Source organism: Cricetulus griseus, chromosome 3 (assembly GCF_003668045.3).
Source record: "Cricetulus griseus strain 17A/GY chromosome 3, alternate assembly CriGri-PICRH-1.0, whole genome shotgun sequence".
In the NCBI taxonomy this organism is placed as follows: Eukaryota; Metazoa; Chordata; class Mammalia; order Rodentia; family Cricetidae; genus Cricetulus; species Cricetulus griseus.
In genome coordinates, this window is record NC_048596.1 from 73,709,798 (window position 1) to 73,771,765 (window position 61,968).

At 50.1% G+C, this 61,968-nt stretch overlaps 5 protein-coding genes across 8 annotated transcripts; all 5 read left to right on the top strand.

Moving 5' to 3' along the window:
• Window positions 1-6,880: 6,880 nt before the first annotated feature.
• On the top strand, window positions 6,881-18,258 carry Kif22 (kinesin family member 22). Of its 2 annotated transcripts, none has more exons than XM_027404588.2 (14): window positions 6,881-7,020; window positions 10,108-10,300; window positions 11,895-12,022; window positions 12,104-12,258; window positions 12,456-12,665; window positions 12,740-12,970; window positions 13,105-13,258; window positions 13,381-13,516; window positions 14,850-15,018; window positions 16,354-16,513; window positions 16,890-16,945; window positions 17,645-17,857; window positions 17,941-18,000; window positions 18,130-18,258. In XM_027404588.2, the coding sequence occupies exons 1-14, from the start codon at window positions 6,963-6,965 to the stop codon at window positions 18,175-18,177; spliced, it is 1,971 nt and encodes a 656-aa protein (XP_027260389.1). In that variant the 5' UTR covers window positions 6,881-6,962; the 3' UTR covers window positions 18,178-18,258. The 2 variants fall into 2 exon arrangements, with proteins under 2 accessions (XP_027260389.1, XP_035298093.1); XM_035442202.1 differs by lacking the exon at window positions 6,881-7,020 and adding an exon at window positions 7,633-7,816.
• A 1,153-nt stretch (window positions 18,259-19,411) lies between these two features.
• Window positions 19,412-23,879, top strand: Maz (MYC associated zinc finger protein). 3 transcript variants are annotated; one of them, XM_035442203.1, is made up of 6 exons: window positions 19,412-19,737; window positions 19,841-20,661; window positions 21,037-21,100; window positions 21,366-21,537; window positions 22,291-22,515; window positions 22,828-22,965. In XM_035442203.1, the coding sequence occupies exons 1-5, from the start codon at window positions 19,546-19,548 to the stop codon at window positions 22,491-22,493; spliced, it is 1,452 nt and encodes a 483-aa protein (XP_035298094.1). In that variant the 5' UTR covers window positions 19,412-19,545; the 3' UTR covers window positions 22,494-22,515; window positions 22,828-22,965. The 3 variants fall into 3 exon arrangements, with proteins under 3 accessions (XP_035298094.1, XP_027260390.1, XP_027260391.1); XM_027404589.2 differs by having other exon boundaries at window positions 19,413-19,737; window positions 19,811-20,661; XM_027404590.2 differs by lacking the exon at window positions 22,291-22,515 and having other exon boundaries at window positions 19,415-19,737; window positions 19,811-20,661; window positions 22,828-23,879.
• Window positions 23,880-23,971: 92 nt separating this feature from the next.
• Window positions 23,972-28,187, top strand: Prrt2 (proline rich transmembrane protein 2). The gene is given in 4 exon segments (XM_035442204.1): window positions 23,972-26,586; window positions 26,979-27,122; window positions 27,124-27,235; window positions 27,238-28,187. Coding segments are annotated over 4 exon segments (1,191 nt in total). The 5' UTR covers window positions 23,972-25,695; the 3' UTR covers window positions 27,282-28,187.
• Window positions 28,188-28,641: 454 nt separating this feature from the next.
• Pagr1 (PAXIP1 associated glutamate rich protein 1) lies at window positions 28,642-30,952 on the top strand. The gene is made up of 3 exons (XM_027404592.2): window positions 28,642-29,544; window positions 29,672-29,754; window positions 30,526-30,952. Exons 1-3 carry the CDS (start codon window positions 29,072-29,074, stop codon window positions 30,723-30,725), a joined length of 756 nt encoding a protein of 251 aa, XP_027260393.1. The 5' UTR covers window positions 28,642-29,071; the 3' UTR covers window positions 30,726-30,952.
• A 320-nt stretch (window positions 30,953-31,272) lies between these two features.
• Mvp (major vault protein) lies at window positions 31,273-56,978 on the top strand. The gene is given in 16 exon segments (XM_027404586.2): window positions 31,273-31,356; window positions 40,994-41,143; window positions 41,283-41,478; window positions 46,274-46,397; window positions 46,510-46,641; window positions 48,037-48,131; window positions 48,386-48,622; window positions 51,480-51,761; window positions 52,534-52,778; window positions 52,853-53,050; window positions 54,036-54,422; window positions 55,044-55,160; window positions 55,566-55,692; window positions 56,153-56,341; window positions 56,706-56,786; window positions 56,788-56,978. Coding segments are annotated over 15 exon segments (2,709 nt in total). The 5' UTR covers window positions 31,273-31,356; window positions 40,994-41,018; the 3' UTR covers window positions 56,962-56,978.
• The last annotated feature ends 4,990 nt before the right edge of the window (window positions 56,979-61,968 follow it).

Here is a 61,968-nt window from a genome sequence, read left to right on the forward strand (position 1 = left end):
CAACTCTAATCCCAGCACTTGGGAGGCAGAGGGAGGCGGATCTCTGTGAGTTCGAGGCCAGCCTGGTCTCCAGAGCAAGTGCCAGGATAGTCTCCAAAGCTACACAGAGAAACCCTGTCTCGGAACAAAAGAAAGAAAGAAAGAAATGCAAGTATTCTTTTTTATTAACTTTTTTTAAATTAAAAACAATCTTATTTTACATACCAATCCCAGTTCCCTATCCCTCCCATCCCCACATTCCCCCCTTCCCCCCATCCCCCTCATCCACGCCACAGGGAGGGTGAGACCTCCCATGGGGGATCATCAAAGTCTGTCACATCATTTGGGGCAGGACATACCCCCCCACCCCCAACCCCCGCCCCCTATCCCCTCATTCCCCCCCCCACCCCCTTGTATCCAGGTTGAGAGAGTATCCCTCCATAGGGAATGGCCTTCTAAAGCCCATTTGTGCACTAGGGATAAATACTGGTTCCATTGCCAGAGGCCCCATAGACTGCCCAGGCCCCTCAACTGACACCCACATTCAGGGGGCCTAGTTTGTTGTTATGCTGGTTCCCCAGCTGTCAGACTGGGGTCTGTGAGCTCTCACTTGCTCAGGTCAGCTGTTTCTCTGGGTTTCCCCAGCATGGTCTTTATCCTCCTGCTCATCATGAGTATTCTTTTTTTTTTTTAATTTAAGTCTTTCTTTTATTAATTTATTTTTACATTCCAATCCTAGTTCCCTCTCCCTCTTCTCCTCCTGCTCCCCCCACTTCCCTCCCCCACCTCCCATCTACTCCTCGGAGAGGGTAAGGCCTTCCCTAGGAAGTCTACTAAGTCTGTCCCATCATCTCATTGAGGCAGGACCAAGGCACCTCCCCACCCCCACTCCTCTGTGTCTTGGCTTAGCTCCACTAAGTCAGTTTGTGCATTAGAGTTAGATCTTGGATCCACTGCCAGTGGCCTCATATATTGTTCCAATCACAGCACTGTCACCTATATTAAGAGAGTCTAGTTTGGTCTTATGCCGGTTCTGCATTTGTCAGACTAGAGTCAGTGATCTCTCACTAGCTCAGATCAGCTGATTCTGTGGGTTTCCCCATCATGTTCTTAACTCCTTTGTTCTTATAATCGCTACTCCTTCACTTTGATTGCACTCCAGGAGCTTGGCCCAATGATAAGTTGTGGATTTCTGCGTCTGCTTCCATCTGTTTCTGGAAGAGGTTCTAGCTTCTCTGGGGTTGTGGATTGTAATCTGGGTATCTTTTGCTTTGTGTCTGGTATCCACTTATGAGTGAGTACATACCATATTTGCCCTTCTGGGTCTGGGCAAGTATTCTTACGTTGCTGTTTAATATTCCTGTTGTCCCAACATTCCAAAGTCATATGGTAGAGTAGATATTTCTTTTTTTTTTCTTTTGTTTTTTAGAGACAGCCCTAGCTGTCCTAGAACTTACCCTGTAGACCAGGCTGGCCTTTAATTCACAGAGATCCACCTGCCTCTGCCTCCCAAGTTCTGGGATCAAAAACACAAGACATCACTTGGGGCTTAGGAGGTATGTAGGCATCCAGTCTGTGAACTTGTAACGGTGGCCACACCTCCTTGGGTGTGGCCTCAGGCATAAGGAAGCAGGAAAGAGAGGAGCTTGAGGCCTGTCTTTTCTTGGCGTGCTGTTGGGAGCCATGAAAATTCCATTAGGAAATATCCAAACCTCCGGTTCCAGGATTCCAGTAACCGGGAACTCTGGTCTGCATTGAATTATGGATGTAAGCTGACTTGCTATTGAATAGCATGGCCTCAGTGGGGAATGTCCCCTAGTTTGCTTCTCTACAGGACTAAGCATTTGAATAGGCCTGCACCTGGGTGAAGGGCTAGGTGTGTAAGTAACAAGAGAGGAGAGGAAGTTAGGAGCCATCTAGCAGAGAGGGGTCGACGGCAGGAGAGAGAAATGGCTTCGGGGTCAGGGAAGCATGGTTAGGAAACAGCCAGGAAGATGCCAAATAAAAAAGAGACTCTAGTTTTGCAGCATGGAACTGAGAGCTCTCTAAAGATGACAAGATGCCTGTGTTTGGTCTTTATCAACATTGGGTTGCTAGGAGTTTCCAAGTCCTCGCTCCCCCACTCAGACCGAACCCGTGGCTACCGTGGCTTGGGGTTGAGACATGCCGGCTCTTTGTATTTTTCTGTGTAATTGTTCCCTGATAAACACCCGTTTGTCATTTATCTTGGGTTTAGTGATATTACATCCTTGCCTTTACAGGTATTTCTTAGAAGTTTACCAGGAGTTGTCATCACTATCTCTTAGGTATAAATAAGCAAACTTGACATGGTGGTGCATACCTTTAATCCTAACACTCAAGAGGGAGAGGCAGATGGATTTCTGTGAGCTCCAGGCCTGCCTGGTCTACAGAGTGAGTTCCATGACATCCAGGGCTACACAGAGAAACCCTATCCTGACATTCCCCCCAAGATAATAATAATAAAATAAATAAACTTTATCCTACAAACAACATCTTTATTAATACAGCTCATGAATTACTATGTACAGTAATGATGGTATCATATAGCTTTTAATAACTGATTATATGATTACCAGATTGTTAAAAAGATGACTTGAGTGCTAGAGGAAATGGCTCAGTAGTTGAAAACATGAACTGCTCTTCCAGAAGACCTGGTTCAGATCCCAGCATTCACATTAGGGGGTTCACAACCACCTGTAACTCCAGCTCCATGGTATCTGATACCTTGTTCTCACCTTCACAGACACCTGCTTTCATGTGCATGTATCCACACAGAGGTACATACACATGCATAAAAATGAAATACATTTAAAAATGATGATCTAAATGACATTATAAAAATATTTGATAAGCAAAATGTTTTACTTACTTGATAAGTAAAATGGTCTATTGATAATCTTTAAATAATCTTGCAACAACAAAATATCCCTTAAAAATTAACTTTTATATTTTGCGTAGATAATAAAGCAAGTTCAACCAGCTGTAGTGGTATATGCCTATAATCCCAGGACTTGGGAACTAGGGAAGTTCATCAAGAGTTATCCTCAACTACACAGGGTCCAAAGCCAGCCTAGACTACACAAACCTTATTTAAAAAAAAAAAAAAAAAAAAAGGTCCTGGGTATAGTGGAGGCCAGCCTGGTCTTCATAGAGAGTCCCAGGACAGCCAGAGCTATATAGTGAGACCCTGCCTTGAAAAACAAAAACAAAACAACAACAAAAAAAAATCAAACAAACAAAAAGCTGAGCCTAGGGGCTGGAGAGATGGCTCAGAGGTTAAGAGCACTGACTGCTCTTCCAGAGGTCCTGAGTTCAATTCACAGCTCATAACCATCTGTTATGAGATCTGGTGCCCTCTTCTGGTGTGCAGATATACATGGAAGCAGAATGTTGTATACATAATAAGTAAATAAAATCGTAAAAAAAAAAAAAAAAAAAAAAAAAGCTGAGCCTAGTAATGGTCCATAGCTATAACTCCAACATTTTGGGGGAAGGCTATTGGGACTTCTTCAGTTCTGATGCCAATCTGCTACACAGCAAGTACCAGTCTGTCTATCAGCACACAGAAGGCTATATCTCAAAAACAAATACAACTATTCCTTTAGTAGTTCAGGAGTATGCGGTACACTATTACTACCAGAACTGTTTTGTGCAACAGAGCTCTTGTTTCCCTCCTGTCAAATAAGAGAAGCTTTGTATACTTGGATCAGCATCTGACCTTTCCTAAGCCACTCCCTCCTTTAGCCTCTCAGAGTCATCAGTTGTCTTTCCTTTTTTAAGGTTTATTTATTTATTATGCATACAGTGTTCTGTCTGCATTGTCTGCATGCCAGAAGAGAGCATCAGATCTCATTACAGATGGTTGTGAGCCGGCATGTGGTTGCTGGAAATTGAACTCAGAACCTCTGGAAGAGCAGCCAGTGCTCTTAACCTCTGAGCCATCTCTCCAGCCCCAGAATCCCTATTTTCTACCTCCATGAGTTGAACACTTTTAGATTCCATATGTAAGTGAAATGCTGTGCTTTCTGTCTTGTGGCAGAGGGTGGGGGATGGCTTATTTCACTTAGCATAATGTACTCCAGGTTCATGCACACTGTTACAAATGACTGGATTTAGGATTAAAGCTATAATAGATGAATGAATTATTAGTGCATAAATAATGAAGTTTCAGGGATAGGAAACTATGTTTTTGCAAAATAAAAAGAAGGCTGTGGAAGGGATTGAGAATACCAGCACTTGTTGATTGGTACCGATGAGATGAGAATGGAATAGTAATGGACACGGGGAACAATGAACTGGACAGGAGAAGGCGTCTAAAGGAGTGGCTGATGCCAAAAGTTAAAAAAAGAATGGTGTTCTCTCTCCATCTTTAGCCACCAGAAGGTTATTAATTTAGACCAAGGTTCTGGGAATTGGGAAAAGTTGAAGCTAAGCTGTAGTTGATTTAGAAATGAATGGGAAATGAGGAATATTTGCAGCAGATGTTTAGGTACCAAAGGCCTTTATTCCCAGCACTCAGGAGTCAGAGGCAGGTGGATCTTTGTGAGTTCAAGGCCAGCCTCATCTACAGAGTGAGTTCCAGAATGGTCAGCACTGTTACTTGTTCAAGAAATCCTGTTTCAAAAGAACAACAACAACAAAAAAAATCTGAGTATTGAGAAAGAAAAAAAGTCAGTTATAGGACAATATCGACATAACCATGATGAAGCCAAAAAATAGTCAGTTATAGCACAATAGAGACATGACCGTGATGAAACTGGAAGATAGAGAAAGAAACTAAAGATTCTGGAAAAAGTTATTTTCAAAAATCTTTTTTTACATTTTTAAATAATGTGTAAGATAGCTGGGTGTTGTGTTGCATGTCTTTAATCTCAGCACTAGAGAGCCAGAGGCAGAGGCAGGGGGTTTACTGTGAGTTCAAGGCCAGCCTGGTTTACACAGTGAGTTTCAGGACAGCCAGGACTACATAGAGAGATCCTGTTTCAAAAAACAAAAACATAAAACAAACAAACAATAGCATCAACAAAAAATTCAGAGTGATGGAAAGTTTTTACAACATCAAACTGAAAATTTCTGTCCAAGAATTCAGAAGAAGTAGTAACCACAATTTCGAACGGCCCAGTTTCCATTGCCATGGTAATGAAGTTAACCAAAAGTCACTAGACCATAACCAGTCAGTTCTTTATTGTGTGAAATGTGTCCTATTCTAGAACTGTAAACAATGCCAATTACTATCTTTAATTTGAGCTGGGTGTGGTAGCACACAACTTTGATTCCTTTCTTTAATCCCAGCACTAGGGAGGCAGAGGCAGACCGATTTCTGTGAATTTGAGTCCAGCCTAGTCTACATAGTGAGTTCTGGAACAGGCAGGGTTACATAAAGATACTATGTCTCACAAAAGAAAAAATAACCAAAACCTTACATTGTAATACCCCTTTGACAGATGGAACATAATGTCTAAACCTTGGCTTTTGTTTTGTTTTTGGGGACAGGGTTTCTCTGCATAACAGCCCTGGCTGTCCTTGAACTCACTCTGAAGATCAGGCTGGCCTCCAACTCAAAGAGATCCACCTGTGCTGGGATTAAAGGTGCTACCGCTGGGCTTTTAAAGCTTGGCCATGCAGTGGTGGTACATGCTTTTAATGCCAGCACTGGGGAGGCAGGGGCAGACAATCTCTGAGTCTGAGGCCAGCCTGGTCTACAGAGTGAGTTTCAGGACAGCCAGGGCTACACAAAGAAACCCTCTGCTTGCTTGCTTGCTTGCTTGCTTCCATTTATTATGTATACAGTGTTCTGCCTGCAGGTCAGAAGAGGGCACCAGATCTCATTACAGATGGTTGTCAGCCACCATGTGGTTGCTGGGAATTAAACTCAGGACCTGTGGAAAAGCAAGCAGTGTTCTTAACCCATGAGCCATCTCTCTCCAGCCCCCTCTCTCTGTCTGTCTTTCTGTCTCTGTCTCTGTCTCTGTCTCTGTCTCTCTCTCTCTTTCTTCTTCTCTCCCTCCTCCTCCTATTTTTTGTTGTTGTTTGAGACAGGGTTTCCCTGTGTAGCCCTGGCTTGGAACCCATTTTGTAGACCAGGCTCAGGTTAGCCTAGAACTCAAGAGATCCAGCTGAGAAACCTTTTCTTGAAAAACAATCAGAAACAGAAGGTCATGGTGGTGCGGTTTAATCTAGCAGAGGTAGAAGCAGGCATATCTTCGTGATTTCGAGGCCACCCTGGTCTACTGAGTGAGTTCCAGAGTAGCGGGAGAAAGACCCAAAGACCATCCAGCACGACCAAAGTCCGAATTCAGAGTCTGTAATAAGCTGCCAGCGAATGCCTGGAGAGAAACTCCTCGCAGCAGCCTCAAAATGCATTTTTTTTCAGGGAGTTTTAAAGGCGTTTAAACACAGAAAAACTACATCCTAGTTGGCAGTTGCCGGGAAAAGTAAAACAAGCAAAAACATGAGGTTAGCTAGTGCATTTCAACCCCAGATTTCTAGAACAGGGTTGGATTCTTTCCCACAGTACAAAAGGGGTATGCGTGTCAATGTCAGGTTAACACTGAGGAACCTTTGCCCTGTCGCTCCAGGACGCCCAGGGCTGCACAGAGAGATCATGTCCGCTGCAAAAGGCAAAAATTGTATTCAGCGCTGGGAATGTTAAGATAGAATCAATCAAGAGCTTTCAAAGTCGTAGCTGAGGAGGAAATGTCTGCTCTTTGCCAATCCCGTGTCTGGGAATCCAAAATCCTGGAGGTGGGGCACCCTCAGGCACCAGCACTTAGTGACGGACTCCAGGGCCTATCGCTGGGAATCTTCGCTTTCGAGACCGGAAGTGAGCCCAAGAAGGCGGAATTATAGTGAGTTATAACAGAGGCTTCCGGCAGTAAGAAGACGTGATTGGTCGAATCTGAGAGAAGGGCGGAACCCGGGCAATTCAAAAGAGAGAAGCGGGGCCCGTAGAAGGGAGGAGTATGGACATTGACGCTAAAGCGAAGCCGAGGGGACGGAAGATGGCGGCGGCCACTTCAGGTACGCGGGTCCGGAGAGCGAGGCATCGCCGTATGAAACTACGGAGTAGTGGTTGTCCCGGAGAACGCCGGTGGCGTAGTGCGGCCGGGCGGGGGTGGTGGACGCCGCAAGCCCCTGTCCGTCCTCTCCACTCGCTGCCTTCGGCGGCATAAACCGGGTTGAGAACCACTGCCCCGGGTCCGGCGCCCGTCCAGAGCCTGCGCCCTTCTCTGTGCGCTTCCGTTGGCTCGTCTGTAAAGCCGGGCAGCCAGCGGATCTGCGAGCACGGAGTAGCGAAAAGACGCGGTGTCCGGGTGCCGGGAGAATCCGGCCGGCTGAAGGCTGTACCCGACGGCGGCGTGAGTTCCGGCCGAGAGAAATCAAAGGCCGTTTCCTTCACCTCTGGCCATGGCATTGGGTGCTATGTGCATGTTGGAAGGGCTGTCAGGAGTTTCAGAATCTTTTCCAAGAGGATTTGCTTATGCCTGTCATTCCCTTCTTTAGGCCGAATTCTGGCCTGTAACTACTGTTTGTTCGGCCTTTGGGGAGGCAGACATTTAGGAGAAGGCCTCTCCTCGGGCACAGATGCAAGCATTTTTATAATGAAGCATTCAATGTCTTTACAGAGATCTGAGGTGATTACTGTTAATGTTCCGGTTTTTTAAGGAAAAGGTTTATTGTTATCTGTGTGTGCCGCCTACGTGTGGATGTCCGCAGAGGCCAGAAGAGAGAGTCGGATCCTCTAGGTTACTAGTGGTTGTGAGCCGCCTGGTGTGGGTGCTGAGAACCAAACTCAGATCCTATGGAAGAATAGCAGGTACTCTTAACATCTAAGGTTCACCAGTCCCGTCGTCCCCCCGCCCCCCCCCCCCGTACTTGGACAACAGGAAACAGGCATAAATGAGCCAAGTAGCTTGTTCAGTTCAAGGTAACACAACTAGGAAATATTGGGGCTCTAAATTCACACTCAGATAATTAGAATGTAATGCCACTTACCTTGATGATTATACCCAAATACAGGCTGCGTGTGGTATATAGTAAACATTGAAGTGTTCAAGTGAGTATTGACCCTTTCCTAGAGAAGGTTACGATCGTTTTCAAGTAGTCTCCTAAATTAATATAATTTGTTAAAAAAAAACAATGGTAGTTAGGCATAAACTTGTAGTGTAGAATCTGAAACAAACCCTTAGGTATTTTGAGAAGGCTTTATTAAGAAAATGATAGTTTCGAAGGGCAGCATTGGCCGGCATCTTTAATCCCAGCACTCCGGAGGCAGAGGCAGTTAGATCTCTGAGTTCTACAGAGTGAGTTCCAGGACAGGCAGGGCAACACAGAGAAACCCTGTCTTGAAAAAACAAAAACAATAACAGCAAAAAGAAAGGAAAAGAGAAGAAAATAACAGAGCTGGACTTGTTCTTCCAGAGGAGCTGGGTTCTGTTGCCAGCACCCACACAGTGGCTCACAGCTCTCTGTAACTCCAGTTCCAGGGAATCCAAGGGCATCAGTCATACACACAGTGGACAAACATACAAGCAGGCAAAACACTCGTGCACATAAATAAATATGAAAATGGTGGTTAAGGTAGGGTTCAAAGTTTGGGCAGGATTTTACTCAACCTTGAAAAGGACAAAAGAACAAGTGTTATTTAGACATAAAGAAGGACAATTTGTTGGGGGGGGGGATTGAGACAGGGTTTCTCTATAGCTTTGGAGGCTGTCCTGGAACTGGCTCTATAGACCAGGCTGGCCTCGAACTCACAGAGATCCACCTGCCTCTGCCTCCTGAGTGCTGGGATTAAAGGCGTGCACCACCACCGCCCAGCTTGTTTTGTTTTCTAGACAGGATTTCTCTGTATAGCCAGGCTGTCCTGGAACTCAATTTGGAGACCAGACTGGCCTGGAACTCAGAGATCTGCCTGCCTCTGCCTCCCAAGTGATGGAATTAAAGGTGTTCGACATCACCACCTAGCTGTTTTTAGATTTATTTATTTTGTTATTTTTATGTGCATGAGTGTATTTACCTGCATGTATGTATGTGCACCATGAGAATGTCTGGAATAGGACCCAAAGTCCCCTGCTACCCCACTGTGTGCTCTTACCTGCTGAGTCCACTTTCCAGCACCACTTGTGTTTTTTTTGTTTTTGTTTTTCTAGACAGGGTTTCACTGGGTAGTCTTGGAACTCTCTCTGTAGACCTTGTACTCACAGAGATCTGCCTGCCCCTGCCTCCCAGTTTCTGGGATTAAAGGTGTGTGCTACCACCACCTGGTGAGTAGCCATATTTATTTATTTCCATTTTACAAGTCAGAAAGCTGGGCATAGTGGGAAAAACAACAACAACAACAACAACAACAAAAACCACCTTCCTTAATTTAGTTGTAAGTAAGGGAGCTGGAATTTGAGCAGCGGCTGATTTACAAGAAAACCAAGATACATGGATGTTTAGCTACTAGCCAAAGATCACAAGCCAATCACAGTTACAGGTTTGAGCTGGAATTAAAATCCAGCTATGTGAGCAGCCAGCCCCCTTGTCACACATACCCAACCCCTTTGCTGATCACTGAGCTCCCATAATGCTTTTGTCTCTCCTCACTTAGGAAAACAGGCAAAAAAGGCTCTTGAATGTGTTTTCCACAAACCAGTAAGATTTTTGCATCTTAGTTTTATGATTTTTTTGTTTGTTTTTCAAGACAGGGTTTCTCTGTGTAGCCCTGGCTGTCTTGGAACTTGGTTTGTAGACCAGACTGGCCTCAAACTCAGAGAACTGCCTCTGCCTCCGCCTCCCAAGTGTTAGGATTAAAGACCTGCACCATCACTGCCTGACTGTATCTTAGTTTTCTACTCCATATTTTTACCTGCTTTCTCTTTACTTTCAAGTTGTCATAAGCAGCAAATGAAAACTGAATGTTCAAGTGCTTTATTAAACACAGGATGTAGCATTTGTCGGATAAAGGGCAGAGGCCTATATTCCAAACAGCCCACCTGCTTATATCTGTCTCATATTTAGCTCCCCCTTAAGCAAAAGGCATCCCTGAACCTCCCAGCAAAGTTGGTTCCCATTTCTCGGTGCTTCTACCAAATTTTAACACCTAAAACTGGTCTCTTCTAGGAGTTGGCCGCTGCCTAAGCAAGGTAGGGGCTAGCCGGCGCCCACCTCCAGCTCGAGTAAGGGTAGCTGTACGACTGCGGCCATTTATGGATGAAGCAACAAAAGCAAATGAACCCCCCTGTGTACGAGGTATAGACAGCTGCTCTCTTGAGGTGGCCAACTGGAGGAAATACCAGGAGACACTCAAATATCAGTAAGGTTCAAGCTACCTTCTATCTAGGCCTGCTCATTTTATCACTTTCCCAGTTTCTGAGATCTGTCTCTCAGGATCCTATTCCTTGCTAGGCAAAGCTTTGTTCCCTAAATCTTCATTTGATTATTTAGATGTTCGTGGTATACAGGTGAATACTGTAGAGAAAGACTAGAGGTTTGAACTGGATGTCAGTCTTCGGGAAATAGGGACAAAGGGAGGAAAGGAGCAGTGTAGCCCCAAATAGGTTCTAGAAAATACATGGAAAGGGTAGGAAAACAGACATGGTAGCCAGTCCATAGAAGACCATGCAGATTTAGGAATGGCACACAAGAGGGCAGCTACTTAAAAACTCTATGGGGTTTTAAAGTTTAAACTTGGCCTGTTAGTCTGGCCTAGAGGGTGGCAAACCATACCCCACAGGTCAAGTCTAACCAGGAGTCTTTTCCTTTTTGGTTGTTTTTTTGCTTGTTTGTTTTTTTAAACAAGGTCTCATTCTCTTGCCTTACCTCCTAAGTGCTGGGATCACAGGTGTGTGCTGCCATGCCCAGTTCCAGAGACTTTTCTGTAAATCAAATTTTACCGTTTATTTACTTAGTGTAGCTGTTTGACTAGCCTTAGAGTTAAGTGTTTGTGAAAGGAACCACATGGTCACAAAACCTAAAATATTTGTTGTCTGGTTCTTTATAGAAAGTTAGTTTGCTCTAGTTCTAGGTCTTTAATAGTTTAACTTCTGTTTCTTCCCAGTCTTCTCTTGTCAGCATGTACTAAATAAAATTCTAAGTCACAGTGTAGTGAATGAGCTGTGTTTGAATCTAGACTGGCCTTTTATCTACCCTGCTAAAGTGCTACCTCAAGAAAAATGTTGGGAAGCCCTTTCACACCATGTTGTATGACACTATTTGGGGACATATAAACAAATGTCTACTCACCCAAAAGTGGGAACCAGCTATGGACCAAAGTAAGGATACACCAACATCCAACTTGGTGATCCAATAAGTTGTATTGGGTTTACTTACAGGAATATGTAAGTTATAATAAGTTACCACAGGAGCAGAAATGACTCAAAGACAGATGCATCACCAAAGCCTACCCCAGGATAGCTGACAGCTCACAAAAGGAACCTGGAGAGCACTGAATGGCCTGCAGGCAGTGAGCCTCTTCCAAGCAGCTCAACTGGCCTCTGCTTCTTCCGAGCGGCTCTGTTAGTCTGAGAGTGATTCTCAGCAGCCTTATTTCCTGAGCTTAGGCTTCCTTCCAGAATGGAAGTTGCTACACAAAACACCATGTCTTGTTTCTGTATCTTTCTGCTTGGCAACACTTCCTTCTCCCAGCAGAATCATTTATTCCTTCTACTGTGTTCTTATCTTTGTCTCCTGAATCATTGAAAAGTATGGGTATCTGGCCTACCACATTGGAATGTGAGATAAATTTCTGTTTCCTAATGTCAGTACAGTGACTGGAATACAGTAGATTTTCCAGGGACACTTTGAAGGTCTTTGTTCAAGAAATGGGACAGAACCTTTAATGCCAGCATCATCTAGGTTTGGGGTGTGGACCTAACAGCCTACTAATGGCCTCATTTTTCTGCCTACAGGTTTGATGCCTTCTATGGGGAGAAGAGCACTCAACAGGACATCTATGTAGGTTCAGTACAGCCCATCCTAAGGCACTTGCTGGAAGGGCAGAATGCCAGTGTGCTTGCCTACGGGCCTACTGGGGCAGGTGAGAAAGCCAGAAGAGAACTGTACATGAGAAAGAGCTGGGAAAACAAAAACTTCACTGAAGTCTCTGCTCTTTCCCTAGGGAAGACACACACAATGCTAGGCAGCCCGGAACAGCCTGGAGTAATTCCCAGGGCTCTCATGGACCTCCTGCAGCTTACAAGGGAAGAAAGCGCAGAGGGCCGACCCTGGGACCTTTCTGTCACTATGTCATATTTAGAAATCTACCAGGAAAAGGTGAGGAATCAAACTAAGAGTGCCTTCTAGAACATGACACTCTGTTCTAGTCTAAAGGGGTGTGGCAAGACCTGGAATGATGGGGCTAGGGTATCAGATGGAGGAACTTGACAATGCAATAGATACAAGAATCCTAATCCCCACAAAGCAAGTGCCCTCTTCATGGAGAAATGACCTTACTATCACTGCTCAAATAGGTATTAGACCTCTTGGATCCTGCATCAGGAGACCTAGCGATCCGAGAAGACTGTCGAGGAAACATCCTGATTCCTGGCCTCACACAGAAGCCCATCACTAGCTTCTCCGAGTTTGAGCAGCACTTCCTGCCAGCCAGTAGAAATCGAGTTGTAGGAGCCACCCGGCTTAACCAGCGCTCTTCCCGCAGTCATGCAGTACTTCTGGTCAAGGTAAGGCCCATTGACAGAAGGGCTGGGAAGCTCCTGAAGCCTAAGCTAAGTCTGGGCCCCTTGCTCTTCCCTAGGTGGATCAGCGTGAACGTCTGGCTCCATTTCGCCAGCGGGAAGGAAAACTCTACCTTATTGATTTGGCTGGCTCAGAGGACAACCGTCGCACAGGCAACCAGGGCATTCGGCTCAAAGAGAGTGGAGCCATCAATACCTCCCTCTTCGTACTGGGCAAAGTGGTGGATGCATTAAACCAGGGCCTCCCTCGAATACCATACAGGGACAGCAAGCTTACTCGCTTATTGCAGGTCCATGTCTACCCATATTGGGTCAAAGGGACTAGAGAAGACAGCTCTTAGGCCTTATGGCTAGGGTAGTGGGAATTGTTGTCAAGGGATAGGAAGGCTGGGAGTCTGAACCATACTCCAATCCTTACCCTCAGGACTCTCTGGGTGGCTCAGCTCATAGCATCATCATTGCCAACATTGCTCCGGAAAGACGTTTTTACCTGGATACAGTCTCAGCGTTGAACTTTACTGCTAGGTCCAAGGAGGTGATTAACCGGCCTTTCACCAATGAGAGTCTACAGTCTCATGGTGAGGACTAGGGAAGACAGAGTGGAATGGCCAGGACAATTGGGGAGTTTGCCAAAACTACCAAGCACCAGCACTGAGGCTGACCATTCTGATTCTCCTTTATATCCCTCCAATCTTCTCAGCCTTGGCACCTGTTAAGCTGTCTCAGAAAGAATTGCTAGGCCCATCAGAGGCAAAGAAAGCCAAAGGCCCTGAAGAAGAACCAACTGGGAGCCCTGAGTCTATAGCAGCTCCAGCCTCTGCCTCCCAGAAACTAAGGTAAGAGTCAGGCCTTCCCTGCAGAATCTATAATAGCTGTAGGCTAACAAGAGGTTTAGCTTGTGTACCTTTTCCCCAGTGAATTCACTCAGACCTATTCTGAATTCACCAAAGAGCCAAATTGTCACCCTGGATAAAGGCAAGCCAGAAATGGGGCATATCAAACTTAGACCCTGACGTTAAGGATTCACTTTTAGGAGATGGGGAACCTAAGGTTATAAAGCCAGGTAGATAAAACAAAAAAGAATGGTAATGGGCAGTTAATCCCATGCCTTTAGTACCAGTGCTTGGGAGGCAGAGGGAGACAGATCTCTGAGTTCTAGGACAGCCAGGGATATGCAGAGGAACCCTGTCTCTAAAAACAACAAAAAGAATGGTTTGTTTTGTGAAACTTAGCAAGAAGAATTGTTTCTCCTGTTTGCCTACATTTTCTGATGCTGCTCTTCTAAGGCTTGTACATAAAGAACGGGACACGATTTATGTTGTTAAGGAGCTAGTTCTGTGCAGCATAGATAGTCTAACTGGGCATTTTTGGAAAGACAGCATCTTCACTTGTGAAAGGCAGTTTTCACCAGAGGTGAGGGTGAAGATTTCAGGCAGAATGAAGATGGCTAGAAGTTACTGTGTTCAGATAGCCAGGACTGCTAGAACAAGACTCTTCTGTATACAGCCCACTGGATAAAGGCCTCTCATCCCAAGTCTCTAGTGGCTAATGAGGACCTCTCCTATGAAGCTTCCGCCACTTGCTTCCAAATGGACAAGCCCTCAGCTCTTACTCTTCCTTTTCATGTGTATCTGCTTGGCAGTATGCATATGTATGTGTGCACATGCATGTGGAGGCTTGTGGTTGATGCTGAGAATCTTCCTCAGTCACTCTTGAACTTTCTTCATTGAGAACTCCCTGCTGGGGCTAGTATCCCTAGCCTGCTTGCTTGCTTGGGACACCCTGTGGCTGCCCTCTGAGGCTAGAATTATAGGCAGGCTGCCTCCCCCATTTGGCATTACAGTGGGTTCTCTAGGCTTCTTGCTTGCATGGCAAGTATTTTAATTGCTGAATTATCTCCCCAGCTCTCTTTTCTTTTTCACACACAAGTGCCTCCTAGACAGGACAGTACGGTAGGTTCCTGATATGTGGCAGCCAGTGCTTATTAACTGCTTTTCATCTAATATTCTGTTATTCAGTTTACTTCACCTGATAAAGACACTAAGAGGCTAATTAACTGTTTAAGAGTTCACAAACAGTTAACACCAAGTTAAGGCATGACAAAGAGTCTGGCTCTATTGGAGGTAAGAGAGGGAGGTAGGTGGGAGTAACTTTTTTTTTTCTGTTCAGTGTTTTACAGAAGCTAAGCAATATGGACCCAGCCATGTTGGAGAACCTCCTGCACTTGGATCGTTTGCTGGGCTCCCAGGGGAGCCAAGGGACACCTTTACTGAATACCCCAAAGCGAGAACGAATGGTACTCATTAAGACAGTGGAGGAAAAAGACTTGGAGATTGAGGTAATTGTTGGTGAAGGTGACCTAATATTCCAGCAAGCTTTGAGACGCATTCCTAGTATGTTCAGACAGGGAAGAATCCTTAGATGCCACTTAGAATCCATTTTTCATAGAATTTATTTATGAATATGGATTTTATGCTGACCTGTGTAGTGCCCAGGAGGCCAGAAGAGAGTGCTGGGTACCCTGGGTCCAGAGTTATGAGTTGCCATGTGGGTGCTAGGATTCAAACCTGGGTTAAACAATAGAGATCAGATAAGAGAGGGGGAAATCCAAATTAAAAGTACCTCGCCAGGCATTGGTGGCGCACGCCTTTAATCCCAGCACTCGGGAGGCAGAGGCAGGCGGATCTCTGTGAGTTTAAGGCCAGCCTGGTCTCCAGAGTGAGTGCCAGGACAGGCTCCAAAGCTACACAGAGAAACCCTGTCTCGAAGAAGAAGAAAAAAAAAACACAAAAACATTACCTGGGGCTAGAGAATGGCTCCGTGGTTAAGACCACATATTGTTCTTGCAGAGGACCAGAGTTCAATTCTTAATAGCCACATCAGGCAGCTCACAACTGCCTGGAACTTTCAGCTTCAGGGTGTCTACACCTCTCTGACATCTTTGGGCACATACCCAGACATGAGTACATTTACATAAATAAATAAAAATATTACCCGGGGCTAGAGATATGACTTGTAGTAGTTAAGAACACTGGCTCGGCTGGGCGTTGGTAGTGCACGCCTTTAATCCCAGCACTCGGGAGGCAGAGGCAGGTGGATCTGTATGAGTTCAAGGCGAGCCTAGTCTACAGAGCGAGTGCCAGGATAGGCTCCAAAGGTACACAGAGAAACACTGTCTCAAAAAACTAAAAAATATAACTAAAAGAATATTGGCTCAATTCCTCGCAACCACATGGTACCTCATGATGGCCTATGACTCCAGTTCCAAGGAATCCAACCCTATCTTCTGCACCAGGCACACACATAGTACACAGATATACCTGCAGGAAAAACACCCACACACAGAAAAATATATAACCTGCCTAGAGGCAGGCAGCTCTTTGTGAGTTTGAGGTTGGCATGGTCTATGTGTGGCTATATAGTGAGACATTGTCAAAAAAAAAAAAAAAATCCATTTCATAAAACCTACCTGCTTGAAGACTTAATTCTGTCTTTAGGTAGCCCTCTGATCATTAGGATGTCCTTAGTTATTTTGAACTGTCTCCTCATTGAATATCTCCTACTGGCCCCACTTCCATCCTCTTGGACCTCAGAGCTCTGCCTGCCTCACCTTCCTAATCCACTGCTTTGGGGCTGGAGCTGAATCACATCTTCCCATGATCCTTTCCAACAGAGGCTTAAGATGAAGCAAAAAGAACTAGAGGCCAAGGTGCTGGCCCAAGAGGCACTGGATCCAAAGGAGAAAGAGAACACGTGTCTCCAGCCCCTTCCCTCTTGTACAGGCACAGTGGCAAAGCCTCTGAAAAAGGCTGTGGTGATGCCCCTGCAACTGAGTAAGTTTGGTTCCAGAGTCTATGTCAGAAATGAAAAGATGTAAAGAGCAGCTATCCTCTTGTCACTCATACCCTCCCACTGGATCTGAACAAGCCCTGCATGCTTGTCATACAAGGGTATTGGCTGAATATGGTGGCACCCACCTGTAACCCCCAACACTCAGGAGAGGGGAGCAGAAGGATTGCTCTAAATTCCAGGTTAGCCTTGGTTATAGAGTGAGACCCTGTCTCAAAAAAAAAAGGAAAGAAAAAAGTCATTTGGAAACAACAAAAGCTCAGGTTGGAGAAATATGAGAAGCAAATGGCTACCAGGGAGGTAGGGTGGGAAGGAGGTTGGTTGCCTGTGCCCTAACCGGTTCCTGATTCCTGCTTTCAGTTCAGAAGCAGACAGAGTCGAAGATCCATATCCTGAAGAGAGGCCACAAAAGAAAGGTGAGCTGACCTCACCCTGGTTTCCATTGGGAATCTCTTGCATATGGTGACGCTTTAAAGACTTGGATGAAATGTTGGGTGTATTTAGTGGAGTAGGTATCCACCATTTGTCAGTTTCTTTTTTATTTTTATTTTTTGAGACAGGGTTTCTCTGTGGCTTTGGAGGCTGTCCTGGAACTAGCTCTTGTAGATCAGGCTGGTCTCGAACTGGGATCAAAGGTGTGTGCCACCAACGCCCAGCGGTCAGTTTCCTTTCTTTGTGATGCTTCTTGCACTTAAGATTGGATACTGGCTGGACTTAGTGTATAGCCTAGCTCCTGCCTCTATAAATTGTAGAGACCATTTAGGGAAATGACGGGTATTTAAGAACCTCTCACACAGGTATTCACATAAACTGAACACTAGGAGAACTGTCCCAAACTGTCAGGATGAGGTAGGGTGCTTACTGTTTTTTCTTTCTCCTGTACTGGAGATTGAGACCCCAGTCCTCAAGCGTACCTAAGTGCTCTACAACGAACTATAAACTCCTAGTCAGACGATGTGTATGTTCATTTATTCATCGAATCTTCACGGCAACTGAGAAAAATGCTAGTAATTATACAAATCCAACAAAATTAGTGCCAGAGTGGGGAGGGAGAAGGTAAGGTCTTGGCAGTCATCCACAGGCCTTTGCTATCTATTATTCCTGTTACCTCATAGCCGGAGCCATCCGATGTGTCCGAGCCTGTGGAAAAGGCTGAGGACTGCTGGGAGCTACAGATTAGCCCAGAGTTACTGGCACATGGGCGCAAAAGATTATTGGATCTGCTGAATGAAGGCTCAGCTCGGGATCTGCGCAGCCTGCAACGCATTGGCCAGAAGAAGGCCCAACTCATCATGGGCTGGAGGGAGCTCCACGGCCCCTTCAGCAAGGTAACAACCTAGAGAAGGCAGGTGGGGCGGGGTGCCCAGTCAGGTTCTCTGTCCACATCCTTCCGACTGCCGCTGTTCTCTAGGTGGAGGACTTGGAACAGGTGGAAGGCATCTCTGGAAAGCAGGTGGAGTCTTTCCTGAAGGTAGGAACGCCTCTGCCCTTTCTCCGCCAGCCTACATGTTGTGCCCCAACCCCACCCACCCCTTCCACTGCCACCCGACCCCACACCACACCCGGCTGCTACACTGACGCGCTTTACTCTTCCTTACAGGCGAACCTCTTGAGCTTGGCTGCGGACCAGCACTCCGCTCCCTCCTGACTACCAGCTCTTAACACTACCTTTTTCTTTTAAAATCCTTGTATAATGACGTGTTTGTGTAAATACAGTTTTTATCCCATGCTTGAGCCTGTTTTTTTAGGATGGCGGGGCTAGGGTGGGAGCCACAATTGCCCTTGGGATCAGGATCGAGCGCTCTGCGGGGCACTTAGCTGGGCGCCATCTTTGGGAAACCCCGAACTAGTCCAAGATTGTAAATAAACCACTGGGATGGGAAGGGGACGGTGGCCTAGGCGAATCAAAAAGCCGAAGCGGAAAGCTTAAGAACAACGACCGTTAGGCGGGCACGCGCTTCTAGTTTAGCCCCGCCCCACTGTAACTCTCTCTGCGCGCTCCCCACGCTGTTCTGGACGACGCCGCTGTTGTGTGCGCGTGCGCGTGAAATAACGGCTGCTGGCAGAGGGAAGTGGGGGGTGGAATCGTTGAAGTGGGGGAAGAGAAGCCGCCTAGTCTCCCGCGCGCCCACCACCTGCACCACCGCCAGCCAATCAGCAGCTGTCTCGAGGGTCTCGCGCTCGGGGCGACTCGGGCTGCTGGGTGGCTCCCCCGTCCCTCCTCCCTCCAGAGTCCCTCCCGAGCCTCCCCCCTCCCGCTGGCCCCGCGCGCACTCGCGCTCGCGCCCGCTCCAGCCTCTTGTGTGTCCTCGCGCCCCCCGCCCGCCCTCCGGCGCGCAGTGTGCTCCGCTCCCCCACCCTCTTCCCCCTCCCTCCCTGCGCGCCTCCCCCAGGCCCCCCTCCCCCACCGCCGCTCTCCCGCCCCGGGGTGAGCGCGAGCCACCTCCCTCCTCCCTCCGCCATGGATCCAGCAACTGGAGCAGCTTCATCTTCCAGGTAACAACCCCCGCCCCCCCCGCCCCTGCCCCCCCTCCCACACCCCTCCCGCCCGCCCTCCCTCCCGTCCCACCCCCCCTCCGCGCGCCCGGTGCGCGCGCAGCTGTCCCCCCTCCCTCTCCGCCCTCCCCGCCCTCCCGAGGCGCCGGCTGGGCGCGCGCGCGCGGCGGGGGCCGAAGCTGCTCCCTCGCTCCCCCCACCCCGCCCCGCCAGGCTCCAACTGCCGCCACCCGCCGCCGCCGCGCGCCGCCCGGGCCCCCGCCCCCGGCCCGGCCCTCGCCCCGCGGGCCTCTCGCCCCCACCCAGGGGCGTCGCCGCCGCCGCCGCGCTCCGCGCCCCACAAGACGCCCTCCTTCCCTCCCTCCCGCCGGCCGGGGTGCGCGGCGGGCGGGCGGCCCTCGGGCCATGCATTCGGCTCGGCCCAACCCGGCCGGCCGGGGCGGCGCCCCGAGCCCGGGCCCCGCGCGGCCCGTGCCCCCGGCTCCCGCTGAGCTCCGGGGGCCCCACTGTGGCCGAGGCCATGTTCCCCGTGTTCCCTTGCACGCTGCTGGCCCCCCCCTTCCCCGTGCTGGGCCTGGACTCCCGGGGGGTGGGCGGCCTCATGAACTCCTTCCCGCCACCTCAGGGTCACGCCCAGAACCCCCTGCAGGTCGGGGCTGAGCTCCAGTCCCGCTTCTTTGCCTCCCAGGGCTGCGCCCAGAGTCCATTCCAGGTGAGTAGGGGCCGGGCCGGGCGGGCAGGCGCCGACCAGCGACCGCGGCCCACACGGCGCCTTGTCTCTGCAGGCCGCACCGGCGCCCCCACCCACGCCCCAGGCCCCGGCGGCCGAGCCCCTCCAAGTGGACTTGCTCCCGGTCCTCGCCGCCGCGCAGGAATCGGCCGCGGCGGCTGCGGCCGCGGCAGCTGCTGCCGCTGCAGTGGTTACTGCACCCCCAGCCCCTGCTGCCGCCTCCACAGTGGACACAGCGGCCCTGAAGCAGCCTCCGGCGCCTCCTCCGCCACCCCCTGCCGTATCCGCACCAGCCGCCGAAGCCGCGCCCCCCGCCGCGGCCGCCACCATCGCCGCAGCGGCAGCCACCGCTGTCGTCGCCCCAACCTCTACAGTCGCTGTGGCCCCTGTTGCATCTGTCTTGGAGAAGAAGACAAAGAGCAAGGGGCCCTACATTTGCGCCCTGTGCGCCAAGGAGTTCAAGAACGGCTACAATCTCCGGAGGCACGAAGCCATCCACACAGGAGCCAAGGCTGGCCGGGTCCCTTCGGGTGCTATGAAGATGCCCACCATGGTGCCCCTGAGCCTCTTGAGCGTGCCCCAGCTGAGCGGGGCCAGCGGGGGAGGGGGAGAAGCCGGGGCTGGCGGAGGCACAGCCGCAGTGGCGCCCGGTGGCGTTGTGACCACGACCGCCTCTGGAAAGCGCATCCGGAAGAATCACGCCTGCGAGATGTGCGGCAAGGCCTTCCGCGACGTCTACCACCTGAACCGACATAAGCTGTCGCACTCGGACGAGAAGCCCTACCAGTGCCCTGTGTGCCAGCAGCGCTTCAAGCGCAAGGACCGCATGAGTTACCACGTGCGCTCACATGACGGCGCTGTGCACAAGCCCTACAACTGCTCCCACTGTGGCAAGAGCTTCTCCCGGTGTGCAGGGGCCTCGGCTGCCCACTAGGCCGATGGTGGGGGGAGGGCAACAAGGTGGCCTGTCTTTGGCTGGTGGGGAGGCGGCTCCCGATGCTGGGGACAGGAACCACTCCCAGGGAGGAGGGAAGTGAGCCTCGTGGTTACTGGGAGCAGGGGGTGGTACTTGAGAGGAGGTGGGTCTTTGGGCTGGAGGAAAGCCGCTTCTGGGCAGAGATAGAATCCTGTTTTGAGCGATTTCCTGTCTAAGGACCAAAGATGTAGGGGAAAATTCTGGGGTTCTTGGAAAGGCACTTTGGAGAAATCTAGGCAGATTTGAGAAGCATCTCACCTTGGAGCCTTAGCCCTAACCCCCCCCCCACCTCAACATATCCCTAGGCCGGATCACCTCAACAGTCACGTCAGACAAGTGCACTCAACAGAGCGGCCCTTCAAATGTGAGGTAGGAAGCCCGCTGCCTCCTGTCCTGGTTTTCATGATTTTGATCCTCACTGTAGCTGTCTGAGTTCAACCTCTCAGACCCCCTTTTTCTCTCTCTTTTTGCCTTTTCACTCCATTTTCGCATTTCTCCTTCAAGGCCTGGTCATCTCACGCCCATTTCCTACAGATCAAAGACCCCCAAGGCTCTGATCCCTTTATCTTGCCCCCTTCTCTCTACTCCCCGAAGCTTTAACTCTCCTGTGACCCCCCCACGCCCTCCCCCCCAGAAATGTGAGGCAGCTTTTGCTACGAAGGATCGACTCCGAGCGCACACAGTACGACACGAGGAGAAGGTGCCATGTCATGTGTGTGGCAAGATGCTGAGCTCCGCTTATATTTCGGACCACATGAAGGTGCACAGCCAGGGCCCTCACCATGTCTGTGAGCTCTGCAACAAAGGTACATGCTAAGGGATGCCAGGAGGGCAGGGACAAAGTGGGAGTAGGTGGGCACAACGCTGTTGGTTGTTTTCATGGATGTGGGTTAAGGGTGCTGTAGCCAAGAGCTCGTGGCATGTAGAGAGAGCCCTTTAAGAAGCAAGCACAACAGCATTGGAAGTAACTGAGCACTAAATTCTATGCCATGGCCCAGAGGAGACAGTGCACCAAAGAGTCAACCTCCTGGGTGTGCCTGGGGAAAATGAAGTGGGCTCAAGAAAGCCAGTCCCCAGGGTTTCAACTTTGCAGCCACAAGTTCTTGTCTCCAGCTCCTGGGGCAAGTCGAGAACATCAGCACGGGTGTAACAAGCACACACCCTGCCCAGTAACAAAAAGCTGTTTTCAGTGTGGTTATTCACTATACGATCTGAGACCAGGGCACTGGAGAGGGGGGGACACAGCCGTCTCTACTGAGAGTCAACCCTTCAAAAAGCTAGGCCACAGTGTCCTGTCATTTGGGAGAGATCTCCCAATTATGGGGGAAGATCTCTGTAGGTATTAAGGATTAAGAAACAGGTACCATGCAAACCAGGCCCCAAGCTCAGGGAAGGGCTATGTCCCAGTGGAGTAGTTGGCCCCAGCCTACCAAGGATGTGGTGGGAGGAGGACAGTGCCATGTGAGGAGGGTGTCCCCAGCCTAGGAGAACAGCCCTGTCTCTGGGGTCTCCACCAGGCTGACCCCCCACTCCCCATCCCAATCCACCCCCCCCCATAGGCTTCACCACAGCAGCATACCTGCGCATCCACGCGGTGAAGGACCATGGGCTCCAGGCCCCGCGGGCTGACCGCATCCTGTGCAAGCTGTGCAGCGTGCACTGCAAGACCCCTGCCCAGCTGGCCGGCCACATGCAGACCCATCTGGGGGGGGCCGCCCCTCCTATCCCGGGAGATGCCCCCCAGCCACAGCCTACCTGCTGAGGGGGACCCCTGCACCCACCAGGCAAGGCGTGGGACATGGCTGGGGGGGCAGGATGGGATGTGTGGGACAAGGGACTTCAAAGGGCCCAATAGGGGATCTCAGGAAGGCCAGGGATGCCAGTTTGTCACTCAGATTAGGGAGACTTGGGGTCCAGAGAAGGTAGTACAGAATTGCTGTGTGGGTAAGTCAGGCAGGTCAGAGTCTCTGGGGGCCAGATAGGAAGTAACGGCTGTGTCCCAGGGGAAGTAGGGAAATAGTTGGGAAATCTGAGGGTATGGAGCATGTTTCTTGCCATTCAGGTTGTGCTGTGATCCTTGGTGTTTCTCACTGTAGGTACTGGTGAGGTTTGTCCAATGGCGGCGGCGGCGGCAGCAGCAGCAGCAGCGGCAGCAGCAGCAGTGGCAGCCCCTCCCACAGCTGTGGGCTCCCTCTCTGGGGCAGAGGGGGTACCAGTGAGCTCTCAGCCACTTCCCTCCCAGCCCTGGTGAGCTCCAAGTTGATGGGAGCGAGGGGAAGAGCAGAGGAAAGCTCTTCTTGGTACAGTCTCCTCTTCTCACCAACTCCTCACTGCTCACCATCAACCAAGGAGCCTCCAGACAGAGGAGGAAGAAGGAATTCACTAGGTTTAACAATGTTTCTCCTGCTCCTTTCTTCTCCCTATCAGAGCTGACCCTCCAAACACCTGTCCCCTGAGTTGTGTTGAAGTCCCCTGGACAGTGAGCAGGGGTGGCAGAGGACAGCAGCAGTCACTGCCCTCAACCTTTAAACCCCTTGCCTTTCCTCCCAGGGATTTGTGAGCCTTTCCCTAGAAGGTCCTGTGCTCTCCTCCTGCAGTCCCCTCTCCTACTGTCTGCTGCCCCTTCCTGGGGAGTTGGTGCTTTCTTTTTTTGTTGTTGTTTTTTCCCAGGGGGAGGGAGGAGAGAGAGGAGGGGGACTAAGATTCTGTCCCAGAGGAGGGATACGGTGGTACTGAGGGACAGAAGAAGGGAAGGCAGAGGGATACTTTCAGTAAGGTAGGGTGGTTGAACACTAAACATCCTACTGGATATCTGTCCAGGGAAAAGCCAAGGGGAGTGTCAGAAGGAGCCACTAGGGCCAGAGGCAGAACAAGAGAGATGGAATCTTAGGGGGCCAGGGTAAAGGAGGAGAGCCAGGGACTAGAGGTGCTTCCTGGGGGTGGGGGAATGCAGCCACGGTGTCTCCCCCTTCCCTCTTCCACCCCAGCTCCAGCCCTGGTCTTTTCTCCTCTTTCCCACAACAGAAGCTGTGGCCCTGGCCATGTCATCGTGTTCCTGTGTCCCTTGCATGTTCCCTCCCTCCCCTCCCTCCTTTTGCGCAGACCCCATTACAATAAATTTTAAATAAAAAATTTGTCTCTGGGTTCTTAAGTTAGCTTCACCAACTTAAGAGAGAAGTCCCCCCTTCTCTCTCTCTCTCTCTCTCTCTCTCTCTCTCTCTCTCTCTGTGTGTGTGTGTGTGTGTGTGTGTGTGTGTGTGTGTGTAAGGGGGGCGGGGGTTCTTTGTTGGCCTTCATCTTAGTTCCAGCTTTTCTTGCCCTGCAAACTACTGACTCCCCACCTGAGATACAGCCTCTAGCTACAGCACAGATTAGGGTGTACTCAAGAATCCAGAGGCTGTGGAAAGCAAGTTCCACGTCTCTAAGGAATACCCATTGGAGGTTTGGGATGCCCAAGCTAGCCAGCTACTCATGCTATCCTCCCTTCCACAACCCAGCAGCAGACTGCACAGAACCCTGCCAAATGTCTGCACATTTAGATCTCTGAGGCTATGGTTGACGCAGATGCAGAAAGGTTGGGTAAACTGTTCAGTTCCACATGGGCTGCTTGCCCTAGCTGTTCCAGGGCAGCCCTGCGCAACTGCCTAGCTTGCTGGAATTTTTTTCTGGGTTTTGCGCAGACCTTTCTAGAGACCCTCCCTTAAGCATGCTGCTTTCCTGGAGTAGAGAGGCTTCAGTTCTGCAGGCTCCCTTCTTTTGAAACCCCGCGCTGTACCCCTGCAGCCGCCCCAAACTTAGACCTATCTCCTTAACCCATCTATGCTGCTCAGGATGCCTCCTCCCAGTCGTCACTGGTCGGTCTCACAAACCCAGGTCTGTGCCAGGATCCCCCGGTGACCGTTGGCGGGAGGGGCTGAGGGCTTAGGAAGGGGGGTGCCCCACCTGGAGGTGCGCGTGAGAAAGGTCAGGGAGGGGGCACGAGTGGTCCCCGGGCCGGTTTCCCAGGTAACACGGGGCCTGGCACGAGGTTCCCTTGGGCTGTCCGGGAGGGGCAGGAGGCGTGCTAGGGGCGGGGGCGGCGCGGCAGCAGTGCAGCTTAGGGGAGGGGACCAGAGAAGAAGGGCCGAGCAAACCCGGAGGAGAGAGGAGGGGAGATCCGCCACCTCCCTTCATTGCTCACAGACTTGTTCCCTCCCTGTCTGCGGCTGCTGCTGCTGCTGCAGCAGTGGCGGCGGGACGCAGGAGCAGTCCCCAGGCTGGCGGCGGATGAGACTGGGACAAACTGAGACCGCTGGTAGGAGTGGACGACAGACAGCTGGGTGGCATGGGAATGCAGGTGCCAGGCGAACTAGAGGGTGGTGCTGGGTGCGCCATGCCATCGGGAGAGGATCCCCTCCCCCTCAGCCTCTCTGAAAGCAACAAGAGAACCCCTAAAAGAAGGGCTGAGAAGGGACACCCAAGATGCTAGGTGTCTACAGAAAGGGGCGGGGAGGAGGTTGGGGGTGGGCATTTGAACCCAAATGCGCAGCAGGAAAACCCGCACTGCTCAGGTGGTGCCCAGAAAGGAGGGAAGGGTACAAAAGGAACAGAATGTCTGGGGTTCTCTGTCAGTCTGCCTGTTGGAGTGTCTGTTATGTACACAGATTTTGATGAGCTGAGGCACCTCCGAGGTGGGATCTGAGAGACTGGGTCTTGTTTGGTATGTTGGATGGATCCAGGAACAGATCTAGAGGGGCTCTGTCTAGAAAAGGGTTTATCTAACCAGGGCTCTCCAAGCAGACTTACTTCACCAAGGGTGTCCCACCTCCAAGCAAAGGAAACTCCAAGTTTTCCTCGTCTCCCTAGGGACAGTACAGGCTAGCCTTGGCCGCCTCACCAAGACTGTCTCCTCCTCTTCCAGGGTTTGCCACTGTCACTGCTCTTCCCTCTTTCCCACGGGCCCTCTCCTATCTCCCTTCTCTAAGATGGCAGCCAGCAGTTCTGAGGTCTCTGAGATGAAGGAGCTAGAAGATAGTTCCAAGACCCAGAGAGAAGGACCTGGCCATTCTGAAGCTGGCCTAAGTCCTGTCCAGGTTGTAGCAGAGATTCCAGACCAGCCAGAGGCCCTTCAGCCCGGCCCAGGTATCACTGAAGCCCCTGTGGACTCAGGGCCTAAGGCTGAGCTGGCCTCAGAAACCACAGAGACCCCAGTTGAGGCCTCAGAAATAGTCCAGGCCGCAGACCTCAGCTTAAACCCACCCGAAGAATCCAAGGCCAGCCCCAGCCCCAAAGAGGCATGCCAAGAGTCAGCATCCAAACCAGATGTGAACAAAGAAGCTGCAGCAGAGCAGGGGTCTGAGCAGCAGTCTGCAGCCCCTCCTGAGCCAATCTCAGAGCCTGCTTTCCACCTAAATCCCCAGCCAGATCCTCAGCCAACTTCCCAGTCTGCTCCTAAGCTACCCCTTCAGCCAGAGGCCCCCACCCAAGAGGACCCTACCACTGAGGTCCCGACAGAAAGTATAGGGGAAAAGCAAGAAAATGGAGCAGTGGTTCCCCTTCAGGCCGGTGATGGAGAAGAGGGCCCAGCCCCCCAGCCTCACTCACCACCCTCAACTGAAACACCACCAGCCAATGGGGCTCCCCCCCGGGTGCTGCAGAAGCTGGTTGAGGAGGACAGAATAGGAAGGGCTCATAGTGGGCATCCAGGATCTCCTCGAGGTAGCCTGAGCCGTCATCCCAGCTCCCAGCTGGCAGGACCTGGGGTGGAAGGGGGTGATGGCACCCAGAAACCTCGGGACTACATCATCCTTGCCATCCTGTCCTGCTTCTGCCCCATGTGGCCTGTCAACATTGTGGCCTTCGCTTATGCCGTCATGGTGAGCCCCAAAGGGACCCTGGCCCAGGCATACTGTGCTCCCAGCTTCCCGCTAGTGTCAGAATAAAGCCCCAGAAATGACACACTCCCTTTCCTCTTTCCGCACGGACCCCACTTTCCCAGTTGCTGGACCTTTGCTTGCCTCTCCCCAGGACCTAACCCTCCAAGCCACTCTCGACCTGCCCTGCCCTGCCCTGCCCTTTAAGCGGGAGGGAAAAGATGTTTCATGTAACTTTGCTGACCTGTGTGCCCTCTTCCTCCTGCATTCCCAATCCTTCCTTTCTTAACCCCATGGGCTGACCTCCTTCCTCTGGATTCTCACCTGATCCCTGCTGGGCTGGCTCCTGTTGACCTGGGCCATGACACCTCCAACCCCCCTCACCCGCACCCCAGTCCCGGAACAGCCTGCAACAGGGGGACGTGGACGGGGCTCAACGTCTGGGCCGAGTAGCCAAGCTCTTAAGCATCGTGGCGCTGGTGGGGGGGGTCCTCATCATCATCGCCTCCTGCGTCATCAACTTGGGCGGTGAGTGGGGGTCGGTCGGGGACAGGAAAGGGAGGAGTGGAAGGGTTGACAAGGGCAGCTTTACTAACCCCTTACCCTGCTCTCTCCTGTCTGTTCTCCCTATTTCTTTGTCTCTTCCTGTCTCCTTCCCTGTTTGTCTTTCCCTCTCCTCTCCCACAGTGTATAAGTGAGGGGTTCTGCCCTGCATTCCAAGACTTTCCTTCCTGTTGGGAGCTGTCTTGGGTCCATCCCTACCCTGGGGGAAACCCAGTCCATGGCCCTGGCCCCCATCCCTAGGGACCAAGGGAGCCTGAGCAGCCTTGTTTACAGCTCTTTCCTGCTCCTGCATCCTGCCAGGCTCCACTGCCAGCCACAGGGTTCCTTTCTCCCTGCACTTTTGCCTGCGGATCTCCCTTCTTGCCTCTTGATCCCCCCTAACCCTGCACTCGGAAAAACCTCTCTGCACTTCTGGAAGCCTTCCTGAACATCTAAATTGTACTCTGCACCTCTGCATCTCTCCCAGCCCACTGCACTTCTTCCTGCCTCTGGACTCCTCTGAACCTGAATTAACCCCCACCTCCTAACTGTCATTGTCTTGGCATCTAACTCATTCTTTTCTTCCTTCCTTAACACCTTGCTCCCCTTGCCACATCCCTGACTCCTCTGCCTTCTCATCTCCCTGCTACCATCTTCACCTTCCTGCACCACTTATTCTGTAAAAAGCTGCAGTACTTAGGTCAGGCTGAGGGAGGAGGACAGTGTGAGGAGAGGACTGCCTAGCTAGGGGCTCTGACTGTTCTCTACTGGGGACCATCTGGGCCCAGGCCATACCCTGACCCCAATCCCTAAGGTGCCTACCGGGTTGCAGAATTGGCAAGCCAGGCCTCACCTGGGGGAAGGTGAGAGTGGGAGTCCTCATTCTAAACATCCAGGGGAGGAAGGAGTGCCGCAGCCTGAGTTGACCTGCCCATTCGGGCTTTTAACCTCAGAGTTTCTTGTTTGAAGGTCTGGGGGTTTGGGGCCATTCACTTGCTTTGTAAACAATAGAATTAAAAAAAAAAAAAAAAAGAAAGAAAGAAAAAAAAGGACCAAAGTTCCCAGCTGCAGGGAGCGAGGGAGGGGTGGGGGAAGTTCTGTTATTATTCTCTAAGAGGATAAGGTGTTGCACGCCACAGCCCTCTGAGGAGGCAGGGAGCCAGCTGCAATGCATTTTGGAGTTGGGGAGGGGGGGTTGTTTCCTTTAAGAAAAAGTTGGGAGAAACTAAAATTCCTTTAAAAAAAAAATCAAACTGAGTCTCCCTTTTTGTATGCTGAATGCTGCATGAGTCGTAAACACCAATAAACAGAGAATGCATGAGACTCGCCTCAGTTGGTCCCTGTGTTCGTTTGCAGAGTCAAGGCACTGCTTTCTGGCAGGCCCTAGTGAACGAAATACGCATGCGCTGCCGCAGTGGCCATCTTTAGTGTGGGCCGAAGCTAGTGGTGCCTACAGGCCTATCCGCGCATGCGCCAGCCTTCTCTTCCCTCTTTCGAGTAGCTCTGATTACAGTCGAGTCTCCGCGCGCCATTTCTCTGCGCCTGCGTGCTGCGACCCTGCGCGGCCGGGAGGCGGGCTTTAGCTCCGGTTGTACGGCCGCTGAGTTGACGAACTAGGTCTGCGAGCTCTAAGGAAATGACTCCCGTCCAGGTGTTGGAGAGGGCGATGTGAAAGCGAGAAAGCAGGCCCTCCCCTTTCCAGCTCCGAGCGCGGTTCCTGCGGGTCCCCGGGAACGGCAGGATTCTGGATCTGGATCCGTGGGGTGGGGTCTGTCCTTGCCGGGATCTGAGCGCCCCCTCCTGGGGACGGGTCTCTGGCCGCAGTCAGTGTTGGACTGACTGGTTGGAGATTTCGTAAACCCCAGTGGATTTCAGTCCTTTTGGGGGAGGCGCCCTGGTCTGGTACTCCAGAATCTCTTACATTGCTGGGCTTCTCTAGTGCTCTATGTCCCTGGGCCATGGAACCATTGCAGGCAGCACAACGGCGCCTCTGTCTGAAGAAGGGGAAGTGACTTCCGGCCTCCAGGCTCTGGCGGTGGAGGACACCGGAGGTCCCTCTGTCTCGGCTAGTAAGGCCGAGGAAGAGGGGCAAGGAGGTCGGGAGGAGGCCGGGCGTGAGGGATCCAGGGCTGAGGAGGCACTAGAAGCTCCCAACGCTGCGGGCGACGAGCGCGCCGAGGGAGAATCCGAAGACTGGTGCGTGCCCTGCAGCGATGAGGAGGTGGAGCTGCCGGCCAATGGGCAGTCCTGGATGCCCCCACCCTCCGAAATCCAGCGTCTCTATGAACTGCTGGCTGCCCAGGGTACTCTGGAGCTTCAAGCGGAGATCCTGCCCCGCCGGCCACCTACTCCTGAAGCCCAGAGTGAAGAGGAGAGATCAGATGAGGAGCCGGAGGCCAAAGAGGAGGAGGAGGAAAAGTGAGACCATAACTTTACGTTGCCCCTGGGACTGTTCTCCTGAGCACAGAAACTGGAGGGAGGGTTGAGCCAGCAGGTGTTTGGGAGGGCCTCCCTCACCCGTCATTCTCTGTTCACCCTGTCTCAGGCCGCACATGCCTACAGAATTTGACTTTGATGATGAGCCAATGACACCGAAGGACTCACTGATTGACAGAAGACGTACGCCAGGTACGAATAAGAGGGAAGAATTGAGGGGAGGCCCCGGGCCTCTTCTGTGTATCCCAAAGTGTTCCATCGGCTGCTATCAAACCAGCCGCAGGATGGAGCATACACACAGGAGGAGGGTATTTCTGGCTTAGGTCAGTGCCTTACTTTTTCCTCTAAGAGACCCACAGACCTTCTTTTGCCTGTTCATTTCATCTTATTCCCAGAAGTTCAAAGTTGGCTGGTCATTATTCTAGGACACTATTATGTAGCTCTGTGTACATCCCCAGAACTGATCTGCCATCCCAGCCCACGTGCCTTCTGAGACTTACTCAGAATCATTGAGTTCTCTCCCACCTGGTCAGGCCAACAGCAAGTTCCATTAGCTCCATGTCTACAGATGTACCTTTAATACCATCTCTCTCCTGCTGGACAGTTTCCACAGCTCTAACTGGTCTCCCTGCTTCTGGTCTTGGCAACCAGAGTAGTCCTTGTCATTTCTCTGCTTGTAGTCCTCCAGAGGGTTCCATTACAGGTAACATGACCAGGGAGAATCTAAGTTGTCTGTCCTCTATCCCCACCCCAGTGCCCCAGGACCCTTGCACTTGTCACCCCCCACACACACACCCAGTATGCTCCCCAGCCATCACATGTCAGTCATCCTGTGTGTGGCCCAGCCTGAAGCATTAGCTCCTCTGTGCTGAGGCCTAAAATGGATGTGTTCAACAAGGTCTCTAAGTGTAGGGGCCGGAGGTGCTCGCTGCCTCAATCCTGTCTCACTTCCTACCTTCTTAGGAAGCTCAGCCCGGAGCCAGAAACGCGAAGCCCGCCTGGACAAGGTCCTCTCGGACATGAAGCGACATAAGAAACTAGAGGAACAGATCCTTCGCACTGGGAGAGACCTCTTCAGCTTAGACTCAGAGAGCCCCAGCCCTGCCAGCCCTCCGCTCCGATCCTCCGGGAGCAGTCTCTTTCCCCGGCAACGGAAGTACTGACTATTGCTGCTGGGGCCTACAGGTGCAGACTTTTTCTGCTGGTCGTGGCCAGCCCTTCCCAGCCCAGGCTCTGGGAAGCTTGTCACAGAGAAAAGCTTCAAGCTCCCAGCGCAGTGCCTTGCAGGAGAGTGTGTGTTCTGTTGAATGTCTGCTTGCAGTTCTGAGCTGGGTTTGCTGAGCCTAATAAAAGATGCAGAATGAGTCTTTTGGCAGAGACTGCCACTGAACCCAGGCATGTGCTGTCACTTGGGCAGAGGCAGAACTGTATTCCTCCGCGTTGGAATAGTGACGCCTGAAAGGGCAAAGGTACCCAGCCATCATCCCCTCCAGTCTGGTCCTCTGACACTTCCTATTCTCAGTACAGTCCCACAGTCAGTACTGAGGCAGAAACTACTGAGTATGCACCAGTCTGCAGTGTCTTCTTCAGCTGTAGCCTGGAGGAGGAAAGATACAGTTGCAGGGCCCTTTAAATACCCAAGCTCCGCCCCTGCCTGTCCAGCCCTATGGGGAAGTCATCCCCAGTGTGGGTAGGGAAATTCCTGACTCAAGGCCTGCAGCAACCAGCTACACCGCTGCTAAATGTGAGTACGGGATCGAGACCCTGGCAGGACCCCCAGACTCCAGCCCATGAGTAGGTGTCTGTCCCACTGGCTCTCTAGTGCTGCCTTTTTTCTGGGGCAGTTACACCTTAGTCACAAAGGGCAGGAAGGAGGGCGTTGGCAGCTCTGCCTTGAGAGGTTTCACTTTCTAAAAGTTTTCTGGGTTTTGAAATACCCTGCCGATACCCTCACTCCCAAAACCTAAAGCCTCCCTGACATCGGGATCTCACAGAAGATTGGGGGTAAGGGGGTGCTTTGGTCAGGCCCTTAAGTTATTAAGTTACACACACTTAATAACTACCCACTCAGAAGGCTGAAGCAGAAGGGTGCCTTGAGCCCGGAGCTCCAAGCCAGCTTAGACACATAGTTAGACCCTGTCTTCTTCTTTTTTTTTTTTTTTTTTTCTGGTTTGTTTATTTGGCTTTTGTTTTTATGAGAAAGGGTCTTGTGTTTCCTAAGTGGTCTTGAACTCTCTACATAGCCCAGGATGACCTTAAGTGTCAGATCCTCTTGCCTCCACCTGCTGAATGAATGCTGATGTAGCTGCCTGCCACCGCTATTAGTTTTATTCAGTGCTGGGGTTCCAACCTAGGGTTTCATGCATGTTAGGCAGAGACTCTGCAAACTGATGGTTGGGGTGTAACTCAGTTTCACAGCATAACTGCATACCCAAGACCCTGTTTTTGGCCCCTAACACACTTTTTTTCTTAAAAAAAAAAAAAGCCCAGGGGAACCTTGCCAGACACAGTTCACACCTCTAATCCCAGCACTTGGGCAGCTGAGGCAAGAGGATTTCAGAGGTTTGAGGCCAGCCTGAGTTACATAGTGCCACCACAGCCTGAGCTACAGTGTAAGGTCCTGTCTCAAATAACTAAGCCAGTTAGACAAAGTTACAGCTTCCATGCAGGCTCCATCTTTTGTCTTACTTCCCTATCCTCATTCCCCCAAGGACCTGGGCTCTGCTTTCTCTTCTTGAATGATTAGCATGTGACTTGACCCTGGTCTCTCTCAGTTGTGGGGGCTCTGCTGCCTTGTACAGGGCTGTGGGAGCTGTGGGCTTCAGCACTGAGCGCTGGCTAACAGGATGATCATAAGGGTAGCTTGATTTCCAAAAGGTGCAGAGTTTAGGGAGAACGTGTGTCTTTGGGGGAAGAGGACGTAAATGATAGTAAGCTCAATTGGACAATCAGCCTGAGATACTGGAGACTTGGGATCTGTGACTGGAGCCCAATTCTGGCAGGAGATGGTGGTTAGGGCAGCTGTTCCTAATGTTCTCTGCTTCCTACCTGAGGACCCTTGGGACAGGGAAGAGAAGATGACCATCACAGGAATACTGGATGACTCTCCAGGAAACTATCTACTTATACCTTTGGCACATTGAGTATCTACCCTGCCCTGAGGTGGGGCAGTTGGGCAAGGCACCTACCACCTTGAGTGCCTGGGTGCTGGGTATTCAGGTCTCCTGTGGTGTGTGCCAAACTCCAGCTCCTCGTGTAGCAGAGGTTGGTCACTAGCTCAGGTTATGGGAATGTTCCCCTTTGAATGTCTATTGGTGCCATTTCCTGGACAACAACAACCTCACCCATATCCTCTATGACCCATGGCCTCACAAGCCATACTGCCTCCAGTAATGGTGACCCAAGGGAAGCCTGGTCAACCTTCAAGAGCAAAATGACTGAGCTAGACCTTGACATCTTAGGCTAGAATGTTTCAATCAAAGGCATTTAAAATGTGATGGGGCGGGTTGTTCCAAGTAGGAGTTGGCAATTATGCCTTAGATACAAGTTCCAGAATTTTCCTGGAAACTTTGATCCTACAGATCCTGAGTAAGGCCTGGTAGACAGCGTTGATAGGATTAAATGTCAGCCAGAAGCCAGGCATGGGAGCATGAGCCTCTAGTCTCATCTACTTGGGAAATAAAGGCATGAGGATTGTTTTATCCCCAGAGTTCAAGGCCAGCCTACACAGCAAAATAAGGCTTCTCTTAAAAAACAAAGTGGGGTTTGGAGAGTTGCCCCTGCGACTTAGAGGGCTTGCTACTCACAGTTGGGTTGCCACTACCCACATTGGGTGGCTCCCAGCTGCTTCATCTCTTTGGGCTCTGATGCCCTCTTCTGGTTTCCATGGATACCTACACACATGTATACACAGACAAAAGTTAAAAAAAAAAAAGGAAAAAGTCCCAGGCAAGTCTTGTCCAGGAGAGAAAACTTGGCTCTAGATCAGAGGTTCCAAGCCTACTTCTGGTCTACACACTCCTCACATTTGCTGATTAGCATTCACTTGTAACATCTTGGGGGCAGAGTTCTGTGCTGGCAGAGCCACTTGGCACAACACGGTGAGGCCACCCCCCTACCACAAAATAGCCTAACTGGGCCACAGTTCAGGTTAAAATTTTCTTTCTTCTTCCGGGGTCTCTTGCCTTCTCTAGCCTACATGCCTATGCTCCAGGCATAGGTTGGTTAAGATTTTCCTTAAGACGGGCTGGTGAGATTGCCACCAAGCCTCACTGGTGATCTGAGTTCAAGTCCCATAACTAACATGGTGGAAGGTGAGGTCAGTGAGGGAGAGTCCCTTTTTATACCGAACACTCACGCACCTTTCCTCAAACCCAAATTGAGTGATGATCTGTGGCTGGGCTGGGTCACCACTTTCACCTTCACTGTGTGTCCTGCCTGGACCCATAGGGCAGAGCTAGGAGCAAAGGGAACTACTTGAAGCTAGGCAGGGGAGGGAAAGCGAAGAGAAAAATGAAGAGGCTCCGGGGGCACAGACTGATTTTGGGAATAACCCTGAGAAGGGTTCTTACCAGACAAGGCAGGAAAGTGAACTGGGCAGTTTGAACTGTTAGCGGCAAGAGAGAGGCTATTCAAACTGGAATGCTATCACGGTCTGGATAAGGCTGGAATGGCTTGTGGCTGAGTTGTGGTGTCATTCTCCCGAAGGCAGATTAGATTCAGGGTCATTATCACTGGGCCTCACAGTCAATTTGGTGCTACCCTGGATCAGATACCCCCCACCCCCCCACCCCCAGAGAAAGGATTTGTTGAGATTGGTGTGCTTAGGAGGGATCCTCCCACCAGGCTGTGGTGGCACACGCCTTGGGAGGCAGAGGCAGTGGATCTGGTCTACAGAGTGAGTTCCAGGACAGGCAGGGCTATACACAGAGAAACCCTGTCTCGAGAAACAAGCAAACAAAAAGATGGGTTGTTCTCCCTAGCCCTGTAGCTCCAGGACTGTCATCTTGCCACTTTTTCAGTCCTGCAGAGGAAGCTCCATTGCTAGCAGTGGTTCAGAGCCAAGGTTGAGATGATAGAACCCTGACAGACTGACATTTCCTGCTGTTGAGGTTTTGTTATGGTTCTTAGAGACAGGGTTTCCCTGTGTAGCCCTGCTGCCCCAAAACTTTCTCTGTAGACCAGGCTGGCCTCAAATTCAGAGGTCCACCTACCTGAGCCTCCCAAGCTCTGGAATTAAAGGTGTACACCATCACACATGGTTCTGTTGAGGTTTTGAGATAAAGTCTCAGGCTATTCCCTCATCTAACTGGAAACTTGCTATTTAGCTCAGTCCTTCAAACTGCTGTCCCTTCCTACTTCCTAAATGCTGGGATTCTAGGTATGAACCCCTAGACCCAGCTTCCCCCATACCCTGACATCTCTGTGTAACCCAGGCTAGCCTGAATTAGCAGTGCCACCTTCACCTCGAAGTCTTTGACACATTGTGAGAACTTTAAAAAATATTGGTGCTCAGACTCTACCTGATACCAAAAAATCCAAATCCCCAGATTTACAGGGCTTTAGGAATTTCCAGGGAAAAGCCAGGAAGTGGTGGTGCATGACTTTTAATTCCAGCACTCGGGAGGCAGAGGCAGGTAGATCTTTGTGAGTTTGATGTGAGTTGGAGGCCAGCCTGTTCTAGATAGCTAGTTCCAGGACAACACAGAGAAACCCTGTCTCAAAAAACAAATAAACAAAAAATGAATCTCCAAGGGAGATGGCTCAGCAGCTAAGAGGTCCTGCTCCTACAGAGGACTTACGCACATACCCACACAGGGACACATCCAGGGGTCCTTTACCACTGGCTTAGTATTTGTTTATTTTGTTTATTTGTTCATTATGTAGCCCTGGTTGCCTGCAACTCACTATGTAGACCAGGCTGGCCTCCATTTCACAGAGATCTTCCCACCTCTGACTCCCAAATATTGAGATTAAAGGCAAGAGCCACCACACCCAGCATACCACTGCCTTTTGAAGGCCTTGACTTAACAGAAATAAAAAGCTGGAACTGAATATATCATCTAGTAAGCCACTAGAATCTGAGACTTATCACAAATACAGTGTTGGGGGCATCAGGGCCATGAGGGCTCCAAAGGAATTGACTGGTGGTCATAGTTGAAGGCTCAGCTGTGGGGCATGACAGAGAGTGGACAGGGAAGTGAAATGGAATCCTTGCGCTGAAGCAGGGGCTTGGCCTCAGAACAAAGCCGGAACCCAGCCTGATTAGCTTTGAGGAAGGCTCTTGCTGAGTCACTGAGCTGGGAGAGGCTCTAGGCCCCCTGACTGTTCCCAGCTGGGGTGACAGATGGTAGAGAGGCCTCAGTCTTGGGGAGTGGAGCACTGTACAATGAGGAGCCAATAGAGACTTTGCCTGGAACCTACTCCCACCTCAGAGGACTTTCTATAACACCCTTCTTCCGGGTAGGGCTTCCAAACCCTGCTGGCATCCCAGGCCCTTCCTCTTGTCCCATCTGGTTTCCTGGCCATGCTTCTCCTTTGCAATGAAACTGGAAAGGAGCCCCTGGAGAGATGCTCTAACTGTGGGAGCCACTGCATTGCTGTGCCCTAGTGCTGGGCTAGGCTGCTATAAGACTTACCTTCTTCCTCACCAACAGACAATTGAGGGTTAAACCCTAATGCCAGCTGGGGAAGAAGGCCTGACCACACCCGTCCCTCACTGGGTTAGGAAAATTGGGACTTGAGCTGTATCTATTCTCAGTAGTAAACACAGTGCTGGTGAAAAGCCAGGCTTGGCTCTGGGTGCTTTCTGTACAAACATGTCATCACAGTGCTGGGAAAAGACTGCTAGTCATTCCAATTTTGTAATTGAGGAGGCAGATAGAAGAAAAAAGGACTTGTCTAAGGTCACCCTACAAAAAAGAGGAGCCGGGTGGTGGTGGCAAACTGTCAAATACCTTTGATCTCAGCACTCAAGAGGCACAGTTGAGGGCAGGACAGCCAGGGCTACACAGAGAACAAAAAAAAAAAAAAAAAAGAAGAGTTGGATTCACAGGTTAGGTGGCCCCAACCTTACAGAGTCTTAAATGCTTTCCTAAAAAGGGGCCCCATTTCATATCCTGGAGCAGCTAGAATAGAGGCAAAGATAAGCCAGAGGAGCAGTAGTGAGGAGGGCTCAGGGCAGAAGGTTAAGTAGAAACAGCCTGGAAGTCAGAAGACGAGCTCTGAGCCTGGAAAAGCTGCCCTCCTGACAATCAGGGAACTTAGCCTCCTGCAAAAGGGAGCCCAGGGAAAGACTAGGTCAAATCCCAGCATGGCTGCAATGTTAAAGCAAGAGGCAGTGAGTTAGTTACTGTTTGTGTTGCAAGGACAAAATCCCCACAAGAGCACCTTTAGGAAGGACTTGAATTTTTTGCCATTCGAGGTTGCAGTCATCGTGCCTGATGGCATGGCCGCAGAACCCTGAGACAGCGGTCACACTGTACCCACTGGCTATCAGGAAACAACTGGATGCCACTGCTTGCTTTCTCTTTTGATCCAGTGTGAGCCCCAAGCCCATGGAGTGGTAGTTGGGCTTGGTCTTCCCACATCAGTTAGCCTTGTCTAGAAAAATCCGTCACAGACATGCTCTGGGCATTGTCTGCTAGGTGATTCTAGATGCTGGCAACCAAGTTGGCAGCATTAATCATCACAAACAACATTGCATCCCTCTCGTGTGGGAAGCTTAGCAGAAATGCATGGAAATTATAACCTTGGGCCAGTGAAATGGCTCAGCTTAAAGTGATTGTCATTCAAGTGAGAGAACTTGAGTTCAGTCCCCAGCACCTAAGTAAAAGCTAAACACTATGACTGTAGTCTGACTCCGGATGTGAAGACAGATAAATCCCTAGAGCTTGCTGGCTGATAGGCCTGCTGGAATTGGCACACTGTGGGTCCTACTGAGAGGTGTTTTGTTTTTTGTTTTGTTTTGTCTCAAAAAACCCAAGGTGGGACAGGAGAGATGAGGCAAAGGTGCATCCTGCTAACCTTGACAAACTGAGTTTGACCCACAGAGTGGAAGGAAGGAACCAATTTAACTTCTATAAGTTGTCCTATGACTTCCACAGGCACACTATGGCACACATACCCACTAAATAAAGCTTAATTTAACAAATTTTTTTTAAAGGTAGATGTCACCTGGAGGTAACACCCAGGGTTGATCTGTAGCCTCCACATGTTCCTGTATACACACCCCAAACAACAAACAAAAACCTCCGGTCTTTCTGTCTCGAGATAGGATCTCATGTAACTAGGCTGCCCCCAAACTGGCTGTGTAACTAAAGGTTACTTTGGACTTCTGATCCTCCTCTGCCTCTGAGTGCTAGGATTGCAGATGGAAGCCACCATGCCAGTCTGTGTGGCGCTGCCACTTGAACCCAGGGCTTCAGGTATGATAGGCAACCATTCTACCAACTGAGCTACATCCCTGGTTCAACCCAAGCCTTCTGAATCCAGGTCCCTAACGATGTTGCCAGTGTTTCTAACTGCCTTTGCAGAAAGAAAAGACCAGCCGGGGAAGTAGCTCAGTGCTAGAAAGAGAGTTTGTCTAGCATTTGTGAAATGCAGCCCTCAATTCTGTGTTAGAACAATTGAAAATAGTAACAACAATAATAAATTTTTTAAAAAAAGAATCAGACATTGCTTCAGGGCCCTAATCCCGATAACACCACTTCTTGTGTGACCCTGAATGACTCATAGCCTCTATCTGAGTCACAGCTACTTAGAGCTATAGTATCCAAATGGCATCAATCAGCCACAATGGCCAATTTAAATTAAAATTTAAAAATTTCCCCCCATGTTGGGGACTGAACCTAGGGCCTAGTGCTCTACTGGTAAGCCACACTGCTAGCCCCTCAAATCAAAATAAAAAAATTTCCCGGGAATGTGTTTTAGTTTGCTTTCTGTTGCTGTGATAAAATGTGATGAGGAAAGATAACGGGGAGGAAAGGGTTTATTAAATCTTATAGGTTAGATTCCATCATCTGAGGAGGCTGGGCAGGAACTGAAGGAAGAACCTGAAGCAGGGGCCATGAAGGAGTGCTCTTTACTGGCTTAGCCCAGGGCCACCTGCCAGAGGCAGTACTGTCCCCAGTGGTTTGGGCCCTCCTCTACCACTTAGCAACCAAGAAAAAGCCCCACAGGCCTGCCTACAGGCAATTTGATGGAGTAATATTCTCAATTGCATTCTTTCCATTTGACACCAGCTTAAGTTAAGTTGACAAAAAACTAACCAGGACAGGATGTAGGTTAGTTCAGTGGTAGAGCACTTGGCCCAGCTTGTGCAAGGAAGCCATAGGTTACATTCTCAACACTGCAAAGTCGGAAATGCTTTGCCCAAGCACGGTGGAGCACACTTGTAACTCCAGCCCTCAGGAGGCAGAAGCCAGAAGATGGAGAATTTAAAACCAGTCTGGGCTAAATAACAAGATTCATTATCAAAATGAATGAAAAAAAAAAAAAAGAAACACTTTATTTTCTCAGGCACACTAACCACATTCCAGATGTTCAGTAGAAGCACAAATGGCTAGTCCAGAGACAGAAGACAGAACATTTCCAGGTGCTGGAAAGATGACTCAGCAGTTCAGAAAAGTTGCTGTTCTTGCAGGGGACAGGACTTTGTTCCCAGCACCAACAATAAGCAGCCCATAACTGCCTGTGTCTCTAGCTCCAGGAAACCCACAGATTTCTTGGGTTCTCTGCAGGCACACACACACACACACACACACACACACACACACACGCACGCACGCACGCACGCACACACCACACTGGGTTTTCAGAAGGAAGGAAGGAAGGAAGGAAGGAAGGAAGGAAGGAAGGAAGGGAAGAAGGAAGGAAGGGAGGAAGGAAGGGAGGAAGGAAGGAAGGAAGGAAGGAAGGAAGGAAGGAGAAAAAGGTCAGGTATATAGTTTCTGGGTCAAGGCTCTGTATTGCCTAGTAAACTTAATTGCCTTTTTCTGACTCAAACAGACTTGTCCAAAGTCCAAGGGGTACGGGATATAAGGATGGGCAGTGACAGGGTGTGACATTCACAATTAAGCCAAGCACTGAATGAAACCACCCGGGATTCAGAGGTAAATATGATGGAGTGGGTAGATACCAACTCCCACCATTTGCCCTCTTTTCCTCTCCTCCTCTCCTCCATGTGATGGCAGGAGCTGGGAGCACCCACAGACCAGAGACCAAAAGGGTGAGACTAGAGTGCTTTGCTGCATTATGAACCCATCTGGCTCAATGGGAGCGTCACTTGGGTCTTTTCTGTGTTGGGGGCCCACTTCTGAAAGGTTCACCTCAGAACTGCTTAGAGCACAGGAAGCGGGCGAGGTGCAGATAGACATCTGAATACAGCCAGGCCTTTGTGAGTCACGGAGCAAAAGGTTGCTTGACTCTGCAGAAGCCAGCAAGCTTCACAGAGTCATGGCTCCCTGGTGTGTGCAGGGCAAGACTGCATGGTTGTGTCCCAGAGTGATCTGCTCGCTCAGCTTGGCCTGGCTGCCTGCTGCACCTTAGGAACTGGGAACCTTTGATCCATAGGTAGTGAGTGTGTGGAGGGAGTGGACTGGAGTGAGGGTAAGGTGGCTTCTGTGGGTAACTGAAGCAAGCAGAGGTGAGTCGGGTGGGGATGAGAAAAGGAGAAGCAGGAATGGCAGAGCCTGCCATTCATTCCGAGAGACTGAGACAGGAAGACGGTGAGCTCAGAGTCAGCCTAGGCTATAGAGGCCAGCCCACTCAGGAGTGGGGACCAGCAGGAAGAGGGTGGTGGTGGAGGAGGAGGAGGAGGAGGAGGAGGAGGAGGAGGAGGAGGAGGAGGAGCTCTGAGAGATAGCTCAGAGGTTAAGAGTGCTTGCAGGGGACCCAAGTTTGAGTCTCAGCAGCCACAGTGGGTGGCTCATAGTTACCTTTAACTCCAACTCCAGGGTATCTGAGACTGTCTTCTGATCCCTGTAGGGCACCAGGTACACATACATGCATTCAGGCAAAACATTCATACTCATGAAATAAATCATATCTATATATTTTTGTATCTACATCAATCTATCAATTAGAAAAAAAGAAGAGGACCTAGAGAAGTGGCTCAGCAGTTGGTAGAGGACCCAGATTCAGTTCTTAGAACCCATGTAATGACTCCCAGCCACCACTAACTCTAGTTCCAGGGATCTGGCCTCTGGGGGCTCCTGCATGCAAGCACACAGTGCACATAAACCCATGCAAGCAAATACACATGACATGAAATAAAATATTTTACTTTTTAAAAAGCAGAAGAGGAGGGAGTGGGGGTAGAATGAAGAAGGGGATAACTGGGGGATCTGGAAAGGGGAGGCCATCTTTGAACTGCCCTGCCTTGTCCCAAATGCCCTGTGTTTATCTTTTGTCTTCTCTATGCTGCAATCAGGTTTGCCCGGGGTTTGGGATTTACCATGGCAACTGAAGAGGCCATCATCCGTATCCCTCCATACCACTACATCCATGTGCTGGACCAAAACAGCAATGTGTCCCGTGTGGAGGTTGGGCCAAAGACATACATCCGGCAGGACAATGAGAGGTTGGTACAGAGCTGCCCCGCTGAGAGCCTGGCTTGCAGGAGTGACCCTTGCCTAGGTGGCTGGGAGGTTTCTCTTGCTCTTACTGCCTCCTTTGGAACAGCGTCCTGGGTCCTCACACTCCTTCTTACATTACAACAGGGTTCTATTTGCCCCAGTGCGCATGGTGACAGTTCCCCCACGCCACTACTGCATAGTGGCCAACCCTGTATCCCGGGATGCCCAGAGCCTGGTGTTATTTGACACCACAGGGCAAGTTCGGCTTCGACATGCTGACCAGGAGATCCGACTGGCCCAGGACCCCTTCCCCCTGTACCCAGGGGAAGTGCTGGAAAAGGTACCTGGCTTTCCTCCCTTGAGCCAAACTCTGCCTGCTCTGCCCCTACTCCTAGGGTTCCTCACTGCTTTCCACTGGGAAAACAACGGGCCTGAGGGAAGGGCTAAGGAGGAGGGATATTTACAGATTCTCACCAGGGGCAAAGCTGACTCACTGCCCCTTCACTCCAACTACCCTACTCTCCACACACACCTCAGACAGACTTGTCCCTGTGTCACAAGATCCATGCCTAGATGCCTGTGTCTGCCTGTTCAGTGGTGCATGGACCACCATCACAGCCAGACCCTCATCTGTTGCCCTCAGGCCCGAGCTCCCAAGCAAGGGAGCAAGGGAAGCTAATGAAATTTCTTTTTTCTACTCTTACCTGCTTGCTATTTTGTACCTTTAAGCTGACTTTCCCTACAGACCAGGACCTTTTATGTTAGCATTACATTTATTTACTTATTACTTGGGGTGTGCATGCATGCTGCCGATTGCATGTGGAGATCAGAGGACAAATTGCCGGAGTCGGTCTTTCCTTCCCTCATGTGGGTCCTAGGGTTGAACTCAGGTCATCAGGCTTGGCAGCAAGTGCCTTCACTACTGAGCCATCTAGCCAGCTCACTTTTAAATGTTCCCTTTTTTTCCCAGTGCTAAGGATAGAACTCAGGGTATTGTATATGCTAGGCAAGTGCTCTATATCCACAAGCCCTAATCAGCGCTCTTTGCTCTTGAATGCCTAATAGCATGACTCCGGGAGAGCACAGAGATGCACACAGCTGGGGAAAAAGCACGATATAGAGAAATAATAAGGGGTCAGTGAGACGGCGCAGCAGGTGAAAGCGTTTGCCGCACATTCCTGTCAACCTGAGATTCATTCATCCCTCAACCCCGTGGTGGGAAGAGAACCGACTCCTGGCAGTTATCCTCAGGCTTCCAGACTTGCATGGTGATTCATGCACACCAACACATGTGTGCACACACACTCACATACTTACACAGGAGCATGCACCCAGGTTCACTCGCACCCCCCACACACACACACATGCACACTCAGAAACACAGAGAAATAAATAAAAAAGTCTAATGAAACTAAAAATAATGAGGAATGATTAAGACGACAATCAGTAAAGAATCTGAGTGAAGCTCGGAGATGATGGCACACACCTTTAACCCCAGCACTCAGAGACAGAGGCAGGTGGATCTCTGTGAGTTCAAGACCAGCCTGGTCTACAGATCGAGTTCCAGAGCTACATGGTGAGACCTTGTCTAGGAAAAACAAAAAACAAAACAAAAAAAACAAGCAAACAAATCTTTTTTGTTGTTGTTTTTTCTTTTTGAGACAGGGTTTCCCTGTATAGCTTTGGAGGCTGTCCTGGAATTCACTCTGTAGACCAGACTGGCCCCGAACTCACAGAGATCCACCTGCCTCTGCCTCCCGAGTGCTGGGATTAAAGGCGTGCACCACTGACACTCGGCACTAGCAAATAAATCTATACCCTTGTCTTAGCTCCAGCTAGCAGAGTCCCGCCTGGGTGAGGCGTGCTTGAAGAAATGCGTATGGAGTTTTGAAGCTGTAGAGCCTGAGGAGCAAAGCTTGCCATCCCTGCCTCACTCTCACCTCTCTCCCTTCAGACTCCAGAGATGGTTCATCCTCTCACACTCAGACCAGGAGGGTGGGGTATCTCAGAGAAGGGCCTGCCCATGGTGCCTGCCACCTTCTCTGAGGCTGGCAGCCTTTGCTGATGGCATGAGAGACATTTTCTGAGCCAGGCTCCTCCTGAGCCATGACCATGACAGCAGCTTGGCCTTCTTTCCACTTTTTATTTTTTTAAATTTAAACTAGAAACAAGCTTCTTTTACATGTCAATCACAGTCTGTATTTCCTCCCCTTCACACGTGCCTCCCTCCTCATTGAGTCTTTCTTCATGTGGGTTTTTTCTTTTTTATTTTTTTTTTTTTTTTTTTTTTTTGTTAGTTTGTTCTTGGTTTTGCTTTGTTTTTGAGACAGGGTCTTACCTTACCATGTAACCCTGGATTGCTTAGAACTCTTTATGTAGACCATACTGGCCTTGAACTTGTGGCAATTCTCATGCTGCAGGTTCCCAAGTACTAGGATTACCAGTCTATAGCACCACATCCAACTCCAGGTATTTTTTTTTAAAGATTTATTTATTTATTTATTTATTTATTTATTTATGCATACGACATTCTGCCTCCATGTATGTCTGCAGGCCTGAAGAGGGCACCAGATCTTATTGGATGGTTGTGAGCCACCATGTGGTTGCTGGGAATTGAACTCAGGACCTCTGGAAGAGCAGTCAGTGCTCTTAACCTCTAAGCCATCTCTCCAGCCCCCCTCCAGGTGTTTTTTTAAAAACAGAATATTTGATGATGATGATGATGATGACGATGATGGTGACAATGGTGTGTGTGTGAGAGAGAGAGAGAGAGTTAGTTAGTTAATTAGCAGATAGCTTATATGTACAGATCAGGGAATAACTTGCAAGAGTCAGTTCTCTCCTCCTACCATTCGGGTCCTGGGGATCAGACTTGGGTAGTCAGGCTTAGCCGCTAGTGCCGTTATACACTGAGCCACCTTTCCGGCTCCCCCAGATTTTTCTTTTATTTTGAGACAGTTGTCCTGGCTGGTCAGAAGGCAAAGATCCATGGGCCTCTGGCTCCCAAGTGTTGGGATTAAAGGGATGTGCCACAGTACCTGGCCTCCCCCGGATTTTTAGAAACTAATGAGACTTGCCAGGTGGAGGGTGTGCACATTCGTTCTTTGTAGGCTTTCCTAGTGGTCCTGTAAATCTGTTTTCTAGCTATCTATGGCTTTCTCTTTCCTGTCCTCTTTCTTAGCAACCTTGATATCTCCAAGTTACTCCTTCACAAACCCCTCTAGCCCCACACCCCACCTCCACTGAACTTCCTTCGGCAAAGGCCTAAGACAAGCCAGGCGTGGTGGTACCTGCCTGTCATCCCAGCGTTTGGGAGGCTGAGGCAGGAGTTCTAGGCCAGCCTTGTATCCACTGTGTCCCTGTCTCCGCTGCTTTCACATTCTGTCCTGAGTCTGCTGTGCACCTTCCTATTCCTGTGCCCTTAACTACTCAGGGCTGACATGTAGGACTCCTGGCTGCAGCTGGGAGTGCTCTTCTAGAACAGCCCCCCTTTAGACACCTGAACCCAACACTTCCCACCCCCTATCTCTCTTCTTCCATACTGTCAGTATTGATTAGGATATCACCGGGTAACCAGTGTCTAAACTAGACACCTGAGGGGCACAGGGGACAACCTGGAAAGAAACAGTGGGGGCAGCCAGTGGACCGTTAGGAAGGGGTTACTGTCATCCTCATAGTTTAAAAGGGGAACATGTCAGGGAGACGCCACAGCTTTGTGATGAAACGTGAGGTGTGCAGGCATGTGCCTTGGAGAGCAGAAGCAGGAAGATCGTGATTTTGAAGACAGCCTAGGCTAGACAGAAGCTGATAAGGAGTCTGGTTTTCTCCAGCCCAGTGTGAGGCCAAGGGGTAAAGTGACTGCCCACCTTCTGCAGCCCAGGCCAGTCCATCCTAGGAAACATGGGCCTTAACTTGGTCTCATATCTTCATTCCGTAACAGTTATGTAGGCTTGCCCCATGCCCAATGTGTCTGAACCTCTTTTTTTCCTGCCCCTTTTAGAAAATTTTTTCAAAGACCAAATCAAGTTGTATTTATAAAGACATTTCTACCAATTTTTTGTTTGTTTGTTTGTTTTTGTTTTTCGAGACAGGGTTTCTCTGTGTAGCTTTGGAGCCTATCCTGGCACTCTCTCTGGAGACCAGGCTGGCCTCGAACTCACAGAGATCCGCCTGCCTCTGCCTCCCGAGGGCTGGGATTAAAGGTGTGCGCCACCAATGCCCAGCCATTTCTACAAACTTTAAGGTTGGTCAGTTTTTGTAAGGCCTCCCCTTCCTGCTGGAAGGAATCCTGTGAACATGAGGCAACCCTGAAAGCAAAGCCACAAGATTAAAACCTGCGTTGGATGGCACTTATGTAATCCTACTTTCCTTCTTTCTGTTTTTTGAGCCAGGGTCCCATGTAGTCCAGGCTGACCTAGAACTTGCTGTGTAATTGAGGATGGTTGTGTGCTTCTGCTTCTCTTGTTGGCATTTCTCAGGTGCTGTGATTATAGGTGTGTGCCACTTTATGCCCAGCTTTATGTTTGTACCTTCAAATTCTTTCTAGAGCAGTGGTTCTCAACCTTCCTGATGCTGCGACCCTTTAATACAGTTCCTCATGCTGTGGTGACCCCAGCCATAAAATTATTTCATTGCTACTTCATAACTGTCATTTTGCTACTGTTATGAATTGTAATGATAATATCTGATATGTGGCCCCATGGGATCACAACCCACAGGTTGAGTGAGAACTGCCGTTCTAGAGCATAAGGTCCTGCAATTGTCATTATTCAGTCTCCTTGGTGTCTCTCCTAAGCTCCCACTAGTTCTTCTCCTCACTCTTTTCTGATAGAGGACAGTGTTCTTAGCTCATCACTGATGACATCCTCATTAGTTCTTCAGCTCAGGTGGCCTTGGGCCCACTCCTATCTTGCGTATTCCACTATGGTTTTGATGGAGATGCACAAAGATGGGCCCCGCAGGACTGGATGTGTGGCTCAGTGACTGAACGCTTGTTCAGCATTCTCAAGGCCCTGATTTGATCCACAGCAGTGCAGACCCCCCAAAGATTGAGGCTGTGGGCTCTGATCTCCAGAGTGTCAGGGTTGAACCCTGGGGTCACAGCTTGAGCGCTCCATGGCCCTCTTTCCCTGTAGGACATCACCCCGCTGCAGGTGGTTCTTCCCAACACTGCCCTGCATCTCAAGGCCTTGCTAGACTTTAAGGATGAGAATGGAGACACGATCATGGCAGGGGATGAGTGGCTGTTTGAGGGACCTGGTGAGTTACATCTCCATCTCTTGGTCTTTGTCTGGGCCAGGGCTTCCTGCCTTCCTACCATAACCCTGACATCTTTGACTGTCACCATTGGCTTCCCCCCCCCCTTCCCCAGGCACCTACATACCCCAGAAGGAAGTGGAGGTCGTGGAGATCATTCAGGCCACAGTCATCAGACAGAACCAGGCACTGCGGCTAAGGGCCCGAAAGGAGTGCTTTGACAGGGATGGCAAACAGAGGGTGACAGGTGAGGTCAACAAGGGGTACTGCCGGGAAGTGGGCAGGAAGAGCTCCCTGCAGGGAAATCAAGAGAAATCATGTAAAGCCAGGGCAGGGTTCTCCCCTGGTGTCTGTCTGTCTCTGTGGGTTTTTTTTTTTTTTTTTTTTTTTTTTTTGGTTTTTTGAGATAGGGTTTCTCTGTGTAGCTTTGCACTCGCTCTGGGGACCAGGCTGGCCTCGAACTCACAGAGATTCACCTGCCTCTGCCCCCTGAGTGCAGGGATTAAAGGCATGTGCCACCACCCAGCCTGTCTCTGTCTTTCATTGTTTGTTCTTACTGTTGATTTAAAGATTTTAAAATATATATCATTACCCTATTTTTATGTGTGTAAGTGTTTTGTCTGCATGTATGTATGTATGTATGTATGTATGTATGTGTACCACTTTTGTGTCTGGTGCCCATGGAGACCAGAAAAGGGTGTCAGATCCCCTAAAACTGGAGTTAGGGACAGTTGTAAGCCACCATGTGGGTGTTGGGAATTGAACCCAGGTCCTCTGGCAGAAGAGGAAGTGCTCTTAACCTCTGAACCAGGCAAGAGGTTTCCCAGGTTTTTGAGATAGTATCTCGTGTAGCCCCAGCTGACCTGGTATTCATCATGTAGTCCAGGATGGCTTCAAACTCATGGCAATCCTTCTGCCTCAGCCTCCTGAGTGCTGAGATTATAAGTGCACCACCATGCCTGGCTTTTTCTGGTATCTTTTGAGCTGTTGAGCTCTTCCTGCTGCTTCTTGGGCATCTGCTTCCATGCTAACTGTTGATCGCACAAGCACACCATGATGGCATAGTTTCATCCTCCCCAATTCATTGTAGTTGGTTTTTGTTTTTTTTTTTTCCAAGACAGGGCTTCTCTGTGTAACAGCCCTGGCTGTCCTGGAACCCTCTCTGCTGGTGGGCATGCTTGCTGCTCCAATAAACAAAATGACATTCACAGGCTTAGTAGAGGCCCTTCTGCCCATTGCAGGAGAATGAAAAATTAAGTCCTCAATGCTTACAGACAGCATCTCAGGGTGTAGCTGTAGCAGTGACTTGGCATTCTAGAATGGCCTTTGTAGTTTTTTGGGTTTTGCCTTTTGAGATGGATCTTCCTATGTAGCCTAGGCTGTCCAAAAACTCCTGATCCTCCCACCTTAATCTCATGAGTGCTGGGATTATAGGTATTTCCACTGCGCCCAGCCTCTAAAAGGTTGCTGTTGTTTAAATTCTTCTGGGATAGAGGTGAGTTTTTCTCTGGCCTCAAAGAACTGGCTTCAAAGACCTTGTCAGGTGCTCAACCCTGACATTTCTTCGGTCCTGTCACCTAGGCTATGTTCAGAAGCCATGGTGGGGGCTAGTTGTGTTGACTCCTCCCTGCTCACAACCCAGGTGAGGAGTGGCTGGTCCGATCCGTGGGTGCTTACCTCCCGGCTGTGTTCGAAGAGGTGCTGGATCTGGTGGACGCTGTGATTCTTACAGAAAAGGTTTGTGCTCTGGGTGTGGGGTAGGAGTTGGCTAGGCAGTACTCGGAGGCAGACAAGTGCAAGGAAGGGAGAAGTGGCATCCCTGAGGTCACATCTCCAGAGGACAGCCCTGGGGCATCAAGGGGTATAGGCATTGTCACTGAGAACTGAGGTCAGTTAGAGGCCTGTTCCCAGATCCAAGGTGCTAACAGAGGGAAGGTGCCTGTGTGCGTGCGCGGGAGGCCTCCATAAACACCTTGTGTTTTCTCCTGCAGACAGCCTTGCACCTCCGGGCTCGGCAGAACTTCAAGGACCTTCGAGGAGTGGCCCACCGCACTGGGGAGGAATGGTTAGTGACTGTCCAGGACACAGAAGCCCATGTGCCAGATGTCCACGAGGAGGTGCTGGGTGTGGTACCCATCACCACTCTGGGACCTCGACATTACTGTGTCATCCTTGACCCAATGGGACCAGATGGCAAGAACCAGCTGGGACAAAAGCGTGTTGTCAAGGTAAGCCGCTCTCCTCCCCAGAGCTTGTGAGGATCAAGACCTTTGAGCCACACAGGCCTTCTAATCTCTCTCTTTCCACTTCTTCCAGACAGAAAATACATTCTAGAAACCCCACCAGTGCTTTTGTACACTTAGTTCACACTGTCCTATTTGGTTCCCCTAGTGGCCCTGGGTTTCTTCCTCAGACCTTATGTACATGTTGCTGTCACTCCTGGGAACTTCCAGCCCATCTGAAGTTCCTGGGATTTGCTCCTCCGTGTTCCAGAACCTTTGTCTTCTGTATAAGACACATCTCACAACCTCTCCACCCTCTGCCCTCCCCTGCTGCCCCCCACCCCCGCCCCGCCTCCTGTGAGGGCTTGGCAAGCTGCCTCTGAAAAGGCAGGGACTACACAGACAGTTTAGGGCTTTTGTGGATGAGATTTCTACTGAAGTTACTCAATTAGACTACTGTGGCAGCACCTTGGAGACAATGTAGAAGCAAAGCCAGGTGTGTGTCGATGCACTTGTGGAGTTTAGAGCCAGAGGATCAGGAGTTCAAGACCCATAGTGAGTTCTGGGCCACCCTGGATATGTGAGATGGTGTCTTAAAAAAGAAAAAGAAAGAAAACAATGAGGGGAGGTAGTAAAAGTCAAAACATGCCCTTAATCCCAGTACTCAGGAGGCAGAGGCAGACCAATCTTTGTGAATCCCAGGCCAGCCTGGTCTACATGGTGAGTTCCAGGCCAGCCAGAGCTACTTAGTGAGATTCAGTCTCAAGGGCGGGCAGTGGTGGCGCATGCCTTCAGTCTCAAAAACAACCTAACAAAAACAACCCAAATGTCTATCATTTGATGGATGGATTTTAAAAATTGTGGCATATTAATGTGGTGGAATTTTAAAAGAAGTATTTCTTTATACTACATCAGACAAAGATTGAAAACAACAGCTAAGTGAAAGAAGCCAGACTAGATACTATATGATTCCATATACGTGAGACCAACAAAATATATAAAGCCAAAGGATCGGGAAGTGGACTGTTAGTTGGTGGGGTGGGTGGGGATTTAAGGAGTCGCAGGTACAGGCTTCTTTTCAAGGTGATAAAAATACTCTAGACTTACACAGTTGAGACAGTTGAATAATTCTGAATCTACTGACATGAATTATACTGTATACTCTAAGTGGGTAAAGCTGTGAATTATATCACAATAAAAACACAGTCCGGAGCTGAGGAGCAGGTCAGTTGGTAACTTGCTTGCTAGGAGGGCCTGAGTTCAATGCCTAAGTCCCCACGTTTTAAAAAGCTGGGCATGGTGGCATGCATTTATAATCCCAGGATCAGGGCAGTACAGCCAGGAGGATCTGTGAGGCTAGCTGCCTAGCCAGCCTAGTCTAATCATTGAGCCCCAAGTCCAGTGAGGGACCCTGTCTCAGAAGACCATGTAAGGCTGTTGAGGTGGCTCAGTGGGTAAAAATAGTTCCCACCAAGCATGATGTTCAAGCTCAGTCCGCACAACCCATCTGGTAGGCCAGGAAAACTGACTCCTGCAAACTGAATTCTGACCTCTACCTGTGTGCCATGGCATGCAAGTATACATATGTGTGTACACACACATGCATACATACAAAATATTATTAATATTAAAAAAGTAATTTAAACATCATTTAAAAAAATTAACTGGCTTATGAGGAGTGGCATCTAAGGTTGACCTTTGGCCTTCAGACACATTCACACACGCATACCTTCACACATATACACCTGCCTAAAATGTGCATACCTACACACACAAACACAGTCAGCACTCTAGCCACAAGACCCACATCTACAAGTCAACCAACAGCAGATCAAAAATTTTGAGAAAAGTTTCACCTGAACAAAAAAATGTCAATTTTTTTATTATTTTCCTAATACAGTCTTTACATGGTATTATATATTATCAGTATTCTACATATGATTTATGACTTGAAGCTCACAGGAGGATGTGTGGGCTACATCCAAAGGGACTTGAGCACCAATTTGGGGTTTTTAGGTGAGAGTTCTAGAACCCAGTATCTACAGACACAGAGAGAAGTCTGTATATTTTCTAAAATATAAGCTGAGCCAGATGTGGCATGCACTCAAGAAGTTGAGGCAGGATGACTGTGAATTTGAGGCCATCCTGGGCTATCCAACAAGAGCCCTTCTCAAAGGAGGGGGAAAACCCAGTGAAGTATGTATCTGTGGGTGTAGGTATCTGTAGTCCCACCTACTTGGGAGCCTGATACAAGAGTCCGGAAGTCCAAAGCCAGTCTGGGCAACATGGCAAGGTCCCATATCATCAACACCACCAACAAACAATATAGGTGACAGGTCAGATTTGGCCCTATGACCAGAGTTTGCCCACCCTCAAGTTTCACCATATCAGGAAGACAAACCACGGGAGAAATGAAAAGCAACAATAGGTTAAATATATGCCATTTCTTTGTAACCATTTTATTTTCTTTGTGGATTCTTTGTTGTAGCTTTTGTGGCAGGGTTCTCACTTTGTTACTCAGGCTGACCTTGGACTCAGGATGATCCTTTTATAGTTTCCCATGTGCACAGACATGTGCCCTGCACCCAGCTTAGTGTAATTCTTACCTTCCTAGCCTGAGGACCTAGGTCCCCACCATTGACTGGGTGAGCTGCCAGCATTTGCCCAGAAAGAAAGACAGGGGCTATGATGGGGATGTGCTATGGGCTTCTATCTTCAACACAAGCCCAACACAGCATGTGGATGAGAGAAGACCTTGCTCAAGGTCATGCAGAGGTGGCAAGCCAGAAGACTATATTGAGGCAGGTGGCTCTGTGACAGGCCTGAGTGGTACCATGTCCTAACTGATCCTCTTTTTCACTAGGGAGAGAAGTCCTTTTTCCTCCAGCCAGGGGAGAGGCTGGAGAGAGGCATCCAGGATGTATATGTCCTGTCAGAGCAGCAGGGTCTGCTGCTGAGGGCACTGCAGCCCCTGGAGGAGGGCGAAGGCCAGGAGAAGGTCTCCCACCAGGCTGGAGACCGCTGGCTCATCCGTGGACCCCTGGAGTATGTTCCATCTGCAAAAGTGGAGGTGGTGGAGGAGCGTCAGGCCATCCCTCTGGACCAAAATGAAGGCATCTATGTGCAGGATGTCAAGACCGGGAAGGTACCCGCTGGGGGATGGGAGGTACCAGAAGTGGCTTCCTCTGGGCAAGCAGGTGATGCTAATGGGAGCAGGCAGTTTGAGGGGAAGACTCCAACAGCATGCATAGCAGCAGCCGGGTGGCTGTCTGACAGATGTGAGGCCATTTCATACTCCATTTGCCATCTTTGTGCTAAATGTCTAAATTTTGCATTTTAGAGTTTCCATATGAGAGTGAACTAGGCTTTAGGACAGGGTTCTGCCATTCTGCAGATGTGGTCCTAGCATAGAGATGTCACCAGAATGTGGCCCACATCTCAGTAGACCCTCCTTATGCTGCTTCACCTAAAACCTTGACCTTGGTTTGACTGAGGACTGCATTGCCAACTTCTTTCCCTGAGAATCTAATGCAGAAACAATTCAGAGTCCAAGACAGTGTTAGTGTATGTGAGGTGCTTCCAAGGATCACATCTGTGACTGTGATGCTCACCACACAGCTCCATCAAGGAAAATCCTAGAAATAATATCAAGTGCTTACTGCATACCAAGTGCTGGTTTTTGAATTAGACTTGTGAACCCTCCTCATTGTATAACCCCAAACAGATGGCCCATGATACAGATAAGGAAAGTAAAGCATAGGCATAGCTTGAGAAAACACCTAGCATATGGCAACCAAGCTTGAGTACAGCCTTCCTGCAGAGACCTCCTTTAATCAGGATACCTCCAGGCAGGGTCTGCTCAGGACTGCTAGGGTTGACATTCTCCCTCCTACCCTCTCTGAAAATACCTTCCCTAGGTGCGGGCTGTGATTGGAAGCACCTACATGCTGACCCAGGATGAGGTCCTATGGGAAAAGGAGCTGCCCCCTGGGGTGGAGGAGCTGCTGAACTTGGGGCATGACCCCCTGGCAGACAGAGGCCAGAAGGCCACAGCCAAGACCCTTCAACCCTCGGCTCCAAGGAACAAGACCCGGGTAGTCAGCTACCGTGTCCCACACAATGCAGCAGTTCAGGTGTATGACTACAGAGCCAAGAGAGCCCGGTGAGCCAGCAGAAGGCCTCTGCAGGGTCCTGAGGGACGCTCCCAGGGAGTCTGACCTCTGCCTCTCTCTACAGCGTGGTCTTTGGCCCTGAGCTAGTGTCACTGGATCCTGAGGAGCAGTTCACAGTATTGTCCCTTTCTGCTGGGCGGCCCAAGCGTCCACATGCTCGCCGTGCACTCTGCTTACTGCTGGGGCCTGATTTCTTTACTGATGTCATTACCATTGAAACTGCAGACCATGCCAGGCTGCAGCTGCAACTTGCCTACAACTGGTAAGACTGGGGACCCAGGGGACAAGGATGGACAGAAGGCAGGTCTTGATGCCCTAGACCAGAAGGAAGCTAGGAGTTTAGAAAATATGGGGAGGGTATGGCCTAACCCTCTAGGGTGAGGACTTCAGGGCCCCAGTAAAAGTGCCCTCCCTACTTAGCCACACCTCCATTGCTTATCACTACAAGTTGTTTTTTGTTTGATTGTTGTTGTTGTTGTTTTGAGACAAGGTTTCTCTACAGCCCTGACTATCCTGGAACTCACGTGTAGACCAGGCTGCCCCAAACTCACAGAGATTCACCTGCCTCTGTTTTTCCAGTGCTAGGTCTAAAGGGGTGTACCACCACTCCATAGGAAGGCCATGCCTCACACACTGCACACACTGCACACAAACACACACAATTACATATATATGTATATATATATATATATATATATATGTTTATGTATACACACACACACACACACACACATATATTAACACCATCAGAACAGCACATGGCTGTAATCCCAACACTCAGAAGGTAGAAGCAGGGGTATCAGATATTCAAGGCCAGTGTTAGCTGAAAGAGCTCAGAGCCAACCTGGGTCTCCTATGTAAGGCCCTGCCTCCAGGAGTCACCTGGAGAAATGGTGTTCACCAGCATCTGGCCAAGAGCTAGCGCTATGACCAAGGGCAGATAGGGTGCTGGCCTAGTGACAGTTATGAGCACAGGCCCTAGAGCCATCTTCCCTGGATTCAAGTTTTGGCTTGCCACCTATGGTGTGACCTTGAATTTAACACCTCTAACCCTTTATTTCCTCTTCTGTAAAATGGGAGAATAGGCATCGTCATCCTAGGGACTCTGAGGATTTAACAGGAACATACGTGCTTGCTGGGTACAAATTAAAGTCTCCATTGTAGGAGGATGGGTGCTGAAATCCTGCTCAGAGGAGTACCATTTCTTGTGGGAAACCGGCTTCCCCACCCTGGGTCTCTGTTTACAGGCACTTTGAGCTGAAGAACCGGAATGACCCTGAAGAGACAGCGAAGCTTTTCTCCGTGCCTGACTTCGTGGGTGATGCATGCAAGGCCATTGCATCCCGAGTCCGAGGGGCTGTAGCTTCTGTCACCTTTGATGATTTCCATAAGAACTCAGCTCGTATCATTCGTATGGCTGTTTTTGGCTTTGAGACATCTGCAGACACAGGTCCTGATGGCACACTTCTGCCCAGGGCTCGTGACCGGGCCACCTTTCCCCAAAATGGGCTGGTGGTCAGCAGTGTGGATGTGCAGTCAGTGGAGCCTGTGGACCAGAGGACCCGGGACGCCCTTCAGCGCAGTGTCCAGCTAGCCATTGAAATTACCACCAACTCCCAGGAGGCAGCAGCCAAGTGCGTGATGCAGGGGGCCATGGGAAACTATCAGCTAGTGCCAAGACCTGAATGAGGTGGCATTCAAAATGGTCTGCTTGCTGCCATCTGGTCCCCAAGGGTCTATTCTCTACCCAGCATGGCTATTGAAACAGGAGATATTCCTGCTCTATGGCTTCCCACTCTTTTCAGAGCCTTTCAGGCTCTCCAGGCAAGTTTGGCCTCCCCGTCCCCAACCTGCAGCTTGGTCCCACCTTGGGCCTTCGGAACCTCTTTGCCTAGTATACTTTTTCAGCCCTAAGGTCTCCTCCCTGGAGAGCCCCTTACTTTCTCTTGCAGCTGTGTAGTGCCCTCTTTCTCAGCCATCCACTTGCTCCCAAGTGCTCTCAGACACCGATGAGGTCATCGGTGCTCATCGGTGTCTGAGAGCACCTAGCCAGTTCTCTTCCCACGGGAGAGGGCCTCCAGGGAAAGCATGGGCACCAAGCATGTGTGTCTTCCACAGGCCTAGAGGCACACTGTGGCTGCTTGCAGCTTGCTCATTGTTCTGGGCCCAGGTGCATGCTGAGTGCTTGGGGAGGGACAGGGGCAGTCTCTACTCCAGGCGCTCCTTTCTCAGCCCTGGCTCCTGCTCTTACCCAGGCATGAGGCTCAGAGACTAGAGCAGGAAGCCCGTGGCCGGCTTGAGAGGCAGAAGATCTTGGACCAGTCAGAAGCTGAGAAAGCCCGCAAGGAACTCTTGGAGCTTGAGGCTATGAGGTGGGTCAAGAAATGTAGGTGGGAAGACTGGCCGGTCTGAGGGTCTTGGCAAAGCTGCTGGGCCAAGCAGGGGTAGGGTAAGAGGCAAGCAGAGCATGCTTCCAGGCATAAATCAAGACCAAGGAAGGGGGAAGGGGATGTATCTTAGCGGTAGAGCACTTGCCTGTCATGTACAAGGCCCTGGGCTTCATCCCCAGTATTGGAAGAAAATTAAAAATTATGGCCCAGCAAGGAAAAGGCATTTGCTGCCAAGCCTGATGACCTGAGTTTCCAGGGTCGCACATAGTGGATTCTCAGAAGTTATCAGTCCTCTGACCATCATACCTGTGTCATGGTGCCCCCCCTCAAGCCCCTGGGTGCATGGGCTTTTCTTCTAGGCCTCCCCTAACTCTGTTTCCCCTGCAGCATGGCTGTGGAAAGCACTGGAAATGCCAAGGCAGAGGCCGAGTCCCGTGCAGAGGCCGCACGGATTGAAGGAGAAGGCTCTGTGCTGCAGGCCAAGCTCAAGGCAGAGGCGTTAGCCATTGAGACGGTGAGTTGGGGTTGCTGCTGAAGGGCTGGGGCCTGGAAGAGGCCTGTTCATTAAAGACCCTGAAACCAAGTGGGATACCGAGTAGGTAGCCAAACATAAAGCACAGCTCGAGCTCCAGCGGTCTGCAAGGCCTCTGTCCTGTAGCAATGGACGCACATTCCCAGAAGGGGGTTATTACAGCCATTCCACAGATGAGCACTGAAGCATTGCCCCCTTTGTTGTGTGTGTTTTACATCCGTGACCTCATTTCATGCTTGAGGTACATGTCACCTCCGGTTTACACTGAGGCTTGAATTAGGGGACTCCTTCCTAAGAGTCACTAGCTAAACAGTAACATAACTGGGATTTGCACCTGAGGTTCCCTTCTGCCTCAGTTCCCTCAGGGTTGCTGGGCTTGGGTGACTTGCGGGGCAGTTCCTGGGCCACAAGACCTCAAGCTAGCCTGGCCTCCCCCTTCCAGGAGGCAGAGCTGGAACGAGTAAAGAAAGTACGAGAGCTGGAACTGGTCTATGCCCGAGCCCAGCTGCAGCTGGAAGTGAGCAAGGCACAGCAGCTAGCTGACGTGGAGGCGAAGAAGTTCAAGGAGATGACAGAGGCTTTGGGTCCTGGCACCATCAGGGACCTGGCTGTGGCTGGGCCAGAGATGCAGGTGAGAACAGAAAGACACAGGAGGAGAGTGGATGTTTGCCTCGGGGCCCAGAAGGTAACAGGCAAATGCATTGGGGATGCAAGAGGGCAGAAAGGGGTTTGGGAGTGAACTGTCCCTGGGACCTGTGGTTGAGTGCCGTGCAATGCCACACCCAAATCAGGCACTGTCCTAGACCCTGTAGACCTAGCACTGCTAGGGGGACAGTAACAGGTGAGACATGAGTACCTCAAAGAAAGTCAGGAAGGCTCTGCAAAAACCACACGGATTAGGAGGCCTGCTCTGAAGGCCAGCGCCCTAGGGAGACGGCTGAGATAGACCGTGTCTGAAGTGTCTTCTTGCCTGACTTTATACTCCCACCCTGCAGGTGAAACTCCTTCAGTCCCTGGGCCTGAAGTCCACTCTCATCACAGACGGCTCTTCTCCCATCAACCTCTTCAACACAGCCTTTGGGCTGCTGGGGCTGGGGCCTGATGGTCAGCCACCGGCACAAAAGTAAGGTGGCTGGCCCAGCCCGGGGAAGGCTGGCCTTTGCCAGTCCCCCCAGCTCCAGTCTCTTTGAAGCAGCCACGCTGTGCCTTAGGTCAACACTGACTGCACTGATGATGGATAAAATAAAATGATAATTTTGGAAATTTAATTTTTTTCTGTTACCTCTAGTCTGGGAGACAAGGGAGCTTACTGGTGAAGAGAAGATGCCCTCAGATCTTGACATAATTACCGGAACTATTCTGGTCTCCAAGGAAACAGGGAGAAAACTAACTCGAAGCCACAATAATAAGCATGGGACCAAAAGCCTTCCCAAGCCTGCTGTCCTTTTTTAGACTCCAGGTGGGAGGGGCTAGTGCTGTAGGAGAGTTCTGTTGGGTCAGGATAAACTGGGACCACAATGGCTCACACTCACAGCTGGTGCTCCCATGAATCCTGGCCACCCAGTTGAGGAGTCTCCCTTAGGCTGCAGAGCCTGCTCTGCCTGCCATTGGAGACTCTCCTTTGGCGCCACCTGCCGGCCTCACCAGGAGCTGGCAGCACCAGCGGGTGTACCAGGCTTGCACTAAGCACCTGTGTACTTGTTCCCTCCTAGATAAGGCTATCAGACTGGGGAAGGAGACCTTGCCAGGGGCAGCAGGATCTAGAGATCACTTTGAAGCCTCTGATCTGGGTTCCTTTTTTTTGTTTTGTTTTGTTTTTCAAGACAGGGTTACTCTGTGTAGCTTTGGAGCCTGTCCTGGAACTCACTCTGTAGACCAGGCGGACCTTGAACTCTCAGAGCTCTGCCTGCCTCAGCCTACTGAGTGCTGGGATTAAAGGCATTCAATCTTAAGGAGCAATGGGGTGCCCTCTTTCCTATCTGCCCCTCAGAATTTACCCAAACTTGTAAAGGGTCTTTATTTGTTGAAATGATGTGTGCTCAGTCAGTTTGGAAACAGCAGTGGAGGTTTCAGGGTGCTGGTTTGGGAGCAGTGGAGGTTCTGGGGGTGCTGGTGTTAAAGCCAAGTGGGTTTTTTGTTTTTGTTTTTGTTTTTTGTCAAGTGGGGTTTTAGCGGTCAGTCCTGCCCAGTCACCACTGTGGAAGTAAAATGACCCTGGAGTGGAGAGAGAAATTTGGTCCCTTTCCCTGTGTAACTCTGAAAGTGGCCCAGTCTTTCCTATCTCCTGCCAATTGTGAAATGGGCCTGTGGTTTCCCAGCTACGTTGGAGATAATGCTTTCGTTCCTTTTTCCTCACTAGAGGAAAGCCTCGTTCATGAGCCTTGCTTCTTCCCGAGTGCTTCTGAGGGGCATTTGTGTGGTCAGTGTCTCTACTAAAGTCTGAACTAGATGAGGCCAGGGTTCTGTCCATATTAACTCCCATTAACTGTGTGTAAGTCCCTACCCCCAACCTCCTGAGCCTTTCCTCAGAGAACTAATTAATTTAAAGTTCTTCAACTGGTACCGGCTGTCTATTAAATGTTGTGTATTACCAAGGGCCTCTGGGGACGGGTGAGATTGTACATGTCCCTTCAGGCCGCAGCTATTGGCTCCCATGGCTGTGCTCTGACTGCTCTTGCTTTGGCCAATAACCATACCACCTTGGAAAACTTCACTTGTTCATTGCCTAATTTGGATCCTGGGCTCTGTCCCTACAAGTCACTCAATCAAAACCCGTGACCCCCTTGTCTTCCTCACTCTTGTGATGTTTGGTGGGAAAAGACCCTCCCATACCCTCCCCCCACGGCAGTGTTAGGTAAGGAACCCAGGGCCCTCACTGCAAGTGCCCTTCGCTGATTTATACCCCAGCATTCAGCATTTGCTTCTCTCTTGCCTCCTCCTTTCCCTCCCTTCATCGCTTTCTTTCTCTCCCCTCTCCCTTCGAGGCAGGTCTGACCATGAACTCAGCCCTCCAGCCTCCCTATCCAGAGGGTTCAGATCACTGGCATGTGTCACCTGCTGTTCCCCAGCCCCCCCCCTTCCCTTCCCCTTCCCTCTGTAACCCCAGACGAGCTGCTTGTTGCTAGAAGAGACCCCAGCATGTGACCACTCTCACTTTAGACTCTTCACAATCCCAGGGAGGCCTCTCCCCTCACTATCTTCTCCAGATGCCATCGTCACAGAGAACCAACTCTTCACACCTCCTCTTCTCACCTCCTCCTCCCTGCCCACTTGTTCTCACCTCTTTGAAAAAAAATAGAAGCAAATTGGGCAGGAAAGCTCTCTCCCTCCCAGAAGCTGATCAACAGAGCATCTGAACTGTTTGTCCTAGCCTTGGTGCCCAAGGACTTACCTCAGCCCTAGATCCCACTTTTCTTGCCCTGAGGGCTGACTCCTAAGCCCATCTTCAGCAACTCTTCCTCTCTTTTGGGCCCCAATCATCTATGGATCCCTTCAACTCTATGACACATAGAACAAACAGGTAAAAAGCATTCCTTGCTAAGAGCATGTGAGTCTGAGTTTGGATTCCAAGTACATAAAAAGGCAGCTGTGGCTGTGCTGCAAAGCAGTAACCCCACCATGAAGGTCAGAGTCGGGATTGCCGGGGCTTGCTGACCAGCTAGTGTAGCCATAAAACTGCAAGCTGTAGACCCTGTCTCAAGTGAATAAGGTGGCAATGTCTTCCTCTGACCTCCAGTTTGTGAACTGTGCACAGTGGCCCCCACAAAAAAACAGAAGTGCTCCCCAAGCCTCACACCCTTCCTGTATTACCTTTCCTCTTTCTTCCCAGCCAGATTTCCCCAGAGTTCTCTGTGGTCTCAGTTCCCATTCCTCACACCTCATTGACTTTACAGACTGTCCTTCTTAGTGCATCTTCACTTCTTTGTATTTTGGTTTTCAAGACAGGGCTTCTGTGTAGTCCTGGCTGTCCTGGAATTCACTCTGTAGACCAGGCTGGCCTCAAACTCACAGAGATCTGGCTATCTCTTGTCTCCCAATTGCTAGGATTAAAGGCATGCGGCACTACCACCTGGCCTCTCCGCTTCTTCCTCTTTAAGATTTTATTTATTTTATGTATATGAGTGCTCTATCTGCATATACTCTTTTATTCCAGAAGAAGGCATCAGATCCCCACTCCAGATGGTTGTGAGCCACCACGTGGTTACTGGGAATCGAACTCAGGACCCCTGAAGAGCAGCCACTGCTTGCATGAGGTTATTCATTCAGCCTGAATGAACACAGCTGATTTCTAGGATATTATTACCATCATCCCTCTGCCTCTATGGAGGGTTGGTTCCAGGACACACAACCAAACACAGAACCCAAGATCTGTGTCCACCCATAAAAAATGGTATAGTATTTGCACATACCCTACACAATGCTCCCACACACATCAGATCACCCCTACATTCCTATAACATCTAACACCATGTAGATGCTATGGAGCTAGTCGGTATACTGCATCATTAGAGAATAATAGCAAAAATAATGTCTGTACACATCCAGTAGACATGCAATTTGTTTCCCAAATATTTTCATTCAAAGTTGGGAAGGAAAACAAGAACAAAAACCCTGGAGAATCCTTCAAGATGGGGCTGACTAAACCGCACACGTGACTCCACTCTATTCCCTAGATCAAATACAGACTCCAGGACCAAATTCCAGACTCCCTACCTCCAGATCGAGAGCCTCTAAGTCCTAGGCTGTAAACACAGGTCCTGTGCCCTTCAGGTTCTTCCAGAGTTCCAAAGGTCCCACACTGACTTGAAGCTCAAGCTCCAGGGGCCAGGGCCCCTTCTGTGCAGCTAGCTAGCCCTTTCAGGCTTCAGGCCCTCAGGTGCAACATCCCACTGCAAAGCCTCCACTCTTTCCTTCCCATTCTCCCTGTAAAGACCATAGACAGCTGTACTCCACACTGTGGGGCTGCTAGTGTCAACATAAATGTTAACAGACAGAGCCCTAGAGTCAGACAGGGCTGTGGGAGCAAGGACAGCAGAGGACTCCTTTGCTTGAACACCCAGAGTGGCAGCTATTTCCAGGAAAAGTCTTTAGGAGGACCACCTCACCCAATCTCCCATCTCCACCCGAGCAGGGCTGATGGGGTCGATGGACCACATGAAAGGTCATCAGCTCTGTGCAGGTCAACACTTTCCTCAGCCTGTCCATGTGTATCCGTCATGCCCCCAAAGAGGTGAGAAGAGTCACCAGCTTAGGCACTCAAGTCACAGTAGGACCTGGAGGCCATTCCATGTTTTAGAAGCCTGCTGACGTGGGACAGCAGAGGGCAAGCTTTGGAGCCAAACTGTTCCCCCCAATCTCACCCCCCACCCCCAGGATAAGGACATCACCAGTAGCCACCTCACAGACAAGTATAGCTGGGGGATGAGGTGGTACATGGAAATTGCACTTTGAAACAGTAGCCCATACACAAGATGAATTTTCATATAAGGAAATAAATAAATAAAATAAATAAATAAAAAGGCCTAGTGTCCTACTGAGCTCCTCAGGCTGCTCAGCTGGTACCTCACCAGCTCCCCGATATCCCAGCACTTAGTGTTCCAGACACATGGATCAAGATCTATTTCAATCTCTCTTAATTGGCTGGGTGATCTCTGGACCCCTGCCTCTGTGGGCTGTTTTTCTGTCAAGAGCAATCACTCTTCTCCCCGTCCTCACCAGCTATCTACTTAAAATATCAACACCCCATCCTACTGGATGTAGTGGCACACACCCAACATTCAAAAACCTGAGGCCAGGAAGGTTTTCAATTTGAGGCCAGCCTGGGCTATATATAGTAAGATCCTGTCTCCCAAAACTCCAAAATAGTACCTGAATGTCAGCTTTCCTAAATACAAGTTGGGTGATACCAAGCTATTATGAGGATGAAACAAGTGACACCTGCCAACAATCCAAACATGGGGTCTTGGACAGCATGCCCAATTTGCTCAAAAAAAAAAAAAAAAAAAAAGTGTGCTGGGTTTGCTGGCACCTGCTTATTGTAATCTTAGTGTGTGGGAGGCAAGGGAGGAAGATCAGGAATTCAAGGTCATCCGCAGCTTCCTAGAGCAGTTGAGACCAGCCTGGGCTATATGAGACCCTGTCTCAAAAACCCAAAACAAAGAAATCTGGGGCCAGGTAGTGACATGTACCCACAGTCCCAGTGACTGAGGTGGGAGCCTCATTTGAACCTCGGAATTTTGCCAAAGCCAATACTGTTTC

Coding starts and splice junctions, on each gene's coding strand:
- Kif22 (XM_035442202.1), top strand. CDS start 7,648: ATGTTCCGGTTTTTTAAGGAAAAGGTTTATTGTTATCTGTGTGTGCCG. Junction 12,023..12,103: donor CTACGGGCCTACTGGGGCAG/GTGAGAAAGCCA, acceptor CTCTTTCCCTAG/GGAAGACACACACAATGCTA. Junction 17,858..17,940: donor TCCACGGCCCCTTCAGCAAG/GTAACAACCTAG, acceptor GCTGTTCTCTAG/GTGGAGGACTTGGAACAGGT.
- Maz (XM_027404589.2), top strand. CDS start 19,546: ATGTTCCCCGTGTTCCCTTGCACGCTGCTGGCCCCCCCCTTCCCCGTG. Junction 19,738..19,810: donor GCGCCCAGAGTCCATTCCAG/GTGAGTAGGGGC, acceptor TTGTCTCTGCAG/GCCGCACCGGCGCCCCCACC. Junction 21,101..21,365: donor AGCGGCCCTTCAAATGTGAG/GTAGGAAGCCCG, acceptor CCTCCCCCCCAG/AAATGTGAGGCAGCTTTTGC.
- Pagr1 (XM_027404592.2), top strand. CDS start 29,072: ATGTCCCTGGGCCATGGAACCATTGCAGGCAGCACAACGGCGCCTCTG. Junction 29,545..29,671: donor AAAGAGGAGGAGGAGGAAAA/GTGAGACCATAA, acceptor ACCCTGTCTCAG/GCCGCACATGCCTACAGAAT. Junction 29,755..30,525: donor TGACAGAAGACGTACGCCAG/GTACGAATAAGA, acceptor CTACCTTCTTAG/GAAGCTCAGCCCGGAGCCAG.